The sequence below is a fragment of the Talpa occidentalis genome, unplaced genomic scaffold, assembly GCF_014898055.3.
Source record: "Talpa occidentalis isolate TD23 unplaced genomic scaffold, MPIMG_talOcc4v2.1 talOcc4.17, whole genome shotgun sequence".
NCBI classification, from domain to species: Eukaryota; Metazoa; Chordata; class Mammalia; order Eulipotyphla; family Talpidae; genus Talpa; species Talpa occidentalis.
The window spans coordinates 38,765,791-38,832,094 of NW_023601754.1; the positions used below are offsets into that span (position 1 = coordinate 38,765,791).

The 66,304-nt window shown below is 54.7% G+C and overlaps 6 protein-coding genes and 2 long non-coding RNA genes across 12 annotated transcripts in view; 6 read left to right on the forward strand and 2 right to left on the reverse strand.

Moving 5' to 3' along the window:
• Positions 1-2,778: 2,778 nt before the first annotated feature.
• On the forward strand, positions 2,779-13,509 carry GAPDHS (glyceraldehyde-3-phosphate dehydrogenase, spermatogenic). The gene is made up of 11 exons (XM_037517951.2): positions 2,779-2,946; positions 5,796-5,997; positions 6,781-6,877; positions 7,013-7,119; positions 10,698-10,788; positions 10,879-10,997; positions 11,332-11,413; positions 11,666-11,817; positions 11,976-12,138; positions 13,105-13,202; positions 13,289-13,509. The coding sequence occupies exons 1-11, from the start codon at positions 2,880-2,882 to the stop codon at positions 13,359-13,361; spliced, it is 1,251 nt and encodes a 416-aa protein (XP_037373848.1). The 5' UTR covers positions 2,779-2,879; the 3' UTR covers positions 13,362-13,509.
• Positions 13,510-13,741: 232 nt separating this feature from the next.
• On the forward strand, positions 13,742-15,586 carry TMEM147 (transmembrane protein 147). Its single transcript, XM_037517998.2, has 7 exons — positions 13,742-13,922; positions 13,995-14,064; positions 14,593-14,652; positions 14,737-14,873; positions 15,010-15,094; positions 15,180-15,301; positions 15,389-15,586. The coding sequence occupies exons 1-7, from the start codon at positions 13,846-13,848 to the stop codon at positions 15,510-15,512; spliced, it is 675 nt and encodes a 224-aa protein (XP_037373895.1). The 5' UTR covers positions 13,742-13,845; the 3' UTR covers positions 15,513-15,586.
• A 2,366-nt stretch (positions 15,587-17,952) lies between these two features.
• On the reverse strand, positions 17,953-29,495 carry ATP4A (ATPase H+/K+ transporting subunit alpha). Its single transcript, XM_037515494.2, has 21 exons — positions 29,366-29,495; positions 29,197-29,256; positions 28,403-28,606; positions 27,403-27,516; positions 26,934-27,186; positions 26,399-26,667; positions 25,331-25,529; positions 24,859-24,968; positions 24,638-24,772; positions 23,958-24,150; positions 23,121-23,296; positions 22,697-22,833; positions 22,461-22,611; positions 22,197-22,365; positions 21,954-22,108; positions 21,412-21,535; positions 20,587-20,732; positions 19,202-19,335; positions 18,744-18,845; positions 18,560-18,651; positions 17,953-18,356 (listed from the first exon to the last, which is right to left on the reverse strand). The coding sequence occupies exons 1-21, from the start codon at positions 29,492-29,494 to the stop codon at positions 18,328-18,330; spliced, it is 3,081 nt and encodes a 1,026-aa protein (XP_037371391.2). The 5' UTR covers position 29,495; the 3' UTR covers positions 17,953-18,327.
• An 11,661-nt stretch (positions 29,496-41,156) lies between these two features.
• Positions 41,157-56,850, reverse strand: LOC119250250 (transmembrane protein 233-like). Of its 4 annotated transcripts, none has more exons than XR_005126241.2 (3): positions 43,178-43,479; positions 42,370-42,570; positions 41,157-41,720 (listed from the first exon to the last, which is right to left on the reverse strand). XR_005126241.2 is itself a non-coding variant. In XM_037518028.2 (3 exons), exons 2-3 carry the CDS (start codon positions 42,481-42,483, stop codon positions 41,419-41,421), a joined length of 276 nt encoding a protein of 91 aa, XP_037373925.1. In that variant the 5' UTR covers positions 42,484-42,570; positions 56,720-56,850; the 3' UTR covers positions 41,160-41,418. The 4 variants fall into 4 exon arrangements, 3 of the variants coding, with proteins under 3 accessions (XP_037373925.1, XP_037373924.1, XP_037373923.1); XM_037518028.2 differs by lacking the exon at positions 43,178-43,479 and adding an exon at positions 56,720-56,850 and having other exon boundaries at positions 41,160-41,580; XM_037518027.2 differs by having other exon boundaries at positions 41,160-41,580; positions 43,366-43,481.
• LOC129146083 (uncharacterized) lies at positions 43,632-47,450 on the forward strand. Its single transcript, XR_008552501.1, has 3 exons — positions 43,632-44,471; positions 45,445-45,560; positions 46,983-47,450. It is a non-coding gene; the product is annotated as an uncharacterized LOC129146083 (long non-coding RNA).
• On the forward strand, positions 47,458-48,339 carry PMIS2 (PMIS2 transmembrane protein; the record flags this gene model as incomplete). Its single annotated transcript, XM_054697506.1, has 2 exons — positions 47,458-47,706; positions 47,883-48,339. Coding segments are annotated over 2 exons (378 nt in total), but the record flags the coding sequence as incomplete, so codon positions are not given.
• LOC119250259 (uncharacterized) lies at positions 52,883-56,441 on the forward strand. Of its 2 annotated transcripts, XR_005126243.2 has the most exons (4): positions 52,884-52,949; positions 53,898-54,008; positions 54,211-54,422; positions 56,160-56,441. It is a non-coding gene; the product is annotated as an uncharacterized LOC119250259 (long non-coding RNA). The 2 variants fall into 2 exon arrangements; XR_005126242.2 differs by lacking the exon at positions 56,160-56,441 and having other exon boundaries at positions 52,883-52,949; positions 54,211-56,138.
• A 161-nt stretch (positions 56,851-57,011) lies between the features above and the next one.
• HAUS5 (HAUS augmin like complex subunit 5) overlaps positions 57,012-66,304 on the forward strand; it is a 10,575-nt gene continuing 1,282 nt past the window's right edge. The window contains exons 1-19 of the mRNA XM_037517905.2: positions 57,012-57,138; positions 57,906-57,968; positions 58,059-58,091; positions 58,213-58,237; positions 58,827-58,932; positions 59,015-59,174; positions 60,631-60,700; positions 60,785-60,867; positions 61,379-61,436; positions 61,571-61,695; positions 61,893-61,956; positions 62,065-62,195; positions 62,410-62,572; positions 62,796-62,876; positions 62,970-63,115; positions 63,349-63,460; positions 63,535-63,667; positions 65,836-65,968; positions 66,139-66,304. The exon at positions 66,139-66,304 is cut by the window's right edge and continues 1,282 nt beyond it. Coding sequence (XP_037373802.1) covers positions 57,050-57,138; positions 57,906-57,968; positions 58,059-58,091; positions 58,213-58,237; positions 58,827-58,932; positions 59,015-59,174; positions 60,631-60,700; positions 60,785-60,867; positions 61,379-61,436; positions 61,571-61,695; positions 61,893-61,956; positions 62,065-62,195; positions 62,410-62,572; positions 62,796-62,876; positions 62,970-63,115; positions 63,349-63,460; positions 63,535-63,667; positions 65,836-65,968; positions 66,139-66,256 — 1,893 coding nt within the window. The 5' untranslated portion in view covers positions 57,012-57,049 and the 3' untranslated portion in view covers positions 66,257-66,304. The remainder of the gene's footprint in view (positions 57,139-57,905; positions 57,969-58,058; positions 58,092-58,212; positions 58,238-58,826; positions 58,933-59,014; positions 59,175-60,630; positions 60,701-60,784; positions 60,868-61,378; positions 61,437-61,570; positions 61,696-61,892; positions 61,957-62,064; positions 62,196-62,409; positions 62,573-62,795; positions 62,877-62,969; positions 63,116-63,348; positions 63,461-63,534; positions 63,668-65,835; positions 65,969-66,138) is intronic.

Genomic DNA, 66,304 nt, shown 5'->3' on the forward strand with positions numbered 1-66,304 from the left:
AGAATACAGTTAAAGGGGTGGGGGCAAAGTAAAAATGGTATTTACAGGTATATATTTACAGTATGATTTGTTTTAGTTTCTTAATCACTTAAAAATATCAAAGCATATCAGCTGATATTTCCACATACTTAAAACATGTGCTTCAACTCAGACTAGGCAAATACAGTCAGAGCCCCCAAATCCTGGGAAGGCTTTCTGGACCATGTAGCTTCCAAGAATCACTATCTGTAGGTAAGGCAGCAGTTTCCCTCCTGGCTTTCCTGTATTGTGTTGATAAAGCTGCAGTTCTGAGTCTGAATTTCTCCTCTTTGTTTACTCTTTTAGCTTATACAAACACAGAAAGCAAACTCGCCTGGGTCAGTCCGTCTGTCCTCTTCCTCCCAAGAACTGGCATCATCTTATATATTGTTCCAAGCATGACATTTTATTTTTATTTTTTTAAATATTTTTACATAGCCAGCACAGTTAACTTGTTCACAACCTTTTTTTTTTTTTTAAGCTTTATTTATTTATACAAGCACTGGGTACAGTCAGAAGCGCGGGAGGGTGAGAGAATTCACCAGAGCCAGAGCAGGGAGCAGAACAGGCAGAAGGACCGAGGTACACTGCTGAGGGGAGCAGAGGGCGGCAGGAGAGGTCTGCGCGCCATGTGGGACCCTCACCCGGCGGCCAGGGATCGAACCGGCACTACGGAAGCTGCGGGCAGCTTTGCAGCCCAGCGCTCAACCGCTGCGCCTCCAGGGGAGGCCCCCAAGCATGACATTTTAAGGGGTAGTTACTTTGTCCTTGCAAAATCATATCTGAAATTTTTTTACCATTTGATTTGCATCCACTGGATCCTTTATCTTTTTTTTTTTTTTTTTTTAATACAAGCACTGGGCACAGTCAGAAACGCAGAATGGTGAGAGAATTCACCAGAGCCAGAGCGGGGAGCAGAGCAGGCAGAAGGACTGAAGTACACTGCTGAGGGGAGCAGTGGGCACGGCAGGAGAGGTCTGCGTTCCATGTGGGACCCTCGCCTGGCGGCCGGGGATTGAACCGGCACTGCAGAGGCTGGGAAAGCTTCACAGCGGGGTGCTCAATCACTGCGCCACCAGGGAGACCCTTTTTTCTTTTCTTTTAAAACATTTTGTTGCCCCTAGCTTTTCCTATCTGGTGTAAAGTTGGCCAGAAAGCATCCTCTTGCAGCCCTGGCTTTATTGCTGTGCTCTGCCCCACCTCCCACTTCATCAAACATGTTATGTATGTCTGCTTTGTTTAACTAATGATCTAGTTTGGGGTCTTTCATAAATCATCTGGTTTGGGGGGGACTCCCATTTTTAGTCCCACCTGTCCTGGGCCATCCAGGACTGGTGCTGAGCCAACTGAGTTCCCATGGGGATTCGGGGAAGGAAGCGGTTATGTCATTCTGTCTCTTCTTGCTTCCACACCTCTCTCTGGGATGGTGACTCCTTCCTGGCTCAAACCCCCACACCCCCTAAATATTGGTCACAGCTGTGTGTCAGCTGCCCCTGCGGGTGAAGGTGACTGTGAGTCACAGATGCACCAGCAAGCCCCCACCCCCAGGGCTTTAGGCGAGGGGAGCCACCTGTCCATTTTTTCTTCCCCATTTGTTGCAAGCCTGCTGTGTGCCAGGCACAGTTCTAGGTGCTAGAGGCCCAGGGGTGAACAAAACAGATAAGAATACATGACCTGTGGGGGGTTTATAACTCAATGGAGGAAGACAAGGAGCAATTAACTGATAAGATCATAACAGACTATGTGAAAAGCCTCAAAGAAATGAGTGGGGTGCTGGGAAGACTTGGAGGGGCTTTAAGTTTGGGGGTCCGAAGAAATCTGAGGGGGTGACAATTGTTTATTTATTCTAGTATTTTTGATTGGGCCGGTGTCTTACAAGTGCCAAAAAATCTTCCAGTCTGTGGCTGTACAGATGACAACAGCAGACAGCACTAGGTCCTCCCCGAGCTTCCAGACCAGTGGGCAGAGACGACTGTCAAGAACAAATGAACCCACAGGATACTTTTTTAGAGAGAGATAGAGATTATGGGGGAAATTAAAATACAGAGCACTGGGCCTCCCCTGGTGGCGCAGTGGTTGAGCGCTGGGTTGCGAGGCTGCTCGCAGCCTCTGCAGTGCCAGTTCGATCCCCGGCCTGCCAGGGAGCAAACCACATGGAGCACCTCCTAACTCGCCTGTTGCTCCCCTCAGCAGTGTATTTCAGTAGATCTGCCTGTTCCTCTCCCCACTCTGTCTCTGGTGAATCCTCTCACCCCCCATATCTCTGCCTATACCCCAGCTCTTGTATGCATAAATAAATAAATCTTTTTAAAAAATTAAAATAAAATAAAATACAGAGCAGTGTAACCCTGAGGGAGCTTCGCACATTGGACCGTCCAACCAGCAGGTGAGGTCAGACCAGGTTTTCTGGATGTGGGTAGACTGAGGCACAGCTGCGATGGCAGGAGGTGGCTCAGAAAGGAGGGAACTTGAGATGGGGAGTCAGGAAGGCCTCTCTTAGGGTGGCACCTGAGGAAACCAAGGAGCAGCACAGGAAAGATGTGGGCAGGATTTTCCCAGCATAAATCTACAGGAGGGAGGCCAGGGATCAGCAGGGAGCCAGATGGAGAGGACTGGCGGGAATAGAGAGCAGAGGCTGGATTTCATCCTAACACCAGCACATGGCCTGGGATCCACGGTGCAGGGCTGGCGGACCTCACGCACCTCCATCTCTCTGAGGCCCTCAGACGGGCTGCACTGTGACGTCACAGTGCCCCATGAGGTCACAGCAAGAAGCTCCGGAGCCATAGCCCACCGGTGGGCTCACTAACATCACATCACCGCGGGACCAGGGCCGCTGGGCCATAAAATCTTAGGGAGCCATGCCAAAACGGGACGTCGTGCTCACCAATGTCACCATTGTCCAGCTGCTCCGACAGCCATGCCCCGGTGAGGGGGCGGCAGGGTGACCCCGGGAGGGGGACACAGCGGGTGGAGTGAATCCGGGGAGGGGAGAAGGGTAGCCTGGGCGCACCCCACGCCCCCGCACTGGGCTCACTTTGGGTCCGAGCTCCCGTTCAGCAAAGCGCTCGCCTCCTGGAGTCGGCGCAGGCAGGAGGCGCGGGGTGGGGCCGCCACCTGCCGGCCCCGGCCCTTCCAGCCAGAAATCGCTTCGCGGCTTCCCGCCCGCGCCCTCATCCACCCTCCAGGCCCGCCCGCCTGGTCCTCGGGGTTTGCTGGCGGTGGTTTCTGTGCTGGTGGCGGAAGCTCGGGGGCAAGGCCGCGGCAGGCGGGGGCCAGGGGGTCGCGAGGAGCGCGCGGCTCGCAGACATTTCTAAGGAGACCCCGCACCCCGAGGAGCTGGGTCTCCCATTCAGCGGACGCTTGTGCGGGTCTGGTCAAAGAGACCGCTTTGGGGGGGGGGGTGGACTCTGACCTCCCTGCATTGCGCAAAACGAGGACATTTGCAACGCGCAGGGGCCACGCCAGTCGCTTTGCAGGCGCGCCCTCGTCCCAGCCTCATAACCGTCAGCTGAGCCCATTTAACAAGGCGACCTACAGAGATAAGGGAGCGCAAACCACTGCCCTAGGTCGCGGGGCTGGAGACGCGATTCCCCGGCCTCCGCGGCGCAGGGCTGGGGCGGGCTGGGGCGGGCTGGGGGCGGGCTGGGCTGGGCGAGGGCGGGGCTTAGGTCTCGCCCCGGGGTCCCGAAGGCCTGGGAGTCCCAACAGCTCACCGCTTAAATGACTGGGAGACTTGAACCCTTCCCTGCTCATCATCGCTGTGACCTCGGGCCTCGGTTTCCCCTCCGCAAAGTGGATTTCCAGCTCATGTGTCATGGGATTGTGTGAGCTGATGCACGTGAGGAGCTCGTCCCAGCACCCAGCCCGTGGTGGCACCCAGGAAATGGGAGTGCCGTAGTAATTGGGAGAAGGCACCTGTGCGTTTGTTTCCCCTACCAGGTGATGCTTCATCACTGAAGCGCCTCTGGGTTCCTCCTTCCTGGCCTTTGCTTTGCTCCAGCCTTGTCCTCCACCCCTAAAGTGGGGCGGAGAAAGGGGGCAGGCTGGGGTAGTTGGGAGAGCAGGACCACCTGGGCTTTCTTTGAAAGGCCCCCAAGGGGGCTCAGATACTCTTAATCCAGATGGATAAAGCTCCCCCTTTTCTGACAGTAGAAACAGAACCCCCAGGAGCACAAATATCCTTAGAGTCACTGGTAACCCATAAATGCTGACTAACCTTTATGAACTTGCACTGTTACTGGAGACACCCACAGCCCAGCCTGGGGCCACGAGGTCTGTGGTGGAATGAAGAAGTCAAGGAGACAGCCAGGCCAGGGGACCCCCAGCTCCTAGCCCCTCCTCCACCGCCATGTGCCTTTGATCCTGGAGCCAAAAGCATCTCACACCTTCACCTTTCAGCTTCTCTGCAATCCTACTATCATCCTTTCTGGCAAATACTCTTTGTATTACACTTCCTCCCCTCTGTTAAAATCAGCACCCACTCATGGGCTGTGAGATCTTACTGCGTCCTCGAAGCAGCCCAAGGTGGAGGGTCAGATGAGATGCCAGGACATAAGCAGGAAGGTTTGGTCCAGCACACTCTTAATCCAGATCTTAATACATAGGTAGCAGGTGGCTAAACCAGGGTTGACACGCAGACCAGAACCCCAGCTTGAAACCTCCCCACATCTCCCTTCCACCTCCCTCCTCCTCTTCTGTCATGTAACTCAGACCCACACCTCCGAGCACTGGGGTGTTATCTGCAACCCAGGAGTGGGAGTGTGGTTCTAGACAGGTGGAAGTTGCTAGAGGTTTCCATTTATTTTCGTATTTCTGATACACCTGTATTTCCAAAACTTCTCTGGGCCTCAGTGCAGATCTGGCAAGCCAGATTCTCCTAAGAAGTGCCCCCTTCTTGAGTGATTCTTACCAGCAGAACAGTGTGGGGGACCACTGAGATCAATTACCAACAAGCTCAGAAAATGATCTTTTTTAAAAAAAAGATTTATTTATTTATGCATACAAGAGCTGGGGTACAGGCCAGAGATGCAGGGGGTGAGAGGATTCACAGAGACAGAGTGGGGCACAGAACAGGCAGACTGACCGAAATACACGAAATACACTGGTGAGGGGAGCGGCAGGTGAGACAGGAGAGTCTGCCACGCCGTGTGGGTAGCTCCCTGGCCAGTCGAGGATCAAACTCGTGCTGCAGAGGTTGCGGATTGCTTCATAGTGCGGTGCTTAACCCCTTGCGCCACCAGAGAGGCCCCCAGAAAATGATCTTTGAGCTACAAAGGTATCTCAAAGGTGTATAGTTTCTCAGAATCTGTATTCACACAGCTTATAGGACCTCCAGTAATTCTCACGGGACTTCTCTGAGAGAAGTACTATTTTCTCCATTTTACAGAGGAGGAAACTGAGGCACAGTGAACCTCCCCCCACGCAATTGTTAAAAATGCAGACTCCCTGGCCTCTCCTGGTGGCGCAGCGGTTGAGCGCTGGGCTGCGAAGCTTCCCGTAGCCTCTGCAGCACCGGTTCGATCCCCAGCCACCGGCGAGGGTCCCACCAAAAAAAAAAAAAAAAAATGCAGACTCCCTGAATGAGAATCTCCAGGGAAGGGGCCCTGGTGTTGACATGTCAAGGCAAGTCCACCCCAGGCCATTGTGTGGACCAGGCAGGGCTGGGAGACGCTGAGCTCGATGGCCGGCTGCCAGGAGCCAGCCTTGGGTTCTGGGGGCAGAGACGGTTCACTCTTACCCGGATGAAGCAGCTCACTTCCACCCTCCCCCCACAGTCACCAGACCACCACCACCGCCCCCACCGCCACCGCCCCCACCTGAACCCAAGGTTGAGCCAACGCCTGAACCTGAACCTGAACCTGAACCCGAACCCGAGCCCGAGCCCATAGAGGAGGAAGCCCCGCCGCCACCACCACCACCACCACCACCTCCACCTCCTCCACCTGTTAAGCCGAAACTAATTGTGGGCATCAACGGGTAAGTGGCCCCGAGTTCTTCCTGAGACTTTAGGGTGCAGCCCCTCCTCTGGGCCATCTCCATGTGTCTCCCCAGTACTGCTTTCATTCTGCCCCAGCTGGAGGAGCCAGGGCTCCACCCTCAGGGACCCCACCTTCTGGTGGGGAGAGAACAGTAACAAGTGAGGAATAAGTCAGTGTGGCGGGTGTGTGTTATGAACAGCATGGCACCCGGGGTGCAATGAGCCTGGAGGGGGCAGTGTGAGCCAGGGCGGTGTGGAGGCCTCTGGGAAATGACACTGGAGCGGGCCTCAGTGACAGCTGTGCAGCAAGCCATGGCCCTAAAAGGAAGGAGGCAGCTCCTGTGCTGAGGACAGAGGAGAAGTCAGCATGGGTGGGGTGGAGCAAACAAAGGGGAGAAGTGGAAGGGCGGTCGGGAGCCAGCAGGGCCTGGTGACCCATGGTAAGGACTTTGGAGTTGGTTTTGCTGATAGTTGCGGAGCTTTCAGGCCAAGAGACACAATCAGACCCACCATTCTATGAGACCCGTTCAGCTGCAAGGTTAGGAAGGGCACAGGGGATGGATGGGCGGAGGAAGCAGGAAAGCAGTGAAGAGTCAGGCAAGGCCGTCTGGGCAAGAGACAACGGTGGCCCACACAGGGCCAGGCTGCTTCTTCCCCCAGACTGGAGGGTCCCACTCAGTCTCTTCAAGTGGGTGTCTTCCCTGCTGCCCCCTACTCTTCCATCCCCTCCCCTGCCCCCCTCGAGGAGTCTGAGACCCCCTAACGCCCATGTCCCTGGACAGATTCGGACGCATCGGCCGCCTGGTGCTGCGGGCCTGCTTGGAAAAGGGGGTGAAAGTAGTGGCCGTGAATGACCCATTTATCAGTCCCGAGTACATGGTGAGCAGCAGGGAGGCGGGGGCCGGGTGGAGGGAGCTCTATGGAAGGTTCCCCTCTGCAAAGTGGGGACTCCCTGGAGCTGCTCATCCCCCCATCCCTGCCCCCACAAAACTAGGAGCCCTCTGTCTCCCGCAGGTATACATGTTTAAGTACGACTCCACCCACGGCCAATACGCAGGAAAGGTAGAATGCAAGGACGGCCAGCTGCTCGTGGACAACCAGGAGATCAGTGTCTTCCAGTGGTAAGGGCCGCCGGACGTAGCAATGACTAGGGTGGACTCCTGGTGACGTGGGGTTCATAACTCCCCCAAACCGTGCGCATGTGCCTCTGGGTACTGGTTTGCAGAGAAGTTGTCAGAAAAGCTGTTCATCCCAAGTGGTCTGGAAGCACTCACCTAGAAAGATGCCCGTTGTACTGCAAGCACGTTGTACTTAACACACATCTGCATGTTTTCTCACAAGCTTGTCAACATGTCTAGACCTCAACTCGTGGTTCCCCTTCAATCTCCCCACCTATCCCTCTCCCTTCCCCGGACATGGTAAGGCGGCCTCCGATCAGTTCCGACACAGCAGTGTTTAAAAAACATCAGACGGGCCTCCCTGGTGGCACAAGGGGTTAAGCTCTGCACTATGAAGCGATCCGTAGCCTCTGCAGCACGAGTTCAATCCCCGGCCAGCCAGGGAGCAACCCACATGGCGAGGCAGACCCCTCCTGTCTCGCCCGCTGCTCCCCTCAGCAGTGTATTTCAGTCAGTCTGCCTGCTCTGTTCCCCGCTCTGTCTCTGGTGGATCCTGTCACCTCCCACTCCGCATCTCTGGCCTGTGCCCCAGCTCTTGTGTGCATAAGTAAATAAATCTTAAAACAAACAAAAACAACATCAGATGAACGCGGTGGTGTAGGGTCACTGAACGGAGAAAAACCTGTGTCATGCTTCCTTTGAGTAGGCAATTTAGAGTCAATAATAGTCTTACCTTTAGCTTTGCCTTTGGAGTAATGGTGATGTAACTTTTATTGTTTATGTACTTTTCCTGTTGTTAAAGTTATCATTTATTTTAGTTTTATGATTCTATTAGAGCTACAAGCATAAGGAACTCCTACTTTCTTTTATATCTATGTAAAAGATATTTAAACAGTGATAATAAAAATAATCAAGTGTATTTAAAAAAATCAGATGAACCCAGTTACTCCCCTACTTAAATCCTCCAGTGGCTTCCCATCACCCCAACAAAATCCCAGCTCCTGATTGCACCCAGCACTCCACCTCCCACCCCTGCAGGCGTTAGTCACCTCAGCCACATGCCATCCACCTCTTGAGGTGCTGAGCCAGCACCTCTCACCACCACCCCCCACCGCCCCTGGCAATGCTGACTCCTTACAACACCAATGTTCTTTTTTTTTAAAGATTAAGATTCTTTTTTTTTAATTAATTAATTTATTTATACAAGCACTGGGTACAGTCAGAAGCGCGGGAGGGTGAGAGAATTCACCAGAGCCAGAGCAGGGAACAGAGCAGGCAGACTGATGAAATGCACTGCTGAGGGGAGCAGTGGGCGCGACAGGAGAGGTCTGCGCGCCATGTGGGATCGAACCGGCGCTGCAGAGGCTGCGGGCAGCTTCACAGCCCAGCGCTCAACGGCTGCACCACCAGGGGAGGCCCACAACACCAATGTTCTTTTTAAAAGACATGTTTAGAATCTTTAAGTCATCAACATTCGGTGTTTAATACGTTTCAAACACAAACATTTTCAAGACAGCAAAAAAAAATTAAAATTGACCAAGTTGGAGCGAGTAAACCTACTTTATGTCTCAAAGTAAGTGTTCCCCACTGCTGCACCCTGGCTGCCTTAAACCTTTGCACACACTTGCACAAGCAGCCTGGTGGCGCCCGCCAGCCACGAACAACATCTGCAGCTTTCCTGGGCTCTTCCTAGCAGGTGTCCTTTGGGCCTCTGTAATAAGGGGGTCAGAGCTGGGTGCAGTGAGGGGAGGGCGAGTGGAGTCAGTGAGAACAGGAGCAACTGCTTGACCCAAGTTTGAAATCTCGTGTTCTTTCCTGCCTGCCCCGGCACCATCATTTCTGTCACTTGCAGCTTTTTTCCTGTCCCTTCCTGTCACCGCAATGTGTGCCCCCACGCAGATGCTGCCTTCTCTGGTGACCTCAGCAGAGGTCTGCACTCCCACACCACACTGAGGAGTGTGGACATTGTCAGGTTGTGCGTGTGTTTACCTGGCTCCACCCCTCTCCAGTCGGGTGACCTTGGGTAGTGGACTGACCTTCCCCAGCCTCAGTTTCCTCAGAATCTGATGGGGACAATATCAGACCACAGCAGGGAGCACGGCCGGAGTTAACAGGTTAATAGGGAGCACGGGGAAGGGCACTTTCCCACAAGGCCACAGCCTCCTTGCAGGGAGGGCTGTCAGTTTGTGTCATCATGTGGCATTGGCATCAGCAGGTGCAGGCCCCAGCTCTTTACTAGACTCAGTACCTCCTTAAAGAATGAAGGAATGAATGAATGAATGAATGAATGAATGAATGAAATCCTCGAAACAGCTCTCTGGGAAGAAGGGTAGGCCCCATGACAGCCTAGGGGAAGAGGCTGGGTTGTCCTGGGATGCTGACTCTTTTCCCCATACCAACTCAATAATGGCTGCAGAGGAATTTATTGAAGTGCCCCCAAACTTGGAAGGCAGGAAGTGGAGGCGGGAGGCCTCAGAGAAGGGCTAGTCAGGTCAGATGATGAAAAGTGTGATTTGACAGAGCAGATAACCAGGGAGAGAAAACCATGTGGTGGCCCAGGGAATAGAGGGAAGCCCCTCATTCATTCATTCATTCATTCCTGCAGCATAGCTAGAGTGCAGATCCCAGATCAGGCACCTCTACTCCCTGCTGGCTCTGCCTTCTACCCCCTATGCCCTGACCTTGGCCCCTCTGAAAAATGCCAAAAACACTACTCAGGTTGGGAGAATCAGATGAGTCCAATACAGATAGAGCATACAGAATACAGCATATGGTAGGTGCTCAACACATGTGTAGAATGACTTAAAAAACCCCACAAACACTGATTGAACCTCTCTGAGGGGAGCAGGTTCATGGAAAAGAAAACAGACCCGGCCCTGCTGCTGTGGTATGTTCCAGAAGAAGAGACACTAATGAACGACCCCAGATGCAAATACTGCAATGTAATGAACCCAGTGAGAGGGAAGACAGTGCATAAAATAGCTTATCCTTTTATTGTTTTGTGTAAATCCAAGCAAAACACAGCAATATTTGACATTCAATGTTTTGAACAATGGTTGATAAAATAAAGATGTGCATTTGAAAAACAGGAAGCAAATCTCTTACAATATAAACCACTGGCCACAACAGCCCCAAGGGGACGTTAGACTCCAGTCCTGCCTGCAGGGAGCCTCTCTGGGGCTGCAGTGTCACTGGGGACCCAGGCCTGCCTCTGGCAGAAGGCTCCTCATTGCAGGAGTTGGGTGGTAAAGACAAGAGGGGCAGGAGGGATGTGGTGAGGGGCCACTGTTGGGGACTAGGAGTAATGGCCTCAACTTCAGGGGAGCAGGGAGTAATCAGGTTGCCCCCCAGGGATTGAGGCCTGAGTCAGGGAGTTGGCAACTGTGTTCAGGAGTAGCGCAGCTAGAAAAGGGTCAGCATTGGAAGCAAGGACACAGGGTGGAGCCCATCTGGGCAGTGTGTAAGGGGAACAATGACTACAGGGCAGGCAGGCAGGCATCTGGTCAGCCTTTCAAATGGTCAAGGTCATAGACTATGGAGGGGAGGCCAAGCGGGGGACTCACAGCTGCCACCCTCCACAGCGACCAGCCCAAAGACATCCCCTGGAGGTCCGTCGGGAGCCCCTACGTGGTGGAATCCACAGGCGTGTTCCTGACCTTAGACAAAGCTTCGGTAAGTGAGGAGGGGATGCCCAGGACCATCTGGGGTGTGACGTCATGACACTTCATGGAGCACTTCATGACACCTGTGCTCCTTCCCTAGAAACACATCGAGGCAGGCGCTCAACGTGTGATCATCAGCGCACCTTCACCCGATGCGCCCATGTTGGTCATGGGGGTGAACGAGAAGGAATATAACCCTGGCTCCATGAGGATTGTCAGGTAACAGGCAGCCCCGTTCTGGAGTGTGTGGGTGGGTGGATGCGCCAGCATGTGGTGGGGAGGGATCCTCACCGCCACTCCTGCCTGACCCCTGGCGCCGCTTCCACAGCCATCTGCTTCTCCCCAGAGTCTTAGCGGCCTTTATGTTAATGTTACTTAAAATTTAGAAAGGCATGACTTTGGGGGAACTGCCTCCAACTGCGCCTCTGGCGCCTCCTCCTGAGGCATCCCCATTAATCCCCTTCATCTTCTGTGGGTACACCTTGAAAGAGGGGAGTTGGAGGGTACCCTGTGACCCTCTCACAATGCCCCTGCACACCCGGGCCTCTTCCAGCAATGCATCCTGCACCACCAACTGCCTGGCCCCCCTAGCCAAGGTCATCCATGAGGAATTTGGGATCGTGGAAGGGCTGATGGTGAGTTGAGGAGAGGGGCTGGAACAGGAGGGAGGGCAGGAAGAACCAACCTCTTGTTCCCAGGGCTTGTTAGCATGTGCAGGTAACGGAGCGACTGGTTTTGGGAGGAGGAGAAAAGTCTTAAAACACTGTGGGCCCTGGCTTGTGCTGGTTCCGCCAGCCTCCACATTAGGGTCACCACCCTGGGTGTGGGGAAGTGGCCTGGGAGCTTGGGCGTGGGAAGGCCTCACCTCGGCCCTCTTCTTCCCCAAGACCACGGTCCATTCCTACACTGCCACCCAGAAGACAGTGGATGGGCCATCGAAGAAGGCCTGGCGAGACGGGCGCGGAGCCCACCAGAACATCATCCCAGCCTCCACAGGGGCTGCCAAGGCGGTGGGAAAAGTCATCCCCAAACTCCAAGGGTATGAGGGCAGGAAGCTGCCACCAGGGTGGGGAGCACACCCGGGGAATGGACTGGCCCCCAAACATTAAGGTGTCTATTGAGGGGAAAGCAGTGACAAGAAGAGATAGACAGAGAAGTCCCTGGATTCTGACTCCCACCCTCATGTGCATTTTCTAGGAAGCTGACAGGAATGGCCTTCCGGGTGCCAACCCCAAATGTGTCTGTTGTGGACCTGACCTGCCGCCTGGCCCAGCCTACCCCGTTCTCAACCATCAAGGAGGCTATAAAAGCAGCAGCTAAGGGGCCCCTGGCTGGCATCCTGGCCTACACAGAGGATGAGGTAGGAACAGAGGACAGGGATTCCCTGGGGAGGCAGCGTGGTTTCTACTTGTCATGGAACTGCTGGCAATGTATCAAGATAGGAATTTCAGGGCTGGGAAGGTCAGATCTCCCAGGCTCAGGGACTTTGCATTTACTGCTTCTTTGGTCTGAAAGCTTTTCCCCAGATGGCCAAATAGATCCACCTCCTCCAAGTCTCTACTTCAGCCTCCCTCCTCAGCAAGATGTTCTTTTTGTGGCCCTACATTTCAGTTACTGTAGGCCCTGCCATTGTGTGCATTTCATGAAAGCAGAGATTAGGGACTACCTTAGTACTTGCCTAGCTCCAGGGTCTGGCACACAGCAGGTGCTTAATGAACAAGAGAAAGGCTCCCATTTTTTAATACTTGCTCCCAGCAGCCATGGCCAGGTGTCTCCCCTGTGGGAGTGTTTGTTACCATCCCTTCACTCTCAGGAGTGCCACCTCTGTGCCTCCACCCTGGCGCTGCCTCCCTGCTTTAGCTCCTGCAGGTCCACCCTTATGCAGCTGCCAGGATCTCATTTTATAATGAAATCACCCCCAGTGCTTAAAACCTTCCTGGAGCCTTCCACCACACTGGGGTCACATGCTGAGGACCTCTGTCCTGCTGCATCTTCCACCTCAGACACTGTGCCGAGGGGCCTGAGTTGGCCAGATCCTCCTTGTCCCCTGAGAGGACCCTTGCGCAGCCCAGTCCAAGCGCCCACCTTATCCCGGGAAGTGATGTTTATGGGCGGCCTCATGGTGTTGAGGTCTGTGTCCTCCGCTCAGTCCCGGCCAGCAAAGCCCCATCTGCCTTCTTCATACCCTGCCGCTGCAGGAGCAAAGCAGCGCCCCACCAGGTATGGCAGATGAACGGATGGACAGAAGGCAGAAGAGCCCGCGCCCGGGCTCCTGGAAGCCCCTGCTCTGCGGCCCACACTTAATTTTTGCAATTCTGTCGCCCAGGTGGTCTCCACGGACTTTCTCGGCGACCGCCACTCGTCCACCTTCGATGCTAAGGCCAGCATTGCGCTCAATGACCACTTCGTAAAGCTCATTTCCTGGTAAGGAGTCAACACAGAGAGTGGAGGGAGGCTAGGGGCGATCGGAAGGGATGCCCTGATCCCCAACCCCGCTCCTCCCTTCCCAGGTACGACAACGAGTATGGCTACAGTCACCGGGTGGTCGATCTCATCACCTACATGTTCAGCCGAGACAAATGAAGCAGGCTGGCCCCTGCCGCCTCCACCTCCCAGCGCTCTCGGGCCCCAACCAGTACCTCCCGTTCCCGCACTCGGCTCCTCGGGGGGAAGGAGGGCGCGCAGGGTGAAAGGCCTGCGCCGCTGGCCAACAGCGAAATAAAGAATAAAAAAAGACAGCGGCGCCCAGTCTTTCCGCGCCAGCCCCGCTCGCGAGTCCGTCTCCACCCGGAGCGCACCGCTCCGGTTCCGGCCCCGGGTCCGTGACGTCATCCGTCGGTGCCGGCGGGGGCTGCGCCCCTCGTGACGTCATCCTCCGGTGCCGGCGGGGCTGCGCCCTTCGTGACGTCATCCGCCGGCGCCGGCCGGAGCTGCCCTCCCAGAAGGCCGCGCGGGCCGCGGCGGAGGCAGGTGGGCGCCAGGCCCAGGCTCGGGCGCCAGGGCTGAGGCGGACATACACGCTGCGAGACCCCCGCCGCGCCCCTCCGCGGGCCGGGCGGCCGGCGCCATGACGCTGTTTCACTTCGGGAACTGCTTCGCCCTGGCCTACTTCCCCTACTTCATTACGTATAAGTGCAGCGGCCTGTGAGTGCGGGGCTGCCGCGGGGCGGGGAGGACGGGCCCGGGCCGACCTCTCCTCACCTTCCGCTCCTGCAGGTCCGAGTACAATGCCTTCTGGAAGTGTGTCCAGGCCGGGGTCACCTACCTCTTCGTGCAGCTGTGCAAGGTGAGGGCCGCCCGGACCCCACGCGGCTGGCCCCCAAGCTCACCAGACCCAGGGCTCCGCCCCCGCTCGGATCCCCCCCGGGTGGGACCGCCCTCGGGACTCGGCAGAAAACCCACAGAAGACGACTTTGGAAGGAATGGAACCTGAGGAGGAGAGGTCTTGAAGCCACTTTTGCATAACACTTTAGTAAAATGGAGCAAACTCAGCTGTGTGGTTAAGAGGGGTTTTGGTGCCGGCAATAGCTGTTCACTAACCCCCAAGGCCCACACAACACTAACACAGCACCTCCCCGGACCTGACCTTGATCCCCTGCGATGGCCACTTAACTCAAACTTAAGCACTCTCAGGGACGGGTCTCCTGCCCTCAGTCACCCCTGGTTCTGTTGCCTTGCCCCTGTCTGGTGGTCCCTCTCCCACATGGCCCCAGAACCCCAAGGTCCTTTCCTCCACATACACACTAACTTCTCACAACACCCACGTGGTTGATTCCTGTCACCTTGAGGTGACCTCTTCGCTTTCTCTTTTCAGATGCTGTTTCTGGCCACTTTCTTTCCCACCTGGGAAGGTGGCATTTATGACTTCATTGGGGTGAGTGGGGCCGGAGAGAGGAGGGAGGGAATGGGGTGGGCCCTCTGGCACCTGTGCTTACTCAAGCTTCACCCTGACCCACAGGAGTTCATGAAGGCCAGCGTGGATGTGGCAGACCTGATAGGCCTAAACCTTGTCATGTCCCGGAATGCCGGCAAGGGGGAGTACAAGATCATGGTTGCTGCCCTGGGCTGGGCCACAGCCGAGCTCATTATGTCCCGGTGTGTGCAGCAGCCTGGAGCCCAGATTCCTGAGATAGGACATCTGGGTTCCAGAGGGGTGCTGGCGGGAGGGGGCTCAGATTCTGAGTGCTGGGGGTATCTGGATACTAGAGAATCTCTCCCTTGCCTTCCTTAGCTGCATCCCACTCTGGGTTGGAGCCCGAGGCATTGAGTTTGACTGGAAATACATCCAGATGAGCATTGATTCCAACATCAGTCTGGTATGCAGTCCTGCTCTCTTACACATGCGCTTTTGCTGCCATGTTCTTCCCCAAGACCTGGCCCTGACACCCTGCCTCCCTCCAGGTCCATTACATCGTTGCATCTGCCCAGGTCTGGATGATAACACGTTATGACCTGTACCACACTTTCAGACCGGCAGTCCTCCTGCTGATGTTCCTTAGTGTCTACAAAGCCTTTGTCATGGAGTAAGCTGGGTTGGGTTTGAGGTAGGGTGGATCCAAGTAGGGCTGTTTTGTTGCACTCCTTCCCTCATTGTGATGTTTCCCCCACAGGACCTTTGTCCACCTCTGTTCCCTGGGCAGCTGGACAGCACTGCTGGCCCGAGCGGTGGTGACAGGGCTGCTAGCCCTCAGCACCTTGGCCCTATATGTCGCTGTTGTCAATGTGCACTCCTAGGTGGGATATCCCAGACATCACATACCTTTTGCCTGTTTGCGGGTTTCAGTGAAGTAAACAGTATTTGGAAATTTGTTTCTGCCTCCATTTCTCACTATCTCATACCAGTACCATGCTCACCAGGGTTCCAGGGACACCCCCCACGCTCCCCCTCACCCCCGCTTTCTGGCTTTAAAGCCAGATAACAAGCTGAGAAACTAACACTGATTTGTCTTGTGTTCTGGGAACAGTGTCTTGGCTTCTTGTTTCCCCAGGGTAAACTGAGGGCTGGAAGTAGAGGACCTTTGAGGGCCCTCGGGGAACAAAAGAGAGGAGCCTGAATCTAGGAAAAGGTTCTTGTGGACTTCGTATAGCCTCACTGTGACCCTCTTCTACATGGGCCCTTCTCTAGAGTTTCAGCCCCAATCTCCCCTACTAATCCACCCTTTGTGTGGCAGCTAAGGGCATCTATTTGAGACCCTCATCATACTAGTTCACGCTCCCTGCTTACAATCATCTGTGGCTCTCCATTGCACACCGAACAGCCCAACCACGTGACCCTTGGTCTTGCTCTTGGGGCAGGTCTTGGTGGTCCTGAGCTCTTCAGTGCTTTCACTCTCAGGTCAGATCCTGGCCTTAGTCTTCTCCGGGAAGCTGCAGTCAAGTGGCAGAGCATTTGCGCCCTCCAGTTTGGCGTTGCCTGCGATGCCACCCTCCCTGCCTCAGCCCTTCCTCTCCGGATCCTACTGCTATCGGTGGGATCCCCTGGAGCATGGGATAATTGCCCCCTCCATCCTCTCCACCAAGCAGTTGAGCTCCTGCCATAATGTTATTTAACCCTGGGCCTAGGAAAGCACCAAGCGTACCTCTGCTCTACACTTGGTGTTTTCACCCTCAGACGGGGCAGCCTCATCTAACCCCACTCCCTTCTCCTTGCCCTGACAGGGCCCATAGGCATCAGGAGTGGAATGGAAAGGTGAGAACTTGGTCACCCTGATTTGGATGTGAAAAGGGAGCAGGTGAGGTACTCTCCTAGCCCACCTGGGTGATATGGAATGGGTTGACTTCCTCCCGCACCTCCCATCCATACCCCACATGGCCCGTGATACGTGTCAGGACAAGTGAAAGTCACAGAAATGACTATTCAACAGTTTGCTGAGCAGGGATTCTGGTCCAAGCTCCCTACTTGTGGCTGTCACGTAACGTTGGCTTTCATGGAGCTCCGGCAGATACCAGGGTAGCACAGGCCAGGGGCATCAGGTCCATGGAGTCGGACGCCTGGTTGGCGTGGGACTAATGAGCTAGACTGCTGTGATCGGCGCTGTGGTGGGAAAACGAGAAGTGCCGCCTGAGCAGTCAGAATGTGGGAGCTGGCACGTAAAGGATGAGTTCATGGGACAGAGGGGAAAGGCAGTTGGCTAGGCCTTGAGGTCAGAAAAGTTTTGGCCTTTGCAGCAAAACATAACTGCAACAAGTTCCAGGGGTCTGTGAGACCGCAGCAGTCAACCCAATTGCAGAGGCTCTGAAGGCTGCGCTGGAGAGTTAGCATCGGGCAGTGGGGAGTGAGGGAGGGTTCTAGGTAGGGGAAGGACTGTCAGATTCAGCTTTAAAAGATCTCCATGGAGAGACCAAGAGCAGAAGGTCGACGGGTGGGGGGAGGAGGAGAGTGGCTAGATGCAAAGAGGTGGTAGTGACCAGAGGGCAGTGCGTGTGTTTCCCAGAGAGCGGGAAGATGACAGGTGAGGAAGGAAGGAGTGGAGTGACAAGTCGGCTTGTGTCCCACAGGGAAGGAACCACCTGATGGACAGTAGACAGGAGCGAGTTTAGAGGGTGATGCAGAAGCCAGTGTGGGTCCCCTCGGACGTGCAGGTGAGGCTGGAGGCAGGCAAATGGGGGCTTCAGTGAGACCTGAGGCTGCTGGGGTGGGGTCTGGGATGGGGGGATTGTGGTGAAGACAAAAAGCCTGGGGTCCAGACTCAAACATGGGAGTAAGAAAAAGTGTGGTAGGGTAGGGAATGGAACTTTCCAGCAGCTAGAGGGTCAAGTTTTGGGGTGAGAGCTATGAGAGCCTCCAGGAGTGGACGAGGGACTAGCCAGTGACAGGGTGCCTGTTGCAGGAGCAAAGGCAGCAACAAGTGCAATCTCAAGCTAGCGGAGACGATGCTTCATATGGAAAAGACTTGATACCTGTGTCAAGGAGCCTCCAGAGGGAGAATGGGCACTTAAGGAGCCCCGGGGTGGAGGTGTGACTGGTGGAGTGCATGAAGGAAACCCACGCTGTAATCCTAGACAAGAAATGGGATTCACTCCCCAGGGAACATTGAGTACCCACCGTGTGCCGGGCTGTGTTCTAGAAACGAGTTACAGCCCCGAACAGGGACCCCCAAAGCTATAGGGTAGAGGGACCCCAGGGGCTCAAACATTCACGATGGCGCCCAGCACTAAACAAAACACTGTCCACATGAGCTGGTTTATTACTGACATGCAAACAGGAGTGTTTTTAAGGAAGGTCCCCCAGGCGGTCCTAGGGAAAGACCTACTTTGCAGGAGCTGCTAGCTCCTGTTCCCCATCAAAGGCCCCGCCAGCCCAAAGAGAAGCCTCCCCAAGGCCAGCTCAGAGGACAGGCGGGGGACTGCTTCTCCAGGAGGGTGCACCCCTTGGGCAGGGGCAAGGGGAGAGGGGAAGGTCCCCTTGAGGTTGAGGTGCTGTGGCCTGCAGGAGCAGACGGGCTAGGACTCGACTGCGGCTGTCCTGGTGGCTGTCCAGAGGGTCCCATGAGTCCGGCCCCCTCCTGGCTGTGGTGGATGCAGGGAGGACTTAAAGGCAAGAATCCCTCTAATAGTAGAGTTCTTTATCCCACCAGCCTGCAAGAGAGAGAAAAAGGGGGCTCAGACTACCAGGGGCTGCAGGTTGGGTGGGGGCCATGGGCTGAGAGGTAATGGATCAGGGCAGGTTAGATGAGGGGCCCCAAGGTCTTGGAGGCTGAGTATTGGAGATCGAAATTCAGGGCAGCTTCTTTGAAAATGTTCCAGCTGCACCCCACCCCAGTCCCAGGGCCCACACTCACTCCCCGGGCCACAGCGAACTCCAAGTTTCCGGATCTCATCATAGATGAAGATGAGGAGGCCAAAGGGCATGGGCACCAGCCACCACTGGTACCTGAAGGCACAGGTGTGATGGCAAGGTGAAGGCTATCCCCAGGTCTGGGCTCCACATACCCATCCCTCTGCTCGCGCCTCACCAGCGCTCACCGAATGGGCATGAAGTTGAAGATGTTGGGCATCCCCGGGCAGTAGCACAGGAAGCAGCCGATGCAGACCTGGAACACGATGGCGATCACCAGGATCTTGTTCCTGCAGGAGGGGCAGGACGGGCTCAGAGCGGAGGACTAGAATAGACGGGCCAGCAGGAGTTGGAGGCCAGAGGGAAATGAGGGTACTGGGTCAGAGGAGGTTAGATGTCATCTATAGCGAGCCCTGTCCTTAGACATTTAACCCTGGAGGGCCCCGCCTCTCCAGCAGCAGATGCGGCCCTCTACTTGAGGAAGGGACCGGCCGCTGAGAGGCATGTGGCGAGAGCTGTTGGCCAATTGCTGGAAGGAAGTTAACACTTGGTACTGGCACATCTGATCCCTGGTCAGGATCTGATGGGAGTCGGGACCAGGACCCAGCAGGCAGGGCGAGGCAGGGCAGGGGCGCGCCAGGGACACCTGAAGAAGCCCTGCTGGAAGACAGAGAGGCGGCGCGTCTTGCGGATGAGGACGTCGGCGATCTGGCACATCTCGATGCTGATGAAGAACACGGTGTAGCAGGTGTACTGCTGGTACATGCGCTGCCCGAACGTCTGTGGCCGGGAGGGAACAGAAGCAGCCTGAGCCGGGCCGAGCACCTCTGCAGCCAGCCAGGCACTCGGGGCTCACGCCATGAACCCCTAAATGTTCGCCCTTGCATCAGAGGCTGAGGCGGGGGAGAGGTGAGACCCAAGACCCGCCAGGTTGGCGGGATGCTGGCGTGGGGGCCTCAAGACACCTTGGTCTCACAGTGTGGATGTCAGCACCTGGGCAAGCGGAGGGCAGATCAGTGACTTATATGAAAGGGGCGATGCAGAATGGCCTAGGCACCTGAAAGGAGGGGCCTGGGAGAAGGAATCGGGATCCTGAGGCAGTCACGGCAAGGGCCTGTGACTCCAGAACCAGGTAGAAGGCAAAAAAATGAGTGCAGAGGCTCAGGGGGACAGGCACATGCCCCCTTAAGGGGGCAGCCACTGTTCAGCCTGTTTGGCCCTTAGAATTATTTTTAGTGCCAACTCTTGGAGTAGGGGACACTTAACTATGGGCCAGGTACCAAGTGTTTCGTGTGTGTTATCCTACTGAGTCCTCCCAGTAATCCTCTGGGGTAGACTCAACCTTCAGCATGCCTCAGTCACCAGAAGGCAAGTTAACACAGACTTGCAGGTCCCTCCCAGAGTTTCTGACCCCAGAGGCCCAGGATGAGGACAGAGGATTTGCATTTCAAACAAGTTCCCTGGCCAGGGGACCACCCTGTGAAAGTCACGGAGATAGTCAGTAGCAATCGCTCCACTGTACAGGTGGGGAAACTGAGGCACAGAGAGACAAATGAGTTCGCCCTGGTCTGCTTTGATGCAGACCATGAATCCGGGCAGTCTGGCCGCAAGGTCTGTGTTCTTAAGCCCAACAGTGAATGTTTAAGGGAAACATCCTGACCTATAACTCTACAGGACAAGCTGAACACCCTTGCTGGCCCCTCTGTGCCCAGAACCTTCTTAAAAGTCAGTCACGTGTGCAAGTGCTGTGTATAAGCGATGTTACAGGGAGATAACAGTATAGGGGCTGGTTCCACACCTGAGATGATGTGTCAGGGTCAGGACAGGGACAGGACCCATCTGCAGGGTTTGGGAGCTCGAGATGATGGTAGGGAAGGCCCCTCACCCCAGGCCTGGCAGAGTCTGGGTGTCCAGGATGCTTTGGCTGAGCTCTGACTCACCCAATGGCTGAGTAGAGCGTCAGAGGGTAGGTGACATTGAAACCAAGGGGGCATGGGGGCGGGGGGAGGCGGGGGCGGGTGGCGTGCTCACCCACTCCTGGCCATAGCTGTCCTGCAGATCTTGTAGGTGGGTGTCCTCCCACTGTGGCCGCAGCCCCACACACAGCAGTGGGAACCAGCCCTCCTGGGCCATGGCCGTGAAGTAGTCCGTGAAGCCAGCAAATGACTGGATGGCACCTGCGGGAGAGACGACGAGACACAGGGAGAGTTGGAGACACAGAAACAGGGACACAAAAGCAGTGACGTGGAGACAGTAGCAGACATGGAGAGCAGAGACACAGAAACCAGGACCCCAAGAAAGACTGATAGTGATGTAAGTGACAGGGCACAGAGAGATAAGGAGCAGAGATACAACCACAGAACATAAAAACAAGGAGGCGGGCCTCCCTGGTGGCGCAAGGGGTTAAGCACCGCACTATGAAGCAATCCGCAGCCTCTGCAGCATGAGTTTGATCCCCGGCCTGCCAGAGAGAAACCCACACGGCACAGCAGACCTCTCCTGTCTCTCCCGCTGCTCCCCTCAGCAGTGTATTTCAGTCAACCCGCCTGTTCTGTTCCCCACTCTGTCTCTGGTGAATCCTCTCACCCCCCACACTTCTGGCCTGTACCCCAAGCTCTTGTATGCATAAATAAATCTTAAAAAAAAAAAAAAAAAAAACAGAAGGAGGCAACAATCCAGAGCTAGGCACGAACAGACCAGAGACAGCCCAGACACAGGACTCAAGTCATCGTGTGCAGAAAGAGACTCAGAGAACGAGAGAGACACGGGATCAAATGCAGACACAGAGACCCAGAACAGGCCTGAGGTGCGGTCCCGGCAGGAGCCTGCCTGGCTGCCACCACCGCAGGCACTCACCAATCTGGAAGTAGGAGTAGGCAGCCAGGGGCTCGTTCACCAGCCGGTCCCGCTTCGGGTTCCGTGGGCGCAGGTGCATGATGTCACTCTCCGCCTTCTCGTAAGCCAGGGACACAGATGGAAACTGGCCAGGAGCAGAGACCCAGGGTTAAGGGTTTGCCTGGGCCCTGCTCCCAGCTCTCTGAGTTCCCCTCCCACACCCTCCAGCACGCAGGCAGAGGACGGAGGCAGGACCTGCCCAAACCACACAGCTGCACCTGCCTGGACTGTCCAGGTCAGCCTGGTCCCTGTCAGGAGTGTTGGCATGTCCATGTCCAGTCTACATTTGTGTCCACATCTGTCCTGGGGTTCATCCCCATCAAAGCATCTGCATTTAGCTCCGATATTCTCTCCTCCTTTCTCCTGTTCTGTGTGTCTCCCTCCCGCCCTCCTGCCCTCCCTTCCTCTGCATCTGGAAGAGTCCATGGGGTCTCTGTCGTCATGTCTGCCCCTGAGCACGCGCCTAGGGCACTGCGGGGGTGGGGCGAGGGCTGTGGACTCACAATGTCGGTGCAGAGCTCTATGAAGAGGATGGTGATGCACCCGAGGGGCAGGGGCACGCTGACAGTGATGTAAATGAGGTACGGAGTCAGCTCGGGGATGTTCTTGGTCAGTGTGTAGGCAATGGACTTCTTCAGGTTGTCAAAGATCAGACGGCCTGTGAGGTATAGGGGGCAGCTCAGACTCTCGCAGCCTACCTCCTCCTGCGCCCGTGTGTCCGCCCCAGCCTCTGACCCGGCCCCGACCCTGCTCCACGCCCGTGACGATGGAGGCAAAGTTGTCATCCAGCAGGATCATGTCGGCTGCATTCTTGGCAGCATCAGAGCCGGCAATGCCCATGGCCACGCCAATATCTGCCTTCTTCAGGGCTGGGGAGTCATTCACACCATCCCCTGTCACCGCCACGATTGCTCCCTGCAGGGAGTGGGGGCAGGCGGGCAGAAGGTCAGCGAGGGGCCAGCCCAGGGCCAGCCCAGCCCACCTGCCTGCCCTCCTCCGCAGGGGCGCACCAGTTTCTGGCAGCTCTCCACAATCACCAGCTTCTGCTGGGGACTGGTGCGAGCGAACACCATCTCAGGGTGAGTACGCAGAGCCTCCACCAGCTCGGAGGGGTCCATGTCCTTCAGCTGCATGCCGTTAATCACGCAGGCGCGGGCGTCCCTGGGGAGTAGCAGGGGGAGGGCATTGCTGGGGTCTCGGCCTACATGCGGTGTGGGAAGGACTGAGGAGGGCTGAGGGGGCTTACTTCCGATTAACTTGGTCTACGGGCACGCGGAGTCGGGCAGCGATGTCCTCCACTGTCTCGCTGCCTTCTGAGATGATGCCCACGCTGGCCGCAATGGCCTTGGCCGTGATGGGGTGGTCCCCTGTCACCATGATCACCTGGGGGGGGCGGGAACCAACAGATCTTGATCTCCCAAGATCAGCTCAATCTCCCTACCCTCTCGGGTGAACTCTGCTAATCCTCATTCATTGGTTCAACAATCATGAGCACCTGCGATGTGCCTGGGACATAGGCAACAAGACAGACAAAAATGCCTGCATCCCCCAGAATGTGTCAGTTTCATGAGCCAATATGTTCCTTTTGGGGTTCAAGCCATTTTCTGGTGGGTTTCTGTCACAAGTTTCTCAACCCCAAAGACTGCCATGGTCCTCTCCCCTTGGCTCACCCGGATGCCTGCCGTGCGGCACTTGAGCACGGCGTCAGGGACAGTGGCCCGGGGCGGGTCGATCATGGATACAAGTCCGGCAAAGCACAATTCGCTCGTTGGAAAGTTCATGGCCTCCACGTCGAAGCTAAAGCCAGGCGGGAAATCCTTCTCATTCAGGTAGAGCTGGCAGAAGCCTGACCAGAAAACAGGGAAATCAGCGAAATTAGTAAAATAGCCAGGCCCTTTGCATCAAGCACCTGTGGATGCCCGACCTGGGCTGAAACCTGCATTCACAGGAGGGTTTCACAATCATCCCGAGACTGCTGGCCTCCTCTTCCAGCAAATGAGGCTCAGAAAGGGAACAACTCTTACCAGAGGCGACACAGCAAGTCAAGGGAAAGAGCCAGAGTTGGACCACAGGTCTGTGTCTTCCAAAGTTGAAGCAAGGATGAGGGAAATTTAAGGAGTCGGGACAAAAATTGGCGGAGGTCCAAGGTCAGGACAAGGATTGGGGTAAGTCTGGGGCTGGGGAAGATCAAAGAGTGAAGAGGAGGAGGCTGAAAGGCAGAGGTGACAGCAAGAACAGGCCATCCGTGGGGGCAAGAGCTGGGGAAAAGCAAGGGCTCACAGGTGGAGTCAAGATGGGGAAGTCTGGGGTAGACAGGCGGGAAGGGGAGGGATCAAGGCAGAAATAGGACATAGACAAGGGTCAGGAGTGAGACAGGGAGTCCACAGGGTGTGGACCAGGGCAGGGCAGCTGTGGGCGGGGATGGGAGAGGTCGGGGTCACAGCTGGCCAGGCGGGTCGGGTAGGGTCTGTTAGCCTGTCCCGGTCTCCGGGCCGTGGGGGTCTCACCCAGCACGCGCTCGCCCAGGCCTCCCAGGCTCATATAGGCCGTCTGGAAGGCCTCGCGCCATTGCTCGTCCAGCGGCAGCTCCTGGCCCTTGATGAGGATGGAGCTGCAGCGCTCCAGCACGCGCTCCGGGGCGCCCTTCATCACCAGGACGTGGCGCTGGTCCCGCGGGTCGTCCAGGGTGTGGATGGACAACTGTGGGCCGGTGAGGAGAAGGGGTCGTGGACTAGAACCCCTGGGAGGGGCGGGCGTGGGCGAAGGGCAGGGCTGAGCGCCTGCAGACCCCAGGCCTGAGTTGAGGGGCTGGCGCCCGCCAGGACTTTGGCAGACACTAAGGGCTAGGGCGCGGCGAGGGCACTGGCTAGCGTCCCGGGGCCGGCGTGGGACAGGAGTCTGGAGTTGGAGTGGGGTCGAATTTGGGACGCAAGTTACTCCCCGGGTAAGAGCTACTAGTTGAGAACTGGAGAAGCGCGAGCCCGGGGACGCAGGGGCTGTGGGTGGCCGGGCCGAGGGTGAGCTTTGGCTGTGGCAGGACAGTAGTGGGGGTGACTTTCGGCTCTGGAAAGGTGGGAGCCCTAGAGCAAAGCGCCGCCGAAGGCCAGCCCTGAAAGTGGGTGCGGCCTAAGGCGGGCGGGACCCTGTGTGGGAGGGGCTGTCCCTGCCAGGGCGTGGCGCTGCGCACCTGGAACTTGTTGGTGGAGTTGAAGGGGATCTCGCAGACTTTGGGGAAGCGCTCGCGGTAGCCCATGGCGTTGCCCAGCGTCAGCTCTGAGAACTTGAGCAGCGCGGTCTCGGAGGCGTCCCCAATCACGATGCGCTGGGAACCACGGGGCTGAGTGTCAGGAGCGACCCCGACAGCCTCAGGCTCCCGGGGATCCCCCCAATCGCCCCCTCCCCCCTCACCTTGGGCACCGGCACCGAGTCCTGGCCCGACTTGAAGGCAGCTCGGTTGCACAGGGTGAGCACGCGGCTCAGCGCGCGCCAGGTCTCCGAGGACTGGTCAAATGTCTGCCCTGCAGGGCAGGCGTCGGGTTGGAGTGTCCAAGGGACTCTGTGTTGGGCTCAGCCCCCAAACCCTGGCTTTCCCATACCAGAACGGTGCCCCAGCCCCTCGATGCAGGCTGGGAAATCTCCCCAGACCCGAGTGGGACCCAAACGCCTTCTCATGCCCAGCAGATCCTTCTCTGCAGACCCAGTATCCAGTCTCCTGCCAGACGGGGCGCCAAACCCCTTCACAGACCTAGGGCTTAGACGGTCCCTGGACCCAGGACCCCACCTCAGACCGAGGGATGGAGTCCCTCTCCATTACAGCAAAGCCCCCCCAGCTTCCTCAGCAACCTCGGCTGCCGTCTGTCTCCATCGCCCCAGCCCCCACCTGACTGGTCTTCTGTGGTGTCAGCTGTGTGGATGTGGTTGTCGAACCACAGGTGGGACACAGTCATGCGGTTCTGGGTGAGGGTCCCTGTCTTGTCGGAGCAGATCACGGATGTGGAGCCCAGCGTCTCCACTGCTTCCAGGTTCTTGACTACACAGTTCTTGCTGGCCAGCCGCTTGGCTGTCAGGGACAGGCAGACCTGGGGGACAGGGTGGAAAACGCAGGCGTTGGGACCAGCCCTGGCTTCCCGCCGCTCCCCTCCTCTCGCTCTGTTCTGGGGGTCCAGGGCAGCCATGGCATTATGCACACAGGATTCCTTGGCAAAAATCAGGCTTTTCCTCGCCTCCACACTTCTGTCCAGCCTCTGTCTTCCACTTGGGATGCGTCCGCACTCTGCCCAGATGCATAGCCAGGCCTCTCTGCAAGCTGCCGGCTGAAGTTCTTTCTCTCTCTCTCTTTTTAAGATTTATTTATTTATGCATATAAGAACTGGGGTATAGGTCAGAGGTGTGGGGGTGAGAGGATTCACCAGAGACAGAGTGGGGAGCAGAACAGGCAGAATGACTGAAACAAACTGCTGAGGGGAGCAGCGGGCGAGACAGGAGAGGTCTGCTGTGCCATGTGGGTTGCTCCCTGGCCGGGGATCAAACTCGTGCTGCAGTGGCTGGCTTCACAGTGGATAGCTTCATAGTGCTGCATGTTAACCCCTTGCGCCACTAGGGAGGCCCCCTGAAGTTCTCTTAAGTTCTCTTATCAACAGAATCAAAATGGCAAACGAACATTCCCTAGGCTCCTCTGGGAGGGATCGTGGGCTAGGTATTGATTGTCGAAGGCCATTTAAACTCAGCTTCCACCGGCCAAGCCCGGCCTGGTCCTCTCTGAGTCCCCAGTAAAAGCTGAGTAGATGGGGATGGGGGCAGCAGTGGGGGATGGACGATGGGAAGGGGGTGGGTGTGAGTGGATAGATAGACAGAGAGGGAGGTGATGGAAGGACACCTGGATGAATGGACAGAGGGACGGGTCTATCAGCTCAGCCCTCTGCACCCCTCTTCTGCCTCCCCAACTCACCGTGACAGTGGCCAGCAGCCCCTCGGGCACATAGGCGACCACAATGGCCATGAAGAAGACCATGGCCCGCAGGAAGGTGTAGCCGATGAACATGGCCACCACAAAGAAGGTAGCACCGAAAAGGATGGCCAGGCCCGCGATGATGTCCACGAAGTGCTCGATCTCGATGGCAATGGGTGTCTTCTCGTTTTCCACGCCTGAGGCCAGTGAAGCGATGCGCCCGATGATGGTCCGGTCGCCCGTGCTCACCACCAGGCCCAGGGCTGTGCCTGCAGGGGGCGGGAGGGCGGCTCAGGGCCCGCTGGGCAGCCATGTGGGGCACGCAGGGTAGATACTAAAGGAGGAGCAGTGACGGAAGGCGGCGTGACCTGGGAAGGCAATCATGGGGGCTAGGGAGGTGGTGTGACCCAGAGAGGCGGCAGCCACAAGGGGGGAGTCAGCAGGCGGCAGATGCAGCAGAAGGGGGCAGGGAGGCAGCGCAGGGGGCTGTGGAGGCATGTGGGCCCCTGGGCGGGCGGGCGGGGGTCTCACAGACCCTCAAGGCACATGGTAGAAAAGAAGGCGATGTTGCGGGTCTCCAGCGGGCTCTCGTGCGTGCACTCGGGTGAGCGGGTCTGCGGCTCAGACTCTCCGGTGAGCGAGGAGTTGTCCACCTTGCAGCCCTGGGCCTGGAGGATGCGGATGTCGGCCGGCACCCGGTCCCCGCCTTTCATCTCCACTAGGTCGCCCACCACAAGCTGATCCGCGTTGATCTGGAACTTGTCCCCGTCGCGGATGACTGTGGCTTGCTGTGGGGCGGGGGCACCAGAGGTGAGGTGGGCAGTCAGGGGCCGGGAGTGGCTGCCATGCTCCACAATGGGAATGGGGGGCGGGGGGGGGGAGGGTGGACCTCTGGGAAGAGATGGAGGCCGCAGGCAAGAGCGTGTTGGGTCTGATGGGAGGGGAGCTGTCTGGGCGGAGGTGGAGTCTCTGGCACCTGAAGTGGCTTGGGGCTGGGGACCCACCTGGGGCACGAGGTTCTTGAAGCTGGCGATGATGTTGGTGCTTTTAAACTCCTGGTAGTAGCCGAAGCAGCCCGTGACGACAACCACGGCGATGAGGGCCAGTGCCAGGTACAGCTGGGGGGCGGGAGGGCGGCAGCTGGCATTACCACCAGGCTGGGCGCTCCCTGCACAAGGCCGCTGCCTGCTCCCTGGCCCTCTGGAGTTCTTGGGGTCACCTCTGTGGTTTCCCACTAGGAAACCTCATGCACTGTCCACCGTGCCTGCGGCCCCTCTCCCAAGTCCCTCGCACCCAGCCTTGCCTGCCGTGCCTTCTGAGTGTCTTGTGTCCCGCTGGCGTATTCTTGGTCTCTGCGTCCTCCCATCCTAAGTCCCCATGTACTGGGGCTGGCATCCCATGTCACCATGCACGCTGGCCAAAATGCTCCCTTTTCCTGTGCCCCCCAAGCCTTGCATTCCATGTTTTCCAGTCCCTGCATGTCCAGTGTCTCCCCACATCTCCCCAGCCTGTGTCCTATGGCTTTTCAAACCCATGTCCAATGTCACATGTCCCTAAGCCCCATGTCCCTCATCCTGACCCCTTAGCGTCTGGTCTTGCATCTGGCTGTCCTCTCTGTCTCTGTGCTTCCATGCCAAGTGGCATGTCTCTGCAGCACGGCCCTAGTCTCGTGTCCCATGTTGAGTCCCAGTGTCCGCTGTGCCCTCTGTCGTTGGCCTGATTGTGTGCTCATGCCCTTGTGTGCCAAGGTTAAGCTTGCATGTCTTTGCCTTTTTATCCTCACTCATGTCCTCCATCTCTGAGACAAATTCTCCAGTGTCCCCTGGGACCTATGCCCTTGGGCCTGTCCCAGTGTCCTTCATCCTCCATGACTCACACCTCAGAATTCATTTCCATGTCTGTGTGGTCATTCCATGCTCCTCACATCCTGTGTCTCCTGCTCAATGCCCTCTGTCCCCCAGGTAGGTCCCTGTGCCCCTCTGCCCCCCAGCACCCACCACTCACATTGTCGTCATTGGTAAGGTCACCCTCGCTGGCCTGAATGGCAAAGGCAATGAGGCAGATGGCAGCAGCCACCCACATGAGGCACTGCAGCCCTCCTGCCAGCTGCCGCGCAAACTTGACATACTCCGGGGTGCCCTTCGGTGGCCTCAGCGCGTTGGGACCATCCCGCAGCAGCAGCTCTGCTGCCAGGCTGGCAGACAGGCCCTGCGGACAAGACAGGGGCAGGCGTGGGTGTCTGCTGGGAGGGCTCCTTCTCACCAGCACCCCTCTATGGGGGCAGGTTTTCCGTGTCTGTCTTCCCTTTTTTCCCAGTGGCTTCCCCCTCCCCCTTCCCTCCTCCATCTCTCTCCACTTTCTCTCTGCCTCTTCCTCTTGTCTCTGGCCTGTTTCTCTTATCTCTTCTTTTTTTTAAAGATTTATTTATGCATGCAGGAACTGGGGTACAGGCCAGATGTGTGGGGGTGTGAGAGGATTCACCAGAGACAGAGTGGGGAGCAGAACAGGCAGATTGTGAAATACACTGCTGAGGGGAGCAGCGGGCAAGTCAGGAGAGGTCTGCTGAGACATACGCGGGTTAGCTCCCTGGCTGGGGATCGAACTTGTGCTACAGTGGCTGCAGGTAGCTTCACAGTGTTGTTCTTGCGCCACCAGGGAGGCCCTCTCTTATCTCTTTTTCTCTGCTCCTCTTTGTCTCTCTTTCAACTCTTTCTCTCTATTGCTTTTTCCCTTTTTTCTCTCTCCCTCTCTCCCTCTCCCCTCTCTAAACCCACCCCCACACCGCCACCCCTGCTCACCTTAGTGGCACTGGTCCTGTACTTCTGTTCCAGCTCCGCCACTGACAGCTGGTGGTCATTCTGCGTGGTGGGGACAGGACACTCACTGTCCCCGTTGGGCTCTCACCAGCCCCCACCCTGGCCTTCACACCCCTCCCCACCGCCTTCGCCGCCACTGGCCGCTGCTCACCATCTCCATCTCCTTCTTCATATTTTCCAGCTTGTCCTTCCTCTTGCCCCCGCCATTCTTCTTCTTGTTCCCACCAGGGCCAGAGCCCAGTTCGTAATTCTCCTGGGGAGGTGGGGAGAGGGGAAGCATCAGATTCCACTGGAACCCCTGCCTCTAGCTGCTAACCTCTGACGCACCCCCAACCCAACCCTGGGCTCCACTCACGGTCTTCCCCATGGCGCCTGGTGCAGACAGCTGCTCTCCTGGGCCAAGACAGAGCCCGGGGTCTGGACCAGCCCTAATATACCCAGGAGGGAGGAGGTACAGCAGGACTGGCCTGATTACAGCTGATTATGGGTCTCCTTGTGGTTTGGAGTGGGGGTGGAGTCCACAAAGCTTGTATGGAATTAGCTCAGGACATCCTTTCCCCCTAACACTTGGGGTGACCTCCAGGCCCGGGCATTCCTGCCTGGACTGCCCCTACCTGCCCTGACCCACTGAGATCAGTCCCCACTGGGAATACCCAGAGAAACGACAAGAACAGCACGGGTGGGCACGCATGTGCCGGGCGCGGGGCTGGGGGCTCCATGTATTACCTTATCTAACCTCATGATGGCCCTTCCAGGTGTCTTACAGGTGGGGATCTAGGTCCCTAGGGGTAAGGTGAGTTGCCCATGGTGCCCAGGCGGGAACACAGAAGACTCGATCTCAGATGCTGGCACATTGGCGGCAGTGTCCTGTTCTGGCCTCGGCACATGCTGGCCCCAGCAGGGAGGCCTGTGGTCCGGGGAGAGTGTACCCACGTGCTGGGTTGCCCCTGTGTGCTTGGCTCCAGTGTCGCAGTCCTGCAGATGAGGAGGCCTAAGGCACAGAGTGGCTGAAGACGTTGTGTTAGGTTTTGATGACTAAGTGTTGGGGATAGGATCCCAGCTCGGAGGGGGACCCCAGAGCCTGGCTCTTAGGCCACACACTAGTGAAAACTTCACAGCACAAAGGTGACCTCATAAGTCCTTGAATCAATGCCCCGTGGAGGAGGCTCTAGAATGCCCATTGTGCAGAGGGGGAAACTGAGGCTCGGAGAGGCTCTCGGAGACACTTCACACCAGCTACCTAGCAGCAGCCATCACAGCTCTCAGCATCCCCCTGGCCCACCTGGACATGCCAGATGGGTAACCCAAGGTGCTAAGTGGGGAAAGGTGCTAAGTGCTTCAGAGTCCTGGCTGGAGCCTGGTGCTTGTGCTGGATTTGAGGCCTAGAGGCACCCATTAAATCCTCCAGACAGGGCCCTCTGTGAGCAGCAGGGAGAGGCTGGGGGAATGCTTGGGCCTGCAGGGCAGCCATGTCTCCAGGGGCAGGTCTGAGCATATCTGATAAGATAATTGCCTTGGCCAAGTCCTCCAGGGAAGGTCACCTGGGAAAATAGAAGGTATCGAGCTCCTCCCCACACCCACCCTGCTGGTCATCCTGAGAGGAGCAGAGATCCCCAGTTGCATTGCCTGCCTTGCAGTGAGCCCACTAGCTCACTGGAAGGCTTCATCTCTCCAAGTCACACTGGGAAACATCTCGTGTCAGTCCTCTGCTTACAACCCTCCAAGGGCTTCCCTTATCTCAGAATAAACTCCACAGTTGGTCCTGCAAGAGCCAGGCTGGCTCACCTCTCCTGGCTCAGACTCTATTATGGTTCCACTGGCACTCACCTCCCTGCTGTGCTTTGTACAAGCCAAGGTCATGCCTGCCCCAGGGCCTTTGCACCAGGCAGCTCCTGCTGCCTGGTACTTTCTTCCTTAGATATCTGTATGTCTCTTCTCGCCTCCTTCAGGTCTCAGATCCACCTCTTCAGAGGACCCTCACTTGAAATCCTGCCCCCCTCATCAATCAGGCTCCAGCCCCTTACCCTGCTTCACTCACGCCCTTTCTCCTAACCTGAGCTTGTATTTTGTTTTTTGTTTTTTCTTTTAAGATTTATTTATTTATGCATACAAGAACTGGGGTACAGGCCAGAGGTGTGTGGGGTGAGAGGATTCACCAGAGACAGAGTGGGGAACAGAACAGGCAAACTGACTGAAATACACTGCTGAGGGGAGCAGTGGGCGAGTCAGGAGAGGTCTGCTGCGCCATGTGGGATCGAACCAGGGATTGAACTCGTGCTGCAGAGGCTGCAGACAGCTTCATAGGTTCATCTTAACCCCTTGCACCACCAGGGAGGTCCCTGAGCTTGTATTTAGTTTGGTGTCATTCTTGCTGCACTAGGCCTTGGGCCTTGGTTGTGTTCGCTGCTCTGTGCACCTCACCTAGAATATTGTCCCCAAACACATAGTAGACACCCGACAAACACTGTCGAATGTTGAACAGGATTTGTCTCCCTCACTAATATTCTGGATGTTAGCCTGGTGCACTGGGCAGCCCTCAGGAAGTCTCAGTCAGTAGGAGATCCTCAGGCACTCCTCGCGGTCCCCAGACCTTCCTCCTGGGTGTCCCGGCTTACTCCTCCTGTGTCCAGGTCTTGAGACAAATATGGAGCTGTGTCTGAACAGGTTAGGGAACCGATCAACCTAAGTCACAGGTGGAGAAACTGAGGTACCTTCCCTGGTAGCACATGGCTGACCTGCCCTATTGTACAGACCTCAAATTGGCCTCTGTGTTTTCTTATTTCTCACTTCTTAGTTTTATTGTTTTAATCTTCTACCTTTTTATGTTGATACTTTATATTCTATACTTCACACCTGCAAGTTCCAGGGATAGTTAAATAGACATCTGCTTACCCTCTACCTGAATGTTAGGATTTGTCCACACCTGACCAATCTAGATAGAAGATTGATAGATGACAGGAGAGAGAGAGAGAGAATGGATACATAAATAATAGGTATGTGGATAGATTTTTGAGTTTTGAATAAATCATTTTAGAGTAAGAGTAAGTTGGAAACAAGATGCTTGCTAATCCATCCACACTTAGGCATAAACCCTTAGGCATCCATAAACACTCAGGCGTGAGCACACACTCTCCCACAACCCAGCCAATGATCCAATCAAGAAATTGACTTTGACGTGAAGCTCATCTAGAGAATGTCTCCGACTTCCCCACTATCCCCACTCACGTCCTTTGCCCCAGTCCAGGATCACACTTGGGTTTAGCTTCACATTTGCTGTGACATTTCATGAACCTCTCCTTGGCTTTCATGACCTTGACATTTGGAAGCGTATCCGTCAGTGGTCTCGGGGAAGTCCCCTCGGCCCTGGCTTGCCCACGCTTCCTGTGCCTGGCCCACGTCATGAAGGAAGATCGGGGTGATGCTGCCTGCTCAGCACATCGCATCGAGACGGGCCTCATTTTTGCTGTAATCAGATGGGGTGGACATTTAGGGGGATACCGAGAGGTGTAGGGGATGACCAGAGGGCAACTCTGTCATCTCTTTATTTTCTGGGTGAGCACTCAGCTGCACTGCGATTGTAGTCATGGAGAAACATGAGCCCCCCAGACCCCTCCATCCACCAGCTGCAGGGGCTGCCAACCCCTTGGGCCCGCCCCAGCCTATGGCCTTCCGCTCTGAAAGCTAAGTGCCCCGCAGTGTAGACAGGGAAATATTTTCACCAGCCTTTTTATACAACCTTTAGATAGGACTCAAGTCTGCCTCTTGGTAGGACTGACACAGCCTTTAGATAGGACTCAAGTCTGCCTCTTCGGAGGGCGGTGTCTTGGTTTGTGCTTTTATTCTTTCATTGAGTGTCCAAGCAGTCCTAGCCCTGTTTGTGGGGCTCGGATCTGAATTTAGCAGGATCTGGATAAAGCAGGAGGAATGCTGATATCTTTTGCACCCTGATGTGGAGCCGGGTGCGCTGGGTGATGTGGGTGCAGGCTGAGGCGATGTGGGTGCAGGCTGAGGTGGCACCTGGCACCGCATAGGGGCAAAGACTTCTCTCAAGAACGCTGCAGGCTGGTAACCTGTTCACCAGGCGGGCCAGGTGTCTCTGAGCCTGGGACACGTGCATCATTGGAGACTCTTTTGAGAATAATTAATAGAATTGGGGGAATAAAAATTTCTGAGAAATGGCAAAGGACAAATAATGGAATAGGAGGCGGACATTGAGTGACTTTAAGGGAATCTGAACCACAGTCTACAGAAAATGTGGTGATACACACTCTAAGGACTCGGCAGCCTACAGAGCCAGGTGGGGTCAGGCCCCAGGGGGGCCCTTTTTCCCATGTGCCCACTTCCCCTTCCTTTGGTGCTTCCAAGTCAGCTGAGCCAGGTCACCAAGCCAGCTTCTGTTTCTCAAATGTATCACTTCAACTCCTGATACCTGCAATCCCTCTGCCTGAAACACCCACCTGCCTCCTCACACTGTTCCATGCCTCATCTTTCACGCAGATGTCCCTTCCTCCAGGAAGCCTTCTCGGACCACCCTCCAGGCTGAGTCAGGTACTTCCTACGGCTCCCACAGGGCAGGGAGAGGAGACCCTAGGCTTCCCCCTCCCAGCCCTGATGCGGACCCATAATCCCTCCATCACAGGCCTGTCACTATTTGGCAATTATTCATCTCCCCCTGGACTCATAAAACCAGGATCCAGGGTTTCCCAGTCACCCCAGTGCACCCTCCGTCCCCCAGCCCAGGCTGGCCCGAGCTGCCGAGGGAGTGTTTGCTGAGTGAAAGAACTCGCTGTGACTGTGACCTTCAGTACATGTTGGTCTCTCTGATAAGATAGTGGACTCAGCAATGTCCTTCGCCTCCCGGGCAGGTCACCCCCAACCCCCATGCAGACCCTGGGAAGATGGACAATCAGGGGCCTGACTTCTTCCTCTTCAAGCTGGCGTAGGAGCAGGCAGTAGGTCAACAAGAGGGGCAAGGCCTTACCCCCTTCCCCAGCCTGGCTACTCTGGCAGCCGGGTTTCCTGTATTCCATTCCTCTCCCACCTTTGTCCAGGCGTGGAAAGCGTAACCGTACTCAGGAAGTCAGGTCGTTTTCTAGGATCTTTTTTTTTTTAAGATTTATTTTATTTATTTATCCATACAACTGCTGGGGTGTAGGCCAGAGGTGCGAGGGATGAGGGGAGGGGGAGGTGAGAGGATTCACCAGAGACAGAGTGGGGAGCAGAACAGGCAGACTGACGAATTACACTGCCAAGAGAGCAGCGGGAGAGACGAGAGGTCTGCTGTGCTATGTGGGTAGCTCCCTGGCTGGGGATTGAACTCGTGCTGCAGTGGCTGGCGATAGGTTGATAGCGCTGAGACTTAACCCCTTGTGCCACCAGGGAGGCCCATTATCCAGGATCTTAGAGTCACACTCAGTGTACAATCATTTTTCTTGTCTCCTCTGTTCCCGCCTGGATCCAACCTCCACCCTATCCTGCCTGGACCATTTCTACAGACCCCTCCCTGGTCTCCCTGCTCCTGTCCTTACTGCACAGTTGCTCCCCACATGCAGCCAGAGGAAACCTGTGAACCCCTGACTTCCCCTGGCTGCTGCTCACTCACTCCAACTAAAAGCACCTCACCTTGGTGCCCAGGCCCCTAGTGACCTGACCTTGCAGCTTCCCTCACCTGAGCTCCTTCTACCCCCCCCCCCCACAGATAAGCACCTCATGCCTCCTGGTCTTGGCATTTGCTGTTTCCTGGAATGCGCTCCCCCAGATATCGACAAGGGCTCCCTCTCTCCCTCCATCAAGTCTTTAAGCAAATGTCTTCTTCCTGGTGACTAGCCTACTTTAGACTGTGAACCCCAGGCTCCTCCAGCCCTCTCCACCTCCGTTGGAAATTTCTCCACCTTTCTTCCCATCACTCTTTTCACCTCCTAACATACTACATTTTTTTTCTTATTTATTGGGTTTTTTTTTTTTTTTTTAATTTTCTAGAGGCATGTCTTATTTATCTATTTTGTTTTGTTTGTTTGGTTTATACATGCACTGGGTACAGTCAGAAGCCGGGAGGGCGAGAGAATTCACCAGAGCCAGAGCGGGGAGCAGAGCAGGCAGAAGGACCGAAGTACACTGCTGAGGGGAGCAGCGGGCGGCAGGAGAGGTCTGCGCGCCATGTGGGACCCTCCTTTGGTGGCCGGGGAGCAGCCGGGGATCGAACCGGCGCCGCAGAGGCCGCGGGCAGCTTCGCAACCCAGCGCTCAACCGCTGCGCCACCTGGGAGGCCCTTATTTATTGGGTTTTGTGTGTATTTTCTGAACCCCCCTGATAGAATGTGAGTTCTGTGAGAGCAGAGACTTTCAAACAGGGTTTTTTGTTTTGTTTTGTTTTGTTTAAAGCCTTATTTATTTATTCATACAAGAACTGGGGTACAGGCCAGAGATGCCAGGGGCTGGGGATGGGTGAGAGGATTCACCAGAGACAAAGTGGGTAGCAGAACAGGCAGATCCACTGAAATACACTGCTGAGGGGAGCAGCCGGCGAGTCACGAAAGGTCTGACGTGCTGTGTGAGTTGCTCCCTGGCGGGGGATCGAACCCGTGCTGCAGTGGCTGCGGACAGCTTCATAAGTTGCGTCTAAACCCCTTACGCCACAAAGGAGGCCCTGTTTTGTCCTGTTTTGTTTTGTCTTTTAATCTCTGGTGCCTGGAACAGCATATGGTAGGCACACTTTTGTTAAATGACCACACCTCAAGGTCCCTGAACACTCAACAGCGCGCAGCCGCTGTCATAGCCACAAAGGCTGACATGGGCATCTGGTCCTGCACTGGAGTTATGTTCTTTTTCCAGCCAAGACACTTGACCTCAACATAAAACAGAGCGACCGACACAGGACCAGGGCCGAATGGGAGTCGGGCGGCCGGTAGAGGGAGCTCTGGCGCGCGTCCTCGCCACCTGGTGCGCGTCAGCCTTCACCGCAAACCCTGACCTGAGGGCGCTCACCCTTGGGCTTCCACACTGCAGAAGTCTGCTTTATTTTCCATCTACAAAAGTAAGCCTCCCTCCTTCACTCCTTGGCTTTGTCTATGGTTCTACCACAGCCTGCATTTCCCAAAGTGCGGTTGCTTTGCTATTTCCAAATAAATCCATTTTGCTGGAAATCTGTGGTAACAGCCGGCATTGAGAATTTAGCTCAGCCTTGTCTTAAGTGTTTTCCACGTGTGAACCAGTTTCATCCTCACAATAAACTTATGAGGAAGTTACTGCTTTTATTCGTATTTGACTAAAGAATTGATGTGCAGAGAGGTTCCTTGACATTTCCAAGGTCACACAGCTGGTCAATGGCAGAGCCAGGATTTGAACCTAGGTGGTGGGGACTGAAGAGTCTTCACAGATACACAGAACCACACCATTTGGAAAAGAGGCCTCACATGAAAACTTCCCTCCACTCAATTAGCTTCTGAATGTTTATTGAGCATCTACTATAAGCAAATCTTTGAGCGCTGGGATTAGCAGTGAACAAAAAGGTCATGGCCTCTGCCCATGGTGCCGGTACTGTTGGGGGGCTGGGGATGGGCAGACATTCCTGAGTAATCAGGAGTATTTTATTTATTTATTTACTTGCTTATTTGTTTTGAGTGTGATTTTTTTTAATTAATTTTATTTAGTTATGCATACAAGAACTGGAGTGTAGACCAGAGGTGCTGGGGGCGAGAGGATTCACCAGAGACAGAGTGGGGAACAGAACAGGCAGACTGACTGAAATACACTGCTGAGGGGAGCAGTGGGCAAGACAGGAGAGGTCTGCTGGGCCATGTGGATAGCTCCCTAGCTGGCTGGGGATCAAACTCATGCCGCAGAGGCTGCAGATAGCTTCATAGTGGTGACACTTAACCCCTTGTGCCACCAGGGAGGCTCCTGACCTAGAACTATTTTGCTGCTTTATATATTGCTGTTTTTCCAGTGTCGTCTGGATATACTGTTACATTTTATGGTGGTAAATGCCTCACATCTGAATCAGCGCTGAATCACTAAGGCCTAAGTGTGCTTGACACTTGCAGTGGCCGCCCTATTTATCACCACTGAATAGATGAACAAGCCCCATGTGCTTGGCAAAGGAGGCCCACAGGGCACGCGTACGTGCAAGTAGAGCAGAGAAGGGGGAGCAAAACCTCCTTGTAAACTTTATTGCTCTTAAAAACACTGATGGAGGGGAGACTTCCTCCAGTATAGGTAGGTCATTGACGTCCAAATTCAAAGGTCACAGGAAGGCCCAGAAGGTCCAGTCCATGATCCTTTGAGGGAGAAGAACTTTTTCAAACCATCTTTTTCATGATAGTGAATGCGGTGGAGCAAAGGACAATAAGGCAGCCCACCACGAGGCTTGCGATGCTGAAGCCCAAGGCCAGTCGGGAACTTCTCCGGCCTCGCTTCTGATCCCCATAGAAGTTGGCCTCCCGTGTCTGAAAGCAAGTGGGGGGAGTGTATCAGGGTTAAAAGGAAATGGGGGGGTGGAGGAACATCTCCGTGGATGAGGTGGGGAGTTAAGATGGGTGGCCTAGGGAGGTAAGGGGAGGATTCAGTCCCCCAGTGAAAAAGGAAAAAGTGGGGGGGGGTGAGCAGTATGAAGGATCTGGCGTGGGGGGAACACAGGGGGCTGCGCAGAGAGGAGCAAAGACAGCTAAATGGTGAAGAGGGAGGGAGTGAATCCTCAAGGAGGTCCCAGGGAGGCGCAGGGAGGTGGGATGGGAAAGCCAGATGTGGGGTCAAAGGGAGTTCGTATTCGCTGTGTGGTGCCCACCTTGAGGGAGAATACGAAAGCCGGTATTGCCAGTGGAATGAAGAAGCAGAAGGCAACGATGGCGAGAAACAAATAATCACTTTGTGGGGGATTCAAGGACTTCAGGTACACCGGCATCACTGTGGAGTATGGCTTCGTGGGCTGGAGCTGCTGCTGCGTCAGCTGGGACTGCTGCTGCATGGGCTGGAACTGCTGCTGCATGGGCTGGAACTGCTGCTGCATGGGCTGGAACTGCTGCTGCATGGGCTGGAGCTGCTGCTGCATGGGCTGGAACTGCTGCTGCATGGGCTGGAACTGCGGCTCCGTGGGCTGGAACTGCGGCTCCGTGGGCTGAAACTGCGGCTCCGTGGGCTGGAACTGCACCTGCGTTGGCTGGGCCGGAGGCTGCTTTGGCGGGACCAGCGGCTGCTTTGGCGGGACCGGCGACAGCTTTGGCGGCGGAGGCTTTGGAGGGGGCGGCGGCAGCTTTGGCGGGACCGGCGGCAGCTTTGGCGGCGGAGGCTTTGGCGGGAGCGGCGGCGGCTTTGGCGGGTCCGGCGGCGGCTTTGGCTGGATGGGCGGCTGCGGGGAATCCGGTTCTGGCGACCAGTCTTCACTGCCGGACTCAGTCGCCATGGCCCGCGAGGAGACGCTGAGCTAGCGATCTTCTGCAGAAGGAAAACTGGACCTAAGGGAAGCCCCAAGAAGTGAGAACCGGCTGAGCCATCACTGCGTCTGAAACTGACACCCCCGCCCCCCCCCCGAGCCCGGGGACAGTACCCCAAGCCAGAACGTACCGCAACCCCATGTTCCTACATGACAGTCCTGCAGGTCCCAAGATCCACCTGAACCTTCCTCTGAACTTTCTTAAATCCTCTCTGGAAACTCCCTCCATTTTCCCCTATGTGTTGCCCCCCAAATTACTTCACTTTCCTCCTCTAGACCCTCCGCACCCCACTCCACAAGCACAGACTTGAACTCCCCCACTTTTTTCCCGAGGACCCATCACAAACCTAGATAAGGCTGACAGTGATGTCCCTAAGGACTCGCCGACTGCTCGGTCCCTAGGGGGTCTCTGGATTTGGACAAGGGGCGTGGTTTCGCCATTGTCCACCCCTTCGTTCTGATTGGCTGTTCTGGCGTAGGTGAGTTCAGACCCGGCTTCTGATTGGTTCGCTGAAGGCAGCGGGTATTACCTGGTCCCTCCCTCTTCTTCCTGCGCTCATAATTGCTTCGGTGAGCGAGGAGACTGGTTGACACTCGTCCTTTTTGTTGTCATTGTTCCCAGCTTCAACTCCTGGTCGGTCCCATATATAATGTGGGGGTCACCCGTCCAGATTGAAAGGGAATGCAAAGGACAGCTTTGTGCATTTCCTACCAGGAGCCTTCTGCACCCTGAGCGCAAGCTGGGCCTTGAGGGGCCTGTGGTGACCAAGGGAGATATGCAAGACCACAGCTCTCCTGGAATTCCCAGCCCTTGGGAGAGAAACAGGGAGGAAAAATAATTAAATGATTTAATGGGGGGATAAAAGCACGTAAACCCACTATTTCGTGGTACTCCCCTTTGAGTGAACAGTGACTGAGTGGCTTAACAATCTGTGGGACCTTTGCCTGAGGGGACCCAATGGGGCCGTCACTTGATGTGACCCTTGACTACAAAGGTTCTTGGTTGATGGTCTCTGCTGCCCCCTTGGGTTTGCAAGATCAGCAGAGAAAACTTTAACGTGATGAGGAAAGTTCTCCACAGTCCATGGCTTCTCCACCTTTTTGGCTCACACAGAAAAATGCTCAGCTGTAGCCCAGTTGCTCTTCTGCCATTTTGCTGGTCAGCGTGGCAGGATGGGAGATGTGGTTTTATGAGGTCAGATTTGGTGGGGATGGCAGAAAAGACAGAACCAGAGCTGAAGACCACAAGCCCCACCATAAACCTCTCATATTAGGACAGAAACAATGCAGGAAACAGGACTTCGGAAAGGGATTGGGTGAGTGTAGAGATTGGGTGCATGTAGGGATTGGGTGAGGCAATGACCTATCTTCAGAGAGATGAGGACGACTCTCCAGGTCACCCTCAAGTGGTCTTAGCTGACCAAGCATCACAAGGACCCTCTCAAATTGTCTCCTCTCAAAGATGGAAGGAATCCAGGCTTTTTTCTTGAATTTTATTTTTTTAAAGATTTATTTATTTATGCATACAAGAACTGGGGCACAGGCCAGAGGTGCGGGGAGTGAGAGGATCCACCTGAGACAGAGTAGGGAATAGAACAGGCAGACTGACTGGAATACACTGCTGAGGGGAGCAGTGGGCAAGACAGGAGAGGTCTGCTGCTCCATGTGGGTAGCTTCCTGGCCGGGGATTGAACTCATGCTGCAGTGGCTGCAGGTAGCTTCATTGTGTTGCGTCTTAACCCCTTGCGCCACCAGAGAAGCCCCCTTTTTTTGAATTTATTTCCTGATTGGCTCATTGATAATCCTTGAGTGGGCCTTAGCGTATTTCCTTTTTTTTTTTTAAGACTTATTTATTTATGCATACAAGAACTGGGGTGTGGGCCAGAGATGCAGGGGGTGAGAGGACTCACTAGAGAGAGCAGAGAGAATAACAGGCAGATCTACTGAAATACACTGCTGAGGGGAGCAGCGGGCCAGCCAGGAGAGGTCTGCTGGGCCATGTGGGTAGCTCCCTGGCCAGGGATAGAACTCGTGCTGCAGAGGCTGCAGATAGCTTCATAGTGCTGTGCTTAACCCCTTGCATCACTAGGGAGGCCCAGAGCATATTTATCTTAGAACTGGAAGTTTGTACCTTTTGGTCACCTTCCTCACACCTGGCCACTGTCCTCTCTCCAAGCTTATCTCCTCAGGCTTCCTCATAGCTACACCGCACAGCACCTTTGCACCTGCTTTCCATCTAGATCTTCAATGTAGAGACTCCTTCCCATCCCACAAATCTCAGTGAGGCCCTAACTTCATGGCACCTGCCAGTTACTGTTACATCGCTCTATTTCCTTTGTCGCTCTTATCTTTCTTGACTTATGTCCTGTTCAGTTTCTCCTGTGGGGTGACAAGTTCTGTGAGGCAGGAATCTATTCTGTCATTTTCAATGTAGTATTTCTGAGGCTAGCTCGGAACTTGACACACAGCAGGCACTCTATAGATGTTTACTGAATAAATTAATTCAATACATTTATTGGATAATGAGCACTCAGGGAACTCAAAAAGAGAGAAAAAGAAGGATCACCCAGAAGGCAGAAATCTCCTCATAGGATTTATTATCCCCCAAAGTGTCGGGGAGGAGGGGAGACTTTGTCCAGAGAACAGAGTCGGGGAATGGACATCTGAATATCTGAGTCCAAGGGTCTTCAGGGAGCAAGGAGAGCCCTCCGACTCTGGCCTTCCACCTCTGGACAGAAGAGGGACATAATGGACAGAGGAGATGGGACTAGACCATTCTCAGGGCCTCTTGGATAGTTCAGAGATCATGAAAAGGCGGAGGGCGGCAGTGAAGAACATGGCTATCAGTCCCAGGATGATACTCGTGATGCCCAGGGTGAAGGCCGTCTTGGAATTCTTCTCTGCCTTGACTCTGTCTCCATAGTTGTTGGCAGACTGGGTCTGGGGATGGGGGGGGATGCAGATTGGTGGGAGAGTCCTCAGGAGAGGGTTATAGATGGAGGAGTCCAGTCAGGGAAGAGGGGTTCCTTGGTTGAACGAGGGCTGAGTGGAAGCCTGAAGAGGCCTCCTCAGGAAGAAACCTGTGGCCAGAGTAGGGGTGAAGCTCAGGAAAGGATCAAGAAGGGGGAGTAGAGAGACCCAGAAGAGGACAGAGGACATAATGAAATAAAAAGTGTTCCCAGGGAAGGGCCTCCCCTCATGGCACAGGCGGTTGAGCGCCACGCTGTGAAGCTGTCCGCAGCCTCTGTGGTGTTGGTTCGATCCCGGCCGGCAGGCAAGTGTCCCACATGGCCTGGCAGACCTCTCCTGTCTCACCTGCTGCTCCCCTCAGCTGTGTATTTCGTCAGTCTGCCTGTTCTGCTTCCCACTCTGTCTCTGGTGAATCCTCTCACCCTCCCACGCATCTGGCCTGTACCCTGGTTCTTGTATAAATAAATATTTTTTTTAAAAAGTCTTCCCGGGGAAGAAGCAAAGTGGTGGATTGTGCATGGGGGAAGGGAGGTTTCTGGAGAAAAAAGGGTAACAAATGGGAGCCCCCCCTCCCTCACCAAGAGATTGAAAACCTAAGACAGCTAAGGGGCAAGGTGGTTCTCGGGGAGAAGGCTGGGGTCCTTCTGAAGGGTAAAGAAATGGGTTAGGGGGTAAGAAGGCTATGCCTGGGATGGGAGACAGTGTAGAGGTGTCCGTGCCTGGGAAGGGAGGGGAGTGGGGCCAGGGGTTGTGTCTCACCCTGATCGTGAAGATGAGGGCAATGATCCCCAATGGCAAGCAGCAGAAGAGGGACACGATGGACAGCGGCAGGAAGTCCTCTACAGGATGGTTGGGGGGAGACTGCTCAGGCATCACCGTTCAGCCCAGTGAGGCCTAGCTAGCCCAGGACCTGAAGCCGCCCACCTCGGCCAGCCGCGGAGAGACCAGCAGATTCAAGGTCTGCAGACAGCAAGAGAGAGAAGGGACAAGCGAGGCCCTGAGGAAGGCAGATGGCCTGACCTGACCCCACCAGTCAAGACAGACCCGGAAGCTGATCTTGGCCCACTGACCCTGAGGATGATGCACCACAGTGTCCGCCAAACCCTTGGCACCCCATGACCTTTCCCCGCCTCTACCACTTAACTCTCCCCAGTCACCTATAATATCCCACTGCCTTTCTATAGGTCGCTCACCACAGCCAATAAACTTAACCTTGTATACACCCACCTTCCAGCTCCTAGCACCCTGTATGGCCACATAACCTCCACCTCATAAATCCATCCCTGTCCACACATCACCCCTTCCCTGTCCCTTAAACCCCCTTCCTATCCACCATTACCTCCTCCCCATGTCACCCCCATAGACTTCTGTTCCCAGAAGCTCCTCCCTTTCCTGGCAACTTCCTCATCATCCCCATAACTCCATCAGACTACCCCCTAAACCCTTCCGGTCTCCCCACAGCATTCTTGCTATACCCCAACTGTCTCCTCATGCCTTTGAGCTCTCCTGGTGTCTGCAACCGCCTATTAGCCTCCTCCTTCCCACTGCCCAGGGTCCACGCCCATACCCAAGGATCATCCTTGCTCCATAGTCCATCCACCACGGTCCCGTCCTCCCCCGCGCTCCTCTCTCCATCTGTAACTCCCCGACGTCTTATGAGCCTCAGTTGTGCCTTCCTAAGCATCACCTGGACCTGCTAGAAGCCTCTGCCCACCCCCCTTCAACACCCTCGCGATCTGCGGTTAGCCAACAGACTCGGTTAAGGCGAGAAGCACCCTTCCAGGTTGCCAGGGCGCCGGCCGCACCACGGCATGGCTCCGCTCCCGTCCACGCTGAGATAGCCCCCCCGGGGGCTGTGATTGGCTTCCGTCCTATAAGGGGGAGGAGGTCCCGTCTTTTTTTTTTTCCCCATCTGGGCTTCTGATTGGTTCAATGAACATAGAATTTGTTTTTCTGGGCCCTCCCCCTTCTTCTGATTGGCTCGGTGGATAAAGGAGGTCGGAATTCAGATGTTTGGTTTTCCCTTAGAGACTGAACTCCGCCAGGTGGTTTTGGTGAAAAAACGATACAAGTCGGGGCCTCCCCTGGTGGCGCAGGCGGTTGAGCGACCTGCTGTGAAGCTGTCCCCAGCCACTGCAGTGCAGGTTCGATCCCGCCCACCTTGGAGCAACCCACATGGTGCGGCAGACCTCTCTTGTCTTACCCGCTGCTCCCCCCAGCAGTGTATTTCGTCAGTCTGCCTGTTCTGTTCCCCACGCTGTCTCTGGTGAATCCTCTCAGAGACAGGTTCCTCATCCCTCCTCCCTCAGAGAGTCTGAAATACTCAACGCTGCGGGTATGTGTGAGGACTGTTGACTTAAGCAGAGCCTAGGAGCACACACTGACACTGAAATAGGGAAAGCTATTCCCAAACAGGCTGTAAGCCCTGCATAAGCTGTGTAGGCTCTCTAACTCTTGGTAAGGAAGTGTTCCAGGCCCAAGGGCCAAGTATATTCTTATGTAGCAAGAGGAGGTTGAAAGACCACAGGCAATGCTTTTTTTTTTTTTTAAAGATTTATTTATTTATACAAGTACCGGGTACAGTCAGAAGCACAGGAGGGTGAGAGAATTCACCAGAGCCAGAGCAGGGAGCAGGCAGACTGAGGAAGTACACTGCTGAGGGGAGCAGCGGGTGGCAGGAGAGGTCTGTGCGCGATGTGGGACCCTCATCCGGTGTCCAGGGATCGAACCCACGCTGCAGAGGCTGCAGGTAGCTTCGCAACCCAGCGCTCAACCACTGCACCACCAGGGGAGATCCACACAGGCAATGCTTTCTTCCCACCATACTCCATGAAGAATTATTCCTGACTTCCAGTTGATATGTATGTATTTTCTTTTTCGTGTATGTATTTTCTTTTTCAGTCCTGGACCACGCCTCAATATACTTCTGTCTTTGGGCCTCTGTGGTGGCCTAGGGGTTAAGTCTCAGCACTACCATTGCGCCAGCCCACTAGGGCCTTTCAATCCCCAGCCCGGGAGCCACATGGTGCAGCACACCTCTCCCGTCTCGCCCGCTGCTCCCCTCAGCAGTGTATTTCAGTCAGTCTGCCTGTTCTGCTCCCCACCCTGTCTCTTGGGAATCCTTTCACCGTCCCCCACACCTCTGGCCTACACCCAAGTTCTTCTACACAAAAATTAAATAAAATCTTAAAAATACACTTCCATCTTAGACTAATTGGAGTCTACACCGTGGACTTTATGTGTCAAGCACTTTACGGCAAGCAAATCAGCTCCTCACACCCTCCATTCCCCTAAAACCACTAAGGGAACCATCAGCTAGATCCCAGTGGTATTAGCACCCATCTGATAGTTACCTGTGTCAGCAAGTACTGTGGTGTTTGAAATAGCTGTTTTCTAAAGATGCACATTCAGTTTTTTTTTTCAAAATTTATTTATTCATACAAGAGCTGGGGTATAGGCCAGAGGTGCAGGGGGTGAGAGGATTCACCAAAGACAGAGTGGAGGGCAGAACAGGCAGATTGACCGAGAGCAGCTGGCAAGACAGGAGAGGTCTGCTGCACCATGTGGGTAGCTCCCTGGCTGGGGATCGAACTCGGGCTGCAGTGGCTGTGGCCAGCTTCACAGTGCTGAGACTTAACCCCTTGCGCCACCAGGGAGGCCCTACACATTGAGTTGTTAACTCACAGTTGGATAGGCGAGAACAGCTGGGCTCTATGCTCAGGAGTTCAGAAGGTCTAAAGTCAAGGTGTTGGTCAGACTCTTTTCTCAACTGGAGCTAGGATCCTCTTCCAAACAAGTGGGATTGTGACAGAATCCAGATCCTTACTGCTGCAGGACTGATGTCCTTACTGATGGTCAACTGGAAGCCACTCTGCTGGAGGTGGCCTGCATTCCTTGCCAGGCAGCCCCTCCATCTTCAAGCTAGCCATGGGGAATCTCCCTTGCCTCCGGTAAGTGCCACACTCTGAATCTCTCTTTATTTTTTCTGGTAAGATCCTGATTTAAAGCATTTACATGATTATGTTAGGCCCATATCTATTAGGTTAGGTATCCTCCCTAACAGACAGATGACTAGGGACCTTAACTTCTGCTGTAAAAACCCTTCCCAGCATCCCTTAGTATTTGAATGACTAATTGAGGGAGCCTTTCAGCTGGAACCACCACCTTCCAGTCAGTGGCCAAAACCACCGACACGAAGGAAGGGGAGAGGCCCCACCTTGTGTTCTCCAGGCCTTTCGGGAGACATGAAGGTGTTCCCTTGCCACAAACAGGAGTCTACAAGGAAGGTGATACTGTAGCCATCAAGGGGGCGGGCCCTGTTCAAAGGGAATGCCCCAAGTGTTACTATGGCAGTGCTGGAAGAGTCTGTCATGGTACCCAGCATGCAGTGGGCACTGCTGTAAACAATCAAGGGCAAGATTCTCACCAAGAGAATTCATGTCCTATTGAGCGCATTAAGCTCTCTAAGCACTGAGGCAGCTTCTTGAGACCTGAGAGAAAATGATCAGGAAAAAAGGAAGCCGAAGAGAAAAGCACTTGGGTCCTGCTGAGGCTCCGGCTGCTTCAGGCAGAGTAGCACACTCTGTGAGGCCCCATGGACAGGAGCCCGAGCTGCTGGAGCCCACTCCCCAGGGACTCCTGGCAGGGCGGGTGTGAATAAATAAAGGACGTCTGGATTATAAAAATGTTTCTCTTAACCTCATAAAAGTGTGGTGTCCCCTTGCCAAAAAATATTTAAAACAAAAAGTAGTAACTGAGAGTAGTAACCCGGAAGTCAGAATCTTGGGGTCAGCTGAGAATTCTGGCCACCACAATGGTGACGTCCATTCCCGTCATTCCATCCACTTTTACTAGAAGACATTCTTTCTGCTTTAAAAAAGACCTGCCCCCTCTTCACCTTCTCTCTCTCCGCTTTCTTCCTTCCTGTCAGTATGGACTAAAGAATTCTAGTTTAATTCAACAGTTTATAATCTATTACTAACATTATTCATTTTCCTCCTTTCTGTTTGTAAATCTCTGTTTTTCTTTTTTAATGTCCTGGTTTTCTTTTTTTTAATATTTATTTATTTATACAAGCACTGGGTACAGACAGAAGCACGGGAGGGTGAGAGAATTCACCAGAGCCAGAGCAGGGAACAGAACAGGCAGACTGACGAAATACACTGCTGAGGGGAGCAGCGGGCGGCAGGAGAGGTCTGGGCGCCATGTGGGACCCTCGCCCGGCGGCCTGGGATCGAACCGGCGCTGCAGAGGCTGCGGGCAGCTTCGCAACCCAGCTCTCAACTGCTGTGCCACCAGGGGAGGCCCCCAATGTCCTGGTTTTCTTACCAGGTGTAATTATCTACTTCCTCTCCCCCACTTGTTCTTGGCAGGCGTGCCTGATACAGGCACCCTAGCCTTCTCTGCACGCAGGGGTCTGCGCTGAGAAGAGCCAGGATCCGACCTGATGGCTCCCCATGCATCTCCATCAGGATGGGCGGAGCCAACAGTGGCCGCTGAGCCGCAGGAGGTCCAGGGGCAGCAGAGAACCACGCCCCTTTACACAGGCAGCCAATCAGGACTTGAGGTGCTGCTCCTGCCATTGTGCATGTTTTCACCATTATGAAGAACTGGCCTTTGACGGTTTAAGTTTTGGGGTTCCAGTTGGAACAAAAGGAGGCGCAGTGGGTTTGGCTCTCTGTTTTCAACACACTTTGGGCCTGTCTTGGTCTCACTGGAAAGATCATGGCCGGCAAAGGAAAGATTCCCGACGACCAGCCAGATGACAAAGCTGCACCAGGCCCTGAGGCCCCACCAGGCGCCAAGGCCCCTCCAGGCGCCAAGGCCCCGCCAGGTGCCAAGGCCCCGCCAGGCGCCAAGGCCCGGCCAGGCGCCAAGGCCCGGCCAGGCGCCAAGGCCCGGCCAGGCGCCGAGGCCCCGCCAGGCCCTGAGGCCCCACCAGGCCCTGAGGCCCCACCAGGCCCTGAGGTCCCACAGAAGTGGACACAGACCCCTGAAGAACTGGCATTTTACGCCCCGAATTATGTGTGTTTGACACTCATCGCTGTAGTGTTTTTCCCTCCCCTGGGACTAATAGCTGTCATCTTCTGCATAAAGGTAAAAACAATTTGTAAGTTATGCCCCATCCTGTCCTTTTCCTGCCCCTCACATCTGCTCCTCTTCTGGGGCCTGGGACGGGGTTTCCCCTCAGTGACCGCAAGTGTCCAGCCCTGCCCCATGGGTGTCACAAGGCTGGACTATGAAACCCACATCTAAAGCTCCCCTCCTTACAGACCTGGAGAGCCAACAGGAAGAGCGAATGGGAGAAAGCTTACGTCAACTCAGGCCGAACTGGTTGGCTGGATGTATTCGCCATACTCATTGGTTTAGGCCTCATTTATTACTATGCCCTATTTATGTGAGGGCCAGTAGCTCAGTGGTCCACCCCCAGCAGGACCCAAGCACGGAGTCGCTATCCAGCCAAATCAGCCACCATTTGAGAAACCAACAGTCGATCCATCCCCTGGCCAGCAAACCCAGCAGCCAAGGAACTCAACAACAACCAAACAACTCATTAGCCCAGGACCTACACCCACCACTTGACCTCTGTGTTCTTCCACCTTGGAGATCTGCACTGTCACACCCTAGGGTCCCCATAGCTCCTTGATACTGGGCTGCTCCATCAAAGAAATATTTATTTAAATGAATAAAACTGAAGGGAATGTTCTGGCCTCTCACGCGTGCGCGTGTGTTACTGATCAGTGTCTGTTTTGCTAGGTGTTTCCATTAGTGGGCAGAACAAGGGGTACCCCAGGATTCCCAAACCTGCCTGCTCTAAATAGTTTCTGCCATCTGCCACATCAGGACAAGACATACTCTAGTGCATAAGAATGTCAATGAAAAGAACTTTGATACAATTTGTGCATAACAGAGAAAGAATACAGTTAAAATATGGGTCTCTCTGGTAGCACAGGGGTTAAAGTCTTGGCGCTATCAAGTTATCAGCAGCCACTGCTGCATGAGTTCCGTACCCGGCCAGGGAGCTGACCCACATGGCACAGCAGATCTCTCCTGTCTCACCGCTGCTCCCCTCAGCAGTGTGTTTCAGTAGATCCACCTGTTCTGCTCCCCAATTCTATCTCTGGTGAATCCTCTCACCCCCCACCCCTCTGGCCTATACCCCAGTTATTGTACACATAAATAAATAAATAACATATATATATATATATATATATATATATATATATATATAGTTAAAATAGTTTCTAGTTAAACACCCAAAAGTTACCCATCCCCTCATGGGTAAATGCCCAGCCAAACAAGGGGGGCCCAAAGCAGGGCCACTGAGGCCTGAAAGCCTGCCACAAGTCTAAGGCACCTCCTGGTGGGGACCCAAAGGAAAGGGGCAGAAGGGGCCAGGTAAGTCTGAAAGGAAAAAAGCAAAATCAAAATCCATGTCAAGATGAAGGCTGCCATTGTCAGCTTCTCCACGGGTCTCTCACCCACGTCTTTGTCTCTTTCAAGTGTCTCCTTCTATGTCCCCCAAGTCCCTGGTACAAGTTCAGGACTGAGAAGCAAGTGTGCCTCCTTCACATGTCTTGTTCCATGTACCTCCTCCAGTCTTCATCTCTCTCTTTCTAATCTTCTAGTCTTTTTTAGCTTCCCATCACTGCTCTGTTCCACCCTTCCTTAGGGTGGGGCAAAGAACCTGGAACCTCCACTTTCTATGGATATCACAGTTACATTTCCATGTGAAAATCAGAATGTCCTGATGATGAATCACAGGGACAAAGAAATAAGGCAGTTCCATGGGTCTATATCCCACCCCAGATACTTAAGAACAGTATGGCCTTGGGCAAGATAATTTTCTTAAGCCTGATTCCTTTATCTGTAAAATGGATGTAATAACTGCCAGTGTGGGATGATATTCAGTAATTTGAATCAATATTCTGTAGGTATTTCCCCATTCCAGTAGGAATTCGAGGCTTCTAGTCTCAGAGCAGGGATAGGAAAATAGAAACCTCCAGAATTTGAGATCCAAAGACCTTAGGGGAAGAATGGAAAGACCGAGAAATGAATGTCAGATTTGGCAGAGGAGTTGATGAAGCCTACCTCACCTGTAATACTGAAAGGCGGATAATTCCGGTACATGGAATAAGGGAAGTATAAAGAGATGAAATCCAGGGGCCTCCCTGGTGGCGCAAGGGGTTAAGACTCAGCACTATGAAGCTATCCGCAGCCTCTGCAGCACAAGTTCGCTCCCCGGCCAGGGAGCTACCCACATGGCTCAGCAGACCTCGCCTGACTGCCCACTGCTCCCCTCAGCAGTGTATTTCAGTCAATCCACCTGTTCTGTTCCCCACTCCGTCTCTGGTGAATCCTCTCACCACCACCACCACCGCCCCCCCTGCACCTCTGTCCTGTGCTCCAGCTCTTATATGCATAAATAAATAAATCTTTAAAAAGAGAGATGAAATCCAGCATATCTGTCAGGAGCTCCCTGCATCTTGTATCTCAGGAAGTGGGGGCGGGGGCTCAAAGACCCCAGATAAAACCTGTCTTCCTTCTTCATAGATAAATCTAAAGAGGCTCCAAGATCTCAAAGAAAATGTGCTACATAGCGTGGAAGTCTAGGAGAAATGGTCTCAGACCTCAGTCGACCAGGATAGATATCCTAAGTCCCAAGGTGGTAGAAGGAGTGAGGATCTTAGGAACACCAAATGCCAGGCCGAGACCAGTGATGACAACACCAGAGCCGGCCAGGACGAATGAAAACAAAGATCTAGCTGATACTGAGTTGGGCTGGGGTCAGCGAGCTAGACCCCAAAAGCTCAGTCTTTTTCCTTGTCTCGGCAAGGAAAGAATTCAGTGTCGAGACCTTAGTTAGGCAGAAAAGCAAGAGGTTCATCATCATGCAAGGAGAACAACAGGAAAGTTCTCTGAGCAGAGAGAGGTCCTGAGTGGATAGCTGCTGAGGGGCAGGAAACAGGGGATTATATGTTTTATTCAAAAATGGGGGCAGGGTGACTCTGGTTGTGTCTTTTGAGTTGGCAGGGCTTTGTGTCTGGTTCCTCTCTGTTTGGTTTTTGGGTTTTTTTTATTTATTTATGCATACAAGAACTGGGGTACAGGCCAGAGGTGCAGGGGGTGAGAAGATTCACTAGAGACAGAGTGGGGAACAGAACAGGCACACTGACTGAAATACACTGCTGAGGGGAGCAGTGGGCCAGAAAGGAGAGGTCTGCTGTGCCATGTGGGTAGCTCCCTGGTCAGGGATCGAACTCGTGCTGCAGTGGCTGCAGATAGCTTCATAGTGCTGAGTCTTAACCCCTTGTGCCACCAGGGAGGCCTTCTCTGGTTGGTTTTAAACATTCATCATCAATTGGGGCCAGGGTCTCCTTGACCGGATGATGTCCAGTTCTTGGAAGGTGCTAACCTTGGTCAACACAGGTGTTTGCTCCTGGGGTGGGCCAGCCTGTGGATTTTCCTATTTTCCAGGGTGTTCTCAAGACTGACCCCTCCTCCACCCCCGCCATAGCACTAACTGCCTACATTCCCAACTTATTTCCTCTTTCAATCCCATGGACACCAAACCCCAGAGGCTACTTCTAGTGGTCTAGCTTCATGGACAACCCCAAATTCAGATCCAGAAGCCCCAGACTTAGCAGAACTAAGTTTCTATAACCAAGGAGAATGGAGGTTATCCATAAACATTTCATTGAGGGCCTGAGCAAAAGGCTGTACTTTACCAAAACTCATCTCCTTTTCTTCCAGGGAGCACTACTCAGCCCCATTTCCTAGATTCCCCTTTGTCCAAAAACACTGTCTTTGGCTCTGTCAAAAGTGATGAGGAGGTGGGCCTCCCCGGTGGCACAACGGTTGAGCGCTGGGTTGCGAAGCTGCCCGCAGCCTTTGCAGCGCTGGTTCGATTCCCGGCTGCTCCCCGGCCACGGGAGGAGGGTCCCACATGGCGCGCAGACCTCTCCTGCCGCCCGCTGCTCCCCTCAGCAGTGTACTTCCGTCCTTCTGCCTGCTCTGCTCCCCACTCTGGCTCTGGTGAATTCTCTCGCCCTCCCGCGCTTCTGACTGTACCCAGTGCATGTATAAACAAAACAAACGAACAAACAAATAAATAAATAAATAAAACATGCCTCTATTAAAAAAAAAAAAAAAGTGATGAGGAGGGGCCTTCCTGGAGGTGCAAGGGGTTAAGTGCGGCACTGTGAAGCTATCCGCAGCCTCTGTAGCACAAGTTCGATCCCCAGCCAGGGCGCAGCAGACCTCTCCTGTCTCACCTGCTGCTCCCCTCAGCAGTGTATTTCAGTCAGTCTGCCTGTTCTGTTCCCCACTCTGTCTCTGGTGAATCCTCTACTCCCCACACATCTGCCCTGTACCCCAGTTCTTGTATGCATCAATAAATAAATCTTTTTTTAAAAATAAAAGATGGGCCTCCCCGGTGGCTCAGCGGTTGAGCGCTGGGTTGCGAAGCTGCCCGCAGCCTCTGCAGCACCGGTTCGATCCCCGGCTGCTCCCCGGCCACCGGAGGAGGGTCCCGCATGGCGCGCAGACCTCTCCTGCCGCCCGCTGCTCCCCTCAGCAGTGTACTTCGGTCCTTCTGCCTGCTCTGCTCCCTGCTCTGGCTCTGGTGAGTTCTCTCACCCTCCCGCACTTCTGACTGTACCCAGTGCTTGTATAAATAAATAAATAAATAAATAAATAAATAAATCTTTAAAAAAAAAGAATTTAAAATAAAAAAAAATAAAATAAAAGAAGTGATAAGGAGTGATGTTTGCCACAAACTGGCCGTGGTCCTTAGAAATCGGCCTAGTCACACCCTAAAAGTAATTCATTTCCACAAAGGAATGAGCCCCTCCCCCAAAGAAGAACACTATCACTACAATTTCTACACTGGCAAAAGGCATCTTTTTCTGCCTGCTTGCGTCTTTGCTAGTGTCTTCTCCGTTCCTTTCCTCTAATCACCCTAAACCTATTGGACATAACCAAACGCCTTTGTGTCTTTGGCAAACTTGCAGTGTGCCGATGAAAGGGGAGCTCTGCCGAAACTTTTCTCAGCGGTAACCCAAGGACCAGGCTCACAGTGAACCCACATCTCATCAAAACGACATCATCTGAGTCATCCTCAGAGCCATCCTCAAGTCACTGCCCACTGAAGAAGACCTCTACCCATCAGACCAATCAGAAGCCAGGTGCGTATGACTTCCCCACCCACTCATTATCCTCAACCTCCAATCGGCCAATGGGAGGATAGGAGGCGGGGCCTGTCTGATTTCCATGGAAATCACTGGCAAGTTGGAGAGAGATAGAGGCTCCAGGAGCCGCATGGAGATGCCCTGATGAGGGTGTTTGAGGGGACAGGGGGAAATTATGGGGGGACAGGTGGCGGGAAGAGTTAAAGGGGAGCTAGAGGGATGTTTCATAAGGGTGCAAAGAGGGAGATATAAGTAGAGAAGTATCTAGAGGGAGAACCGTTGAGGAGAACAGGCGGCTGTTATAAGTGGACTGAGGTGTTGAAGGGTCAGGAGGCTGGTTATAGAGGTAGAGAGGTGTTAGAGGGAGACTGCAGGCACAGGGGACACGGAAGAGGCTAAGAGATATAGAGGCCCAAATGTCTTAGAGGAGCCAAATGAGAGGGGGAGGCAGGGAGGGTGGAATTAATAAGTGAACAATAAGGGCCATTGCAGGACTGTGACAAACTCTTAGGACAAAGTGAGGAACATTATAAAAGGGACAAAGAGAGAGCTAAGGTAGACATCAGAAGTTGTATAAGCTGGAGTGTTATTAGGGGGCAATGAAGGTTTTACAGATGAAAAGTAAGAGTGTGAAAGTTTCCAGTGAGGGTCCCCCTTGGTGGGGTGTTTTGTAAGAGCTATGAGAAGGCACCTATGGGGAACTGTGAGGAAGTTGTACGATAGAGGGTCAGTTGAGGTTTTAGGAAAGACAACAGTCATCAGAATGGGTAAGGGATCCTGGGGGAACAGTGGAAAGGGCCAAGAGAGGCATGTGGTAGGGTTCTGGAAAGCAGGTATTAAGGAAGCAAAAATCAGGTTATAGGAGGCAGGGATTCCAGGGCATGAGGAAGCAGGTAGAGGCTAGGTGGTAAAAGAAGACAGGGTGATGTTAAGAGGAACCATATAAGAGTTTCAAGGAGTCGATGAGAGTTTTGAAGGGGGTTAATGAAGAATTTATGGGAGCCAAGGAGAGGTGTATGAGCATGAAAAGGAAGTAGCTCAGAGGGGATAGCAGAGTTCAGAAGCCATACTGAGCCACAACCCACTCCCTGCTCCCAGGTGTTTGAATTGTGGCATAACAAGCCGCCCAATGACTACATGTGCCTGTCAATTTTGGCCTTCTTGCTGTGTTTCCCCATCGGCATTATAGCATTGATCTTCTCTCTCCAGGTGGTTATCTGTGTCCTGCCAATCCTCTCTCCCTGCCCCCTCTCCTTCCTGCCCTCACCCTGACTCAGATCTTCCTTGTTTCCCTCCTGTGGGTTTAAGCCCCCACCCCGGTCCTTCTAGTTCCATGGCTTACCTACAACCAGTAATCCGCTAAGTCCATCTATTCCTGTCCTCCCCCACCCCCGCCGCCCTGAAAACTCAGACGAGGCTCCTGAACAGATGGAATGACCGAATGTCAGCAGTGGAGACCTCCCACCAAGCCTACTACATCGCAATCACTGGGGTTATCCTAGGAAGCATCATCATACTCACCTTCACGATTTACATCACAGTAGAGTTTTTGTCTCGGTAACTTCTCTCCAACTAATGAACAAACCATCAAATACATACAACTGTGTGCTCCTTACCTAGACTGTAAGTATACATTTGGGCCAGTTGGGATACCTGCTCCTTGATGTCTGGAGTGCCAGGTGTTACCACCTGAGCCACCCCCCTGATGTCACTGATGGGGGAAGGAAGGGATAGCTCAGGGAGCCCACTGGATCAGAGCTCAAGACCAACCTGCAAACCCTCCACGAAACGGGCTCCCAAGGAGACATGCTAGGATTCTGCTTCCCGGGGCAGATTCCCCTCCTTTTCACTCCTAGTTTCATGACACAAATCTACTATGTCGACAAAAGGTTTTGACTGCGCTGCCTGACTCTGGGGACATGGCAGTTACCACTTCAGACCCAACCCTATCCCTTTATAAAGCAGAGAGCAAGACAGACAGTGATGGTTGAAAGTGATCCAGTCAAATGCAGCAAACACAGGGAAGTGAGTTGTAAAAGGCCAGACTAATCTAGGTTCGTGTGATCCATCAGAAAGCCAGAGAGTCATTAGCTGTCAGAGAACTGGTTAGAATTCAAGTCAGGTTATGATTATAGAGCTTCTATAAGCAGTTATGGTTGTTTTCTGTCCCCCACTCACCCACCAAGCTTGAGATTTATTCATCATTCAACAATACTTCCTGAGCACTTATGATGCACCAGACACTCAGCTAAGAATTAGGAGGGCGACAGAGCAAAATAATAAGACCCCTTCTAATGGACCTTACATTTTAGTAGTGGGAAAAAAAACCTGTTCAAACAGACCTCAAAATAAACAAAATAATTTCAAGTGAATGCAATAGAGAAAATAAATAGGGTGATGAGTGAAACCAGTGCCAGTGCTAATGGTTGATATCATGGTTAGTGGTTAACAATGCCACCACTGTTAATGGTCTACAAGAAGTTAAGAGAAGAAACTGTCAGTGTTTTGCAATTTACAGCAATTTGACATGCCATTGCCATTGCCATGACATCCAAGCATATGAACAAAAGACTTGTCTTGCTCAGCAGAGTAGAAACCAAAATGATCTATCCTTACAGATTAGGGAGATCAAAAAAAAAAAAATGGGTCCTACTGGAGACCCGCAAATAGTCTGAGATGCCCTGGGTGGTGGGCAATGAGGAAGATATATTGTATATTTCAGCAGCTAAAAAAACAGATGTTTATTTCACACCCACGGAACCTTATAATGTGGGTGTTTTTGGTGGTCTGTGTATTAAGTCAGAGATTCAGGCACCCTCTGCTTGGTGATGATGCCTCTTCTAAGAACCCAGAGTCCTTTGAATCCAGGCATACAAAGAATGGAGAAGCCCAATTTGCATCTTAAAAGTCTTGGCCTGAAAGTGAGCTTTTGTGCTCTGTTGGTGGGAAGGCGAATAGGTACCACCACTGTGGTTCTTCATCAACAAATTAAAATTACTATATGATTCCACAGTTCCACTTCCGAGTATACACACAAAGAAAATTAAATCATCGCTGGCTACTCATGGTAATAAAGAAGGTTTCATACCTGAAATTAGTGTGGTATAAGTTTAAGACTGCACTTCTACCTGGGCCCAGCACGATCCTCGGCCCCCATTCCTCATCCTGCTCCCACTTCTTCCCTGGATTCCCAGCTTTAATCTCACCCACCACTTCCTTTCCCCCATTTGGTTATTCAACATCTGTTTAGAGAGTCAGACTCTGTCTTGGACACCAAGGGCAGAGTGGTGAGCTATGCAACCTTGTTGAATTAAAGGTCCCTGAATGTGGCCAGTTCTTGGGGTGTTCTCTCTACTCTAGGTCTCACACCTACTTCCAAAGTGTATCCAGGGCCTCCGTGGTGGCGCAAGGGGTTAAGATGCAACCGACGAAGCTATCTGCAGCCTCTGCAGCACGAGTTCGACCCCCAGCCAGGGAGCTACCCACATGGTGCAGCAGACCTCTCCTGACTCACCCATTGCTCCCCTCAGCAGTGTATTTCAGTCGATCTGCCTGTTCTGTTCCCTACTCTGTCTCTGTGAATCCTCTCACCCCCAAACCTCTGGCCTGTACTCCAATTCTTGTATGCATAAATAAACCTTAAAAAAAAAAGAAAAAAAACAAGGTGCAACCAGATCGCTGCCCTCAGACTGTGTCCCCTACTGGCTCACTCCTGACGCTGCTTTTCTACCATCCCTGCTTGGTGACGTGTGTATGTCCCCCCTGAACGGTGACCTCCTTGCGTAGAGACTGGGGTGGTCTCGGCCATTGAAGTGTCTCCAACACAGGATCGGCTCCCGTTAGGAATGGTCAAAGACGAACGACGACCTGTCTCGCACCTGAGACACCCTGTTTCGAAAATCAAAGAGCAGTATGTTTACCAGACGAGCATCTCCGGGCCTGCTTCTTGTCCTCCTAGGATGAAAGTCCCGTTTTATCATGGGACAAACCCAGGGAGGCATGAGGGACCTACTGCCTCCTGGAGGCAGCTGGTAGTGACCGCGAGGACGCGGAAAACAAGAGTTTTCCGTCGTTTCTTCGCGCCCGTTTTATCTCCTCGCGAGGGAGGAGCTGCAGTCCAGCCCCGAGACGGCGCAGACCGGGGGCCGTGGTCTCCCTGGCGACCTGTGACGTCAGTGGCTGCGCGCGTGACGCCATCGGCGGGCGCCACACTCGAAGAGAGCGCGGGAGGCGGTGGCCGCGGCGCTGTCATGGAGTTAGCGCGGGAACTGGGGCGCTGGGCGGTTGAAGAGATGGGGGTGCCCGCAGCCGCCCGACCCTCGGAAGCGACGCTGCGCAGGTGAGAGCCCCTCTGGGAATGAGGTCTCCCCACCCTGGAGAGAGAGTCTCCGGGACTGATAACCCCACCCCTCAGCGAGGACGCGCCTTCCTCCCCTGGCCCCTCTTGCTCCCGTGAGAATGACCCCTGAGAGTCCCCTTCCCTTGAGTAGTATCTTCTGGGAGAGGATCCTGGGCTGAGGAGGTCTGGGTGAGGACACCCTGGCGCTGACCCGCCCACACCCCCACCCCCACCCCGCCCACTGCCCCTCGAAGCCGCCAGAGGTCGGTCCCTGGCACCAGTGAGGATCCTTCTGGAGTTAATGAAAGCCCCTTTCCATGTGGAAATAGGATCTCCCTGGTAAGACTCCCCGGCAGCACCTCCACCCGTCCCCCACTCCCACCCCCAACCCCACCCCAGCTAGTGTGGAAGCTGCAGAGTCAGCAAAGGGCAGCCTATTGGAGGCTGAATCTACAGGAGTGCTGACCCCCATCTGGAAATGAGAGTGCTTTCCTGGCCTTACACTCCCACCGCTGAAAGTGCCTGGAGATAACCTATTCCAGGAGAAAGGGAGTGTGAAATACCCCCACACCCAGTGAGAAGTTCACTGTCTCCCTTGGTGAACTACTCAGGAGGGAGTATCTTACCCCAAAAAAGTATGCATCCACTATCCCCCTAGAAATTTTTTAGAATTCCCTAGTAAAAGGCCTTTCTCACCACCACCTCCCTGAGAATGAGGCTCCACCATCTTTTGGGGTGACCCAGGGATACCCTTCCACTCCCCACAGGCTGTGTCTCGGCCAGGGGGCTGACATCTGGGCCTATGTCTTGCAGCATGTGTACAGCCAGAGGTGAGCCTCGCTGGAGGGAGGCTGTGGTTGGGGGGAGGGACACAGGCCACTCCCACAGTAACCCCTCTTCCTCCAACCTCTCCACTCTAGCACTGTCGAGAAGATCCGGGGGAACCTACTCTGGTAACTGGTCTGCAAAGTTATCCCCTCTCCTCCCGGTCCCATCCAGCCCTGACCCTACCCAAAGCCTCACACTGTCCCTGGCAACGTCTGTCATTCCCTCACTCTGACTTCATTTCCTCAGGTATGGCCACCAGGACAGTCCAGAGGTGAGAAGCATGTACTGCGAGATTTTCTTTCACCCGAAAAAAGGACATAGCTCTTCTGTTGTCAGCCCAGCCTTGAGCTGGGTGATGTGGGTGACCCTGGGTCATAAGACAGCCCTGATCCTTGCACTCATAGGCGTTATCATCCAGGGAGAGACAGGCACAAGCTGGAGGTTGTGGGGGAGGAAGGGGGGCATGTATGTGAGCCGATGAGGCTGTCAAGGGAAGATGAGACGACGTTTAAGAGATATTGAGGCCAGTGTGCGATCCAGTGAGTGCAAGGGCCCTGGGGGACACTTTCAGGAGACCTTGGGACTCCTATATGTGGAACTCAGTGGGGAGACGAGGACTGGGACAGAGATGTGGTGTCAGTGCAGAGACAGGAAACTGGCTGGAAGGGTAGGTGAGGCAATCCTTGGAGGGAGGAGGGCCACTGTTTTCTGAGCCTAGATGTTCAGGCACAGAAACTGCTTTGGAAAAAACTCTGCTATCCCCCTGGGCAGGTGAGGAATCTGGTGTCCCACCCAGGGCAGTCAAGTCAGGCCAAGCCACAGGCAGCATGTGCATCTGACCCTGTACCTGATCCCACCAGGCACGTCGGAAGTTGGAGCTGGAAGCGACTATTGCCCACCTGCGGGCAGAGATCCAGGAGTTAGACCAGAGCCTGGAGCTGATGGAGCAAGAGACCGAGACTCAGGGTGACCCACAGGGCTGGGTAGATGGGCAGCAGAACTACAGGGCTAAGGGAGGTGCTGATGGCCACCCCTGGTCCCCCAACAGAAATGGCCACGGAACAGGCACTACAGAGACTGCAAGAAACCCAGCGCCGTACTCTGCTCCTTCAGGCCCAAGCTGGGGCCATGCGAAGACAGCAGCGCAGGCTCCAGGATCCCGCACAGCGACTGCAGGATCAACTCAGTCGCCTGCAGGACATAGAGAGGTGAGCCCAGGTGCCCAGGGACCAGCCCACACTGGCCTGGGCAGACAGCTGTTCTCCTTAGAGTCCCCAGTGCTCTGTCCTCATCCCTTCTTGGGTCAGAATTCTGAACTCCTTAGGATTTAAAGTCTGTGAGACCAAGAAATTTTGTGATCTTGGCCACCTGTGTTTCAAGTGCCTAAAATGGTGCCAATGATATATCGATTTGTTTGGGGGGAGAAGGGGTGACAAATTTCTTCTTTTTTTTTTAAAGATTTATTTATGCATACGAAAGTGGGGTGTAGGCCAGGGATGCGGGAGGTAAGAGGATTTCACTAGAGAGAATGGGGAGCAGAACAGGCCGATCTACTGTAATACACTGCTGAGGGGAGCAGCGGGCAAGTCAGGAAAGGTCTGCTGCTCCGTGTGGGTAGCTCCCTGGCCGGGGATTGAACTCATGCTGCAGTGGCTGGGCAATAGCTTGATAGCACTGTCTTTATCCCCTGCATCCCCAGGGAGGCCCAGGGGTGACAAATTTCTTAACAGACTAAAAGAGCAGAGAATGGAGTCCCATACATACAATCATAGAACTTTTTATGCCTTCTCTTTGTATCATTTTCTTTATTTTTCTCTCCATATATCAAAGTTTTTTGGTGCCAATAAGATATCTAGCACACCAGGGAAAAAACAGTAAGCAAGGGATGACCCTGCCCTCCTGCAGCTTACACAGATGCAGAGACAGATGGTATATGAGGAAGCAAACAAGCCCAAAGCTGCTGGTAGCAATGAGTACTGGGAAGAAGAGGTGCTGTCACAGAAAGGGGGAGGAGGTGCTACTCCAGGTAGGGTGGTCAGAGGAGGTCTCTGAGGAGACAACATTTCTGCAAGAGCAGAGGCCCAGGGCAAACTTGGTCTGTGGGAAGACCAAGCAGGAAGCTAGTTCAGCTGAAGTTTCCCGGGCAAGAGAACAGAGCATGCAGAGGTGAGATTGGAGAGGTGGGCACATAGCCATGGAAAACACTCTGAGGCTGCGTTCATGCCCTGGCTTGGCCACTTCCAGCTGTGTGACGCAGGCCAGAGTATATAACATCTTTTTGTCTCCTTTTCTAATAGAATGGGGCCTACAGGAATACCTTCCTCATCAAGTAGGAATGGTGATTCAGTCAGTTAAATCACTTAAGGAGTGTTATGTGTTACCTCTGTCATTGTTCTGAGTGTGACGGGAACACATCACACTGTGAGGGTTTTGAGCAGAACAGCGATGACATACCTGAGGTTAAGGGTCAGTGACTACCAGGCAGAGCTCAGACTGCAGGGTGACAGCAAGGAGAGCAGCAAGGTGGCTGATGCATCCATCCAGCCAGAAGATGGCAGTGGCTTAGTTTTGGAGGAGGCCCCTGAGTTCCAGGCTTGTGATCCCTGTGACTAGCCTTACTGGCAGCAGGAGAGGACACAGCCCCAACTGCGCTCCTCTCTCCAGGAAGGCCAAAGTGGATGTGACCTTCGGACCCTTGAACTCAGCAGCCCTGGGCCTGGAGCCTGTGGTCCTGGTAAGAGTCCTTAGTCATAGAGGAAAAGTTGGGGAGTCTGGGGTCAGGTGGACCCCATGTCAAATCCTAGCCTCTTCTTTCTAGAGTGATGTCAGAGCAGCCTGCACCCTCCGGACCCAATTCCTGCAGAACCTCCTAATTCCTCAGTCTCGGGGAGGCAGCATCCTGTGAGTGTCCCTCTGCCTCCCAGAGACCCTGCAGAGAACCTGGACTTTGAGGGGAGTTTCTCATCTGTTAGTTTCTCAAACGCTGAGCCTCTGGGCTGTATCAGCACCCCCAGGCGCTGCCCTCAAAGGGCTCCCAGGGTGGGGAGAGCAGGAGGCAGGTCTGTCACAGATAGAGCCACCCAGGTGCTGAGGGCCGGTGCGGGGTAGGGAAGCCTGGGTACCAGAGAGATGCCCTGCCTGACTCGGGGCAGGGTGCCGCCATCCTGGTGAGGAAGCTTTGCGAGGGTAAAAGGTTGAGTGTGTTCCATATAAAGAGCCCATCCATGCGAGAGACCCCAAGGCCAGCCAGTTGGTATTGGGGGAAACTCCAGTCTGCGGGTAGAGAAGGACTTGGTTTTCTCAGTGTAAATGGGGACAGTGACAGCCAGTGCCTTCTGGGCTAGTGGCGCTCATTAGAGGGCGAAGCCATGTGTCTTGTGTTGTTCTCCCCCCCCCCACCCCGCTCCCACAGAACCCCTCGAGATGACCACCTTGGAGCGTCCTACCAGCAGTGGCTTAGCTCAGTGGAGGTGAGGGGAGGCCCTCAGGAAAGGCTACATCCTGTAGCCCCAGTATTGAACCCCAGGGTGCCGGGACCTAACTCTTGATCCCTGCTCCACGGGGTCCCTGCCGCCATCCTGCCCTGACGTCACTCCCCCACCAGGTGCTGCTGACAAATCACCCTCCAGGCCACATCCTGGCTGCCTTGGAGCACCTGGCTGCAGAGCGGGAGGCAGAGGTCCGGTCCCTCTGCAGTCAGGAAGGGCTGCAGGAGACGGAGACGGCCAGGTGTGGAGCCAACTGCTCCTGTGGTCAGGGCGGGTGGCGGGGTGACCTGGGACAGGTCAGGAGTGGGCACAGTGGCCTGCTGCTGGGGACGGAACTGAAACCCAGTGACCAATCCGACAAATGGGCTGGCGTTGGCTACCCCCAAAGGCCTAGGCAAGAGGACGGGGCTCTTCTCACCAGTTTTGCCCCCTCCCCAGGTCCCAGATGCCAGGCCAGTCGGACACTGACCGGGCCTTGCCGTCCATAGAACATCTAATCCAGGTGACCCCCAGGCCCCTCCCAAGGCTCCATCCTTTCCCATCCCAAGACCCACTCAGTCCCTTCTCATGCCCGAGGACCTGCCACCCTGACTTTGGACCCCTGTCCCAGGAGGGCTGGCGGACTGTAGGTGTCATGGTCGCCCAGCGGGCCCCCCTCCTGAGGGAACATCAAATCTTGACCCAGCGCCTCCAAGACCTGATGGAGAAGATGGAGAGCTATAACCTGGGACCCAAACAGAGGTGAGGGGGCTCCCCCAGCAGAGGCCTCTGGGCCAGTTCTCTCCCAGAGGTCTCTGGTATTAGACTTTTTATGCCCTCTGTGGCTCCCCACTGACCCCCTCCTATCCTGGATTGTCTCTTATGTTTGTGGCTCCTTGTGCACCCTTGCAGGTGATCTCCCCCAGGGTGTCTCAGTAACCTTCCTCGCCTTTGTTCTCTTCTGCCCACACTCCAGGCAGGCGCTGGTGTTGGGGCTCCGGGCCTGTGGCCTGCGGGCAGAGCTCAAGGCCCTGCATGCCCAGAGCCAGAAGCTGGAAGAGGCCACTGGGCAGCGACAGCTTCTGCTGCGGGAGCTCCAGGCCAAACAGCAGCAAATTCTGCGCTGGCGCCAGCTCGTGGTGAGAGGTGGGACCTGGTGGAGGTGGCAGGGCCTGAGAAAGGCTGGGAAGGCTGGGAGCTCCTGTTATGCCAGACCCGGGCCTCCTGGGAGATGGGGAAGCCCGGGAGAGGCTTGCAGGGTGCGACCCCCAAGAAGAAGCAAGTCCTGTGCAAGGGGATAGGCGAGGCCAGACATGGGAGGTGGAAGGAAAAACAGCCCGTCTCTGGGCCTCTGGGTGCCAGGAAGAGACACAGGACCAGGTCCGCCTGCTCATCAAGAGCAACTCGGCCAGCAAGACACGCCTGTGCCGGAGCCCCGGAGAGGTGAGGCTGCGAGGGCCGGGTAGGGCCAGGTCCCTTTCTGGGGGGCAGCTGGGTGCCTCAGGCTGCCCCTCCCACCGTTTCCCTTCCCCACAGGTGCTGGCTCTGGTTCAGCAAAAAATAGTCCCCACTTCTGAGGCAGTGGCACCGCAGAGCCAGGAGCTGCTTCGCTGTCTGGAGAAGGAAGCCCAACATCTGCCCCACCTTATGCTGGGCTCCCTGTTGCGGCACAGCCCCGAGGGGTAAGACTGGGGCCACTCCCATATCCCCTCCCATGGGTGACTCACTCCCCGGACAGAACTCCGACCCCCCAGGTGCCCAGACCACTCACCCTCAGGTCCTCAGTTCCACTCAGAATCCTGGTCTCTAGACCCAAGTCCAAGTCCCTGGACCAGCAGAGCCTACCTTTCAGCCCCCAGAGGCCATGAACCCCAAGTCTTCCTCTCAGTGCTCCCCAACCTGACCTTTCCCACAGGTCACAGCCCCTGCCCACCACCCTGCCATCCATCCACCAGCTGCATCCGGCCTCCCCAAGGGGCTCCAGCCTCCTAGAGCTGAGCCACACACTGGGGCTGCCCTCAGGGAAGGTGAGTGCCTGTCTTGGGGTCCTGGCCTCCCGCCCTCCCCCACCCGAGGTGACTGTCCCTTTCCCTCCCCCCAGGCCCCAGAGCTGCTCCTCCCGATGGCTGCCTCACTTCGCCAGGACCTCCTGTTCCTCCAGGAGCAGCAGAGTCTCCGGTGCTGGGATCTGCTCCACATGAAGACCAGCCTCCCACCCGGGCCATCCGCCCAGGGTAGGTCTCCCCACGCCCATAGCCAGCTTCCTTGCCCGTTCCCCGGACCACCAGACACCCATCGCAGACGCAGTGCACCTGTGTGCTGAAGCTTTAACCATGGTCACTGGTTTAGTCTCCATAGCCCTGTGAGGGCTATGCTGTGCCTGGTATCCAGAGGACTTAGCTGCCCAGATGGCAGAGCTAGATTTTGAATCTGGGCATTTTGACATGGGACTGTGCCCTGACCACTAGGCTGCTCAGTGCCTACTGCCAAGTATGACCCGTTAGTGTCCCTGTGTAGTTACAGGCTGGGCTGTGGAGTTGGACTACATGGATTCTGTTCTCAGGCTTACCTTTTCCTTGCTGTGTGACCTCTCTGTGCCTCAGTTTCCTCCTTGGTGGAGTAAGCATGGTCACAGTAACTTACGGAGTTGCGGGAAAGACTCAGGTGAACAAAACACAGCACTGAACAATTCCTAGCATGTAGCAAATGCTCTTTTTTTTTTTTTTTTTAAAGATTTATTTATGCATACAGGAACTGGGGTACAGGCCAGTGGTGCGAGGGTGAGAGGATACACCAGAGACAGAGTGGGGAACAGAACAGGCAGGTCGACTGAAATACACTGCTGAGGGGAGCAGCGGGCGAGCCAGGAGAGGTCTGCTGCACCATGTGGGTTGCTCCCTGGCTGGGGATGGAACTCATGCTGCAGAGGCTGCGGATAGCTTCACAGTGCTGTGCCTAACCCCTTGCGCCACCAGGGAGGCTCCTAGCAAACGCTCTTTGTCTAGCGTGATTGTGATCATTTTGTCTGTGCGCAGTCTCTTCCTGTCCTTACGAAGAGGGAAGGGATTACTAAAACCCCAGCTTACAGAGAGGGGACAGAAGCTCAGTAAAATCATTCATTTTTGGGGTCATTCAATGAGCACCCACTGGGTAGCTGCCAGGGGCTGGCCAGAGAGCTCAGTGGGGAGGGAGGTGTGAAGGTTCCTGATAGTAGGAGCAGAGGGCAAAGAATCAACGGTAAATAGATGCCAGAGGTGAATTGACGAGAAATGAATCTGGGTGCCCCTAGTGCTGCAGGAAGAGACCACTTTCACACCTTTGAGTCTGGGTCTCCCTGCCTCCCCACTCTCCATGTGAGCAGGGGCAATCTGTGGGAACAGCCAGAACAGTCCAGGACCTGGCACCACATGAGCCCACCTCATGGGCCTCTTGGACTTCAATACATCGAGAGCCAAGCTTGGTTCCCTGTGCTCTGAAAAGCAGTAGATTTCCTGGTTTCCTTCCCTCGGTAAAGGACTCCACCCTCCTCAGGAGGGTGCTTAAGCCAGAAACCCAGGAGTCAACCTTAATTCCTCCCAGATGCCTAACCCCCGTCAGCTGTCAGTAAGCCCTTTGGGTCCTGCCTGCAGGGTCCCCTCCGCCCCCTGCCCCACTAGCTTGAGGTGCAGGTCATTCTGCCTGACTGCAGGTACAGCTGAATAAAGGGCAGTGTCAGGCCCAGTGGGTCTGGCCCCACCACTGGTCTGCAGCTGCTCTGAGCTGGGCCTGTTCTGGGATAGTGGAGAATGACCAGACCCTGTCACTGTCCCTTGGGGAAACACTGCTGGAGCACAGGGCTGCAGCAGTGAGGATGCTGGGAAGGACTTCCAGAGGAAAGACTACATCTCTCATGGGCCCTGGGGCGGGGGGTGGGGGTGGGGGGCAGTAGGTGAGGTTTCGCCCAGGAGTAGTGAGCAGAGGCCACGTAATGGAAACCTTTAAGTACTAGGCTAAGGAACCTAGACACTGTCTTGGGGGCACTGGAGAGCCTTGGAGTGTGCCAAGCAGAAGAGGAAAGGATCAGGTTTGGGCTTTAGAAAGACCACTCTGGCCACCATGAGGCGGGGTGGATCAGAGTTGGGGTTTGAGGCCTGCAGCCTAGAAGGAAGGCTGAGAGAGAGATTACGGAAGTGGAGAGGAAGGTGAGGGACAGGCCATGGGGATTGATACGCTACCTGGGGAGAGGAGAGGGCATCCAGGTTAAGAACTGGGGCGTGGAGGGCTCCCCCTGAGATGCAGACCTAGGAGAGGAAGAGGATTGGGAGAATGCTGAGGTCAGGACTAGAGACTTGGCGACCCATTGGCTTCAAGGCACTAGGAAGCCAGAGGACTCAGTGCTGCCTCCTGGGTTTGTAACCTGCAGAGTTGCTGCAGATCCGGGCATCCCAGGAAAAGGAGCAGAAAGAGACTCTGGGGAAGGCTCTGCAGCGACTGGAGAACCTGCTGAAAGATGCGCTGGAGCGAATCCCCCAATTGCAGGGAGTCGTCAGGGACTGGTGAGAGGAAACCTTTGTGAGGAGTGGGGGTTGGGGAGGTGAACTGTGGAACAGATAGGACTCGGGCTGGGATGGGAGGGTAGGACTCAGGCTTGGGGAAGTGCTGTAACAAGTGGACCGTGGTGTTTGGGGAGTCCAGAGAGGGTCTGTGACACTGTCCTTTTCCTCAGGTGGGAGCAGCCAGGCCAAGTTGCCGTCTCTGGGGAGCTCTGCCAGGGCCTGTCCCTGTCCCAGTGGCAGCTGCGCTGGGTCCAGGCCCAAGGCATCCTGCAGCAGCAGTGCAGATGAAGAGGGAGCTGCAACGGGAGTCAGAAGCTTCACAGTTCTTCACCCCAA

Excerpts from the sequence above, each read along its gene's own strand:
- ATP4A (XM_037515494.2), bottom strand. The coding sequence starts at position 29,494 with ATGCTTCCCCTCTCCCCACCTCCCCAGGAGAATTACGAACTGGGCTCT. Across the intron at positions 27,517-28,402 it reads ACCTTACCAATGACGACAAT|CTGTACCTGGCACTGGCCCT; the intron begins GTGAGTGGTGGG and ends CCCGCCCCCCAG. Across the intron at positions 20,733-21,411 it reads CTACTCCTACTTCCAGATTG|GTGCCATCCAGTCATTTGCT; the intron begins GTGAGTGCCTGC and ends TCTCTCCCGCAG.
- GAPDHS (XM_037517951.2), top strand. The coding sequence starts at position 2,880 with ATGCCAAAACGGGACGTCGTGCTCACCAATGTCACCATTGTCCAGCTG. Across the intron at positions 2,947-5,795 it reads GCTCCGACAGCCATGCCCCG|TCACCAGACCACCACCACCG; the intron begins GTGAGGGGGCGG and ends CTCCCCCCACAG. Across the intron at positions 11,818-11,975 it reads GTCATCCCCAAACTCCAAGG|GAAGCTGACAGGAATGGCCT; the intron begins GTATGAGGGCAG and ends TGCATTTTCTAG.
- LOC119250250 (XM_037518028.2), bottom strand. The coding sequence starts at position 42,483 with ATGCCTGAGCAGTCTCCCCCCAACCATCCTGTAGAGGACTTCCTGCCG. Across the intron at positions 41,581-42,369 it reads CCCTCATCTTCACGATCAGG|ACCCAGTCTGCCAACAACTA; the intron begins GTGAGACACAAC and ends CCCCATCCCCAG.
- TMEM147 (XM_037517998.2), top strand. The coding sequence starts at position 13,846 with ATGACGCTGTTTCACTTCGGGAACTGCTTCGCCCTGGCCTACTTCCCC. Across the intron at positions 14,065-14,592 it reads TCTTCGTGCAGCTGTGCAAG|ATGCTGTTTCTGGCCACTTT; the intron begins GTGAGGGCCGCC and ends TTCTCTTTTCAG. Across the intron at positions 14,653-14,736 it reads GCATTTATGACTTCATTGGG|GAGTTCATGAAGGCCAGCGT; the intron begins GTGAGTGGGGCC and ends CCTGACCCACAG.